Here is a 62,928-nt window from a genome sequence, read left to right on the forward strand (position 1 = left end):
TTCCCGAACCGACGATGTGTTTGTAACAACTCCACTGTTGTTTTCTTACTACAATAATTGACGAAAACTAATCGCTTAATTCAGTGGTTCCCAACCTTTTTTAACCGGTGGACCCTTTCAGTCGTTATTCAAATCTAAATTCCCCCCCTATAAATTTAGTTTGTTAAAAACTCGTTTACATTAATATTTTAATCTAAGTCTTGGAAAATAAACTAAACTTTCGCTAGTAATAAGCTTTTTAGCCTGTACGCCTAATATTCCTTTTCATACTAAAATAATTTAATTAATGAAGAACGGTGCTAAAAAGTATTTTATTCAAAGAATACACTCAATCAAAATACAGTATAAGAGTCAGTGCATTTAACAGTCTGTGTGAAGCTTGTGATTTGTTGTTTTGACAACTCATGAATGTGGTGGAAGAATAGTGGAAAGAGCACAACGAATATCATTCTCCACGTCTAATCTGTTTCGCTCTTTTGTTTTCATTTCCAAGAGTTGAAAAACCTGATTCGCATAGATAAGTGAAAGCAAACGGGAGGATATTTCGAATAGCTTTCTCTGCCACTTTGGGATAGAAATTACACATTATTGGCCAAAATCTAGTGATTAATTTTTCTCTGAATAAGTCTTTTGCGCAAGAAACCGTTTTGAGTTGTAAAATTTCATCCTGCAATTTATCTGGAAGGTTTTTCATCAACAATGTGAATGAATTTCCTATTAAATCAAGCTCATCGTCATAAACTTCAGGAAAATATCGAATGAATTCCAGTTCTAATGCTGTGAGATGTTGCAAATCAATTCTTTTTCCAACTCTGGAAGAACTTGTTCTTTGCCGTCAACAAGCAGCACCGATGACAATTCTTTAAACATGGTAACATGTTCAATTGTTCATTCTAACTTGAACATGTTACCATGTTTAAAGAATCATCATCGACTTTAAAGAATTGTTCATTCTAACTTTTCTCTTTCAATTATCAAGCTTGCTGGTGAAAACTACCAAAGCATCTTTAAGTGCTGAGCGGTACTGGCATCTGCTTCTTGAAGGGCCACCCAAGCCAGGATGGTCGAAAGGTAGAGGCCAGACAAAACGTAGTCCCCCTCGACCAGGACAGCAGAGCCTTCTAGTATCTTAAGACAACTCCTAATAACAGTGACATTAATCAATCACTCACTTCCAACCTGCCTTGAGCCAGCATGGAAGCAGTAGGCCTACAGCTTGTAAATTCACATGGTAGCCTACCAATATCTCAATGACTCAAAGATACAGATAACCCATGTTGAATTGTTGATGCGCAATCTGCTTTGAACGGAGATGGCGATTGGATATATACCGTATATTGGTGTTTTTCCCTTGCATTTTCAGATTTAGTTAATTCAATGGACCAAACAAATAAGCAAGTAACCTAATCCATTTGTCATCATTCAGCAATGCAACAAATTCCAATTTTATTTAAAGGTCAAAAAATAATTTAAGCTCGTCTATGAGCTCAAACACTCGTTTGGTTACGTTTCCTCTTGAAAGCCATCGAGTATTTGAATGAAAAAGAAGTAGGCCTACGTGATGGCCTGCATCCATGTCAGTGCACAGTTGCTTAAATAATCGGAAGTTAATCTAATAATAATTTCCTCTTTAACACTCTAGTGTAGGCCAACTTACGAGGCTTAAAAAGGTTTACATTTCCTAAAACCAAATTCCCCCCTAAAAATTGCAAAATTCCCCCCCCCCCTAGTGGGGAATTCACCCCCGGTTGGGAACCACTGGCCTAATTACTAGGGCTAGGGCCTATCATATGGCGACAAAACCCTGCGAATAACAAGAGATTAAATGTAGCCTACTTTTGTTTTATATCTGCTAATTTGATTTTGATATTATGCAGTCGGTTTTGATATTAGGCAGTCGGTTTTGATATTAGTCGGTCGGTTTTGATATTAGTCAGTCGATTTTGATATTATTCTGTTGGTTTTGATATTAGGCAGTCGGTTTTGATATTAGTCAGTCGATTTTGATATTACTCAGTTGATTTTGATATTATGCAGTCAGTTTTGATATTAGGCAGTCAGTTTTGATATTAATCAGTCGGTTTTGATATTGAGCAATCGATTTTGATATTAGGCAGTCGGTTTTGATATTGGTCAGTCGATTTTGATATTAGTCAGTCGGTTTTGATATTAAGCAGTCGGTTTTGATATTAGTCAGTCGGTTTTGATATTAAGCAGTCGGTTTTGATATTATTCAGTCGGTTTTGATATTATTCAGTCGATTTTGATATTAGGCAGTCGATTTTGATATTATTCAGTCGATTTTGATATTAGTCAGTCGGTTTTGTTATTAGTCAGTCGGTTTTGATATTCTTCAGTCGAATTTGATATTATTCAGTCGGTTTTGATATTAGTCAGTCGGTTTTGATATTCTTCAGTCGATTTTGATATTAGTCCGTCAGTTTTGATATAAGTGAACTGATTATTTCAATCATGTGTTGATATTGGTGATGTGATGGCAACGATGCTGAGATGGTATTCATATTGCGATGATACTGTTGTGGTGGTGATACAACTACTAGGATGGTATTGACACGTGGCTGATATAAGTAACGTTTAGGTTACGTTCCTTCATTGATATTGCTATGGTGTAGCTCCACGGCTGCTTTTGTGATTAATACTACGGATTTGATATTATTCAGTTGCTGTTTTCAGTCTGTTGTTGGTACTAATGGTGGAGTCCATTAGTTCATTGCTTTATGGGAAAAAGTTGCTTGTTAGAGTTAGTTACGTGGCTTCAGCAACCAACATTTTCCACTAGACATATTGGTTTGGACCAGCTATTGGCAATTTATCCCAATGACATTATTATTTTTAGATGGAGTACGAAGAACCCATAACTTGTCCACAGCAACAAATTCAAATATCCATGTCGCTATTTCAGACTGGCTGAAATACGCAAGAGATGAGGACTGAGAAGTTTGAGAAGAGGAAGACAGGAAATTTGATTTAATTTGCCTCATGCCCTTTTCTAGACCGCTGTTATATTTAGCATGTTCTTTGTTTTTGCTGTGATGGTTAGAAATAAAAACAAACTTAACTGCCATCTGTCCTACTTTTTGCTTGTATGAGTGCCTTTTCTAGCAATGTTGTACCGAGTGGAATGCTAGTATGATAGGTGATAAGGTTTACTGCGAATTGAGGCCTCGATCCCACGTCTTCGTGGTCATCATTTTCAGCACAGATTAACTCGAAAAAAGTGAGTTAACAACACGCCACCATGTGGTCAAAGTTAAGAAACGTTTTCGGTTTGGTGAGGTCGTAATGTCTAACCCTTGTCAGAGCAAAACGTGAGCGTTTGGTCGTAGATTAGCAAATGATGGCCAACGCTAGGCCCACGAATAACCAAATCGTTTTCGCCAGAGGGGATGATAGTAAATTGCGTCTTCCACGTCGACCCAACGAAAGCGTTTGGTCGTAGGTTGGCCAACAGTGCACTAACGTTGGGTCTACGATTAGCCAAGCCTTTTTTCGCCACAGTGAGGACAGTTGTAAATTGCGTCGTGGATCCCACGTCGAACCAACGAAAGCGTTTGGTCGCAGGTTGGTCGCAGGTGGCAAATGGTCGGGAAAGGGTTGGCCAACAGTGTGCCACCGGGGGATCGACGTTTAACCAACCGATTTTTGTGACTGACGATTCGCCCAAGGTGGCCCGCTGGCCAAATTTGTTACGCGCCAACGTCGGAAACCAACGGAGGGCCCACGGGACGTTTCCGATGGTCTAACGTTGGACCAACGACACGTTGTTGTGCGGGTACGCGCCGACTTCCGGGGGGGCCGGGGGGCGGCGCCCCCCGTAAATTTATAGTTGAGGGGCAACAAAAATGGTGATGACAAGTGGTGTTTCAAAGATAAAACACTTCGCGAAAGAGATTTAGATAATTTAAACGGACTTAAAGAATGCCGAAAGCAAGAAAAGCCTACGTTGCTCTTGCCCGCAAAACAGCAGCTGATCGCATGGCTATCTCATACGGTATGGAAATTTCAAAGTAGATGGTAGAGTAACTTGCACTGCTGGAATAGTCACGTAACTATTCACTGCAATATTAAGTAAACCAGCTAAATTAGACGCGCTATTTTCAACGAGGTCTTCCCGCTGTGAGACAAAAATGATTCAACAGAACGCATTGTTTTCTTCGCAATGTGTGAGAATTAAATCGAAAACCGATAAAAGAAAAGGTGTTTAATGGTCTTGGTCGCAGACATTGCCTGCATTAACGACGTCTCTTACCGTTATCATCACCTAGCTAACCTGACATCATTGTTTTATGCGGCCGCTAAGGTTTGACATCGACTTTAACGATCATAGAATGTTACGTAATAATAAGAACGATTATATCCTACACGCAAAAATAAAAAAAATGATCTCCTCTTTCTGTTTTGTCTCGTGAGCTTTGCATATTGCTCGACAAGTGCATAAAGTTTAGAATTGACAAGAAATCATTGAATTTGAAAATTAAGTTTGAATCACTGCAAATAAACGTATTCAAAACTTTTACTTAGGTCGACGCGATTTCACACTCCGTAATCTACGTCGACAATGATTTTTAGTGCGTTCATTTTAAAAATTGCCGAGCTGGAGACAACAGCTTGTCCGTGTTAGTTGAACTTGTCTTTTTGAGGTGAAAATCACTTGCGAACATCTCGACTTTTACTCGAGTATAGCCTACTGTATTCAATAAAAGACTATAAAGACTTTCGATAAAAAACAGAAGAGAAAACACTTCGCCGTTGTCAACGCTTTGAAAGTAAGTAATTAGCGAAACGAGGTTAATAAAACTGATACCGGGTTTTCACTCTGCTTGAGATCATGATTTTTTTGCGTTTTATTTCGATAACTTCACTGTCTTGATCGTTGTTATTCACTCGCACGAAAAGTAAATGAATCGGCTTGTTTTCCAACAGTTCCAATTATGAGCTAACAATATCAAAATTTTTACTAGACGTAGGCGTACTGCATGCGTAAAACTAATCCTTTCAAGCAGCGCTTCTAATAAATTCGGTTTGTGACCTATTTGTTAACATAAACAAGACACTAAGCTTAATCAATAATCATAGACTATTTTAATTGAGTAAAATAGCGTTATGGTTATGTGACGTCATCACCTTTCTCGCCCCCCAAGGTTTTTTGAAAAGTCGGCGCCTATGAATGTAGCCTACAAGTAATTGTATCGGGTATATACCGATGTAACGGTCCAGGAGTTACTGCGGTCTGAAAGTTACCGTAACTTCTGGACCGCGTATACGCGGTCTGAAAGTTACTGCCAGTCCAGAAGTTACTAAAACAGGGCTGTCAGATTTTACGCTTGCAGCAGATTTGTATAGCCTAAATGATTTCAACATTGGAAATATGTTGAACTTGAAGACTTATCCACTATTGCATGTTAACAACATGGTTTACAGCAGAAACGTAATTGGGAATGAAGCGAAAATAAGATGAAAGTTAAAAGATGAGTTTTGTACCAGAAATTGTTGCTGTATTGGAATGAAATTTTAATTCGTTACCTAACAATTTTCGTACGGTAAGCTATCATTTTAACCTGATTTGTTTGTATTATACCATTTGAAGTTGTGTCCGTGCCTTACGTGCGTTGGCAAATAAATCTGCATGGGGAGGTGATTGACTGGATGACCACTTAGTCTATAGTCTTTTGCTATCATCCTGATTGTGCAATGATGCAACCTACGATTCACAATGTAGTGTTATGAGTGTTTTATTGACTCGTTGTAGGCTATATGGCGCTGTTGAAACAAATAATTTAAATGATCATCGCTCTAAACATTTCAAAGTTTGAATCGTGGCATTTAATAAGCTACAGGCCTTAATATATCGTGCAAAGTTTGCATTTGAAAGCTGACTTGTTAGCCGCTGGTCTTGAGTTGTAGTTGACGAACATAGTCTTTGAGACTTTGACTATATTTTATGTATTTCATGAAAGTTAAAACCAAAGAAGCACTGAGTCTATTTTTGGTCTGTTTTTTCATAACTACCGTACCGTTTTGAAGAAATATAAAGTAACTTAGGCTACATGTAGGCCAACCGGTAGTCAAAACGCCATCAACCTTCAGGGAGTAGGCTATCACAGTCTCACACGCAGGGAGGCTTTAACTTTTACGAAAGTGTTGAACACTTTGAGATTCCAATGAATTTCCGTTGGAGTTTGGACTCCCATCGAAAACACGTGGAACGAAACTTAAAGTCAATAATAATGGTTTTGTGGTGAGAATATTTATCCTTGGGATTCATCTTTCGCATAGGCCTACTTGCAGAGGGTTTAATCTACTGACCAAGTGAAGTTTAAACTGCAGTTAAAAAACAGTTTTAACTGCAAAATTTTCAGTCCATTTACAAGTTTTCCCAAACGAATTTCAAAAAAGCACACCCACTTACAATAGCAGTAACTTTTGGACTGCTTCTGCGGCGTTGCAGTCTGGATTCTGGAAGTTACTGTCAGTCCAAAAGTTACCAGGGGTGCCCGGCGTTTTCGCAATCAACAGAACAGCGAAAATTGTTTTAACTAAGAGTAGTGAATTCATTGCTCTCAAACTAATGCAAGCTTTTTAGTTAACATTACAAAATACTTATAACTATTAATCTGATCTTTTCAGAGGTTAAAAATTTAATTATTTTTCAAAACAGAATTAAATAAAATTTAAATGAAATATTTGGCAATCCTTGTAACTTTTGGCCTGCAGTGACTCTTGGACTGCTACACCGGTATATATACTAGTTTATATTGCATTAAGTGATATGCCAATATTAACTCTATTTTCCTCTGCTCACTAGTCACCAGGGTCTCACTGGTGGACGTTATTGGCTTTTTAGTCTACAGGATAATGCTTAGCCTAATGTTATATACATATTTCAGTTGTGTTGTAATTGTTTCCATACCTAGTATGATATAGTATCTGTTTGTATTTTATGGATTGCATTTTTTCAGGAATTTTACTAAGCAATTCTTCTTTAACAGATAACATGTAGAACAATAGAAACTGGGTAAATATTATCGAATATGTTGTTGAAAGTAAGTGCAAAAACACCACTGATTTCAACAAAGAGAATAGAACCTCAGGTTTGGCCTTTTTTTCTATAATTTGGCCTTTTTTGGGGATGCATTTGGCCTTTTTTTGTTTTATCAATCTGGCAACTCTGTAGGAAACTTGCAAGCTGACTGAATTTACGTAGCATAGCGTAGCGGCCGTAGCATCTAGTGTAGCGGCCGTAGCCTACGGTAGCTACAGCTAGGTAGATACTTTATTTTGTTTTGCTACTCACAGCTGCATCTCTATTTTGCATCAAAAACTATCAACAAGGATAGCTGCATCTGTACATGGTGGCGAGCTAATGCACTGACTTTTCCTACACTTGCAAAAGTTGCAAGAAAACTTCTGTGCATTCAAGTCACCAGTGTTAGTAGTGAAAGGGTGTTTTCACTTGGTGGCTCAATTGTTTCCAAGAAGAGATCGTGCCTAAAACCCTGCAATGTCAACATGCTGACATTTTTGTCCAAAAATCTTTAGTTTCCGACAGTTAAATCGCAGCATTGTTTGCAATAAATGTTGTTCATTTCAGTACCAGTGCTCAGTATGTTTTTCATGCAGTTATAGAAAGCCGTGCTTTGCGATTCGCCGTAAAATATCGAAACTTAGATAATATCGTTTTATTTTTGGTAATATCGTATCGAAATTATTTTACCAATATCGCCCAGCTCTACTTGTAGGCTATGCCAGCTCCAAGAAAAATTATATTCTTGGATTGTATTTTTTTAGGCGTGCACGTACATTTAAAAAGTATGATTGTGAGCCAACCTCTTTTGCTTCACGTGGCAAAGCGTCCAAGAGAAAATTTGCTGGTACCGGTAGTTTTAAAAAGAAAAAGTTCATTTCGAAAGATTATGTCAGCAGTCTTGTTGTAGTACACTTAGTCTATTTTTCACAGTTGATTGAAGGTCTACTCGAAGTACAGTAGACTATTTTGTACGAAAAGTTCTGCTAGGATACAACTTCAATTCACAATATGTTAGGGGGCCTGTAGGTTTTAAGCTTCCTGCGATAGAGAGAAATAGAGAAGACCCATTTCCGACGATCGGGTGTGAGTGGCTTAAAACCTACAAGCGCCCATGTTAGTTCAGAAAAACTGGCTTAGACTATTAGAATTCAACACAAAATGCGATTTAATTCATGGGAACTAAAGCAGCTTGCTATTGATTCTTCCACTGCATGTTCAATAGAAGGAGTTCTGTCATTACGAGTAAAAGAAGGGAAACTTTGGAATAAGACTGACGGTAACTAACACATTCATTCATAAGCAATTTCTTGTTTAAATTATTACAAGGTTGCAATGCATATCTATCACTATAGTGGACTACATTAATATTTCCTTATCAGATCAGCAACCTAACCCATAACTGAAGTTTCATGTTATGTCTGCTTAATGCTTATTTCAAAATTGTGATATTGTACTTTCCAATGAATAAACATGATTATTTGCTTTTGTTTTCATTTTATACGAGAAGTACATATATAATATATATACGTACATATATAATATACACTGAGTGTTTAGCTTGTTTAGAGAGGTATTTTGAACAAAAACATCCCCAAAATAGATTAAACATCTGAATGAATTCACAAAAATCATAGGCTACAATGAAATTTACAAGTTATTTATATACATATTTTTATAGACGTGTTTTTTCATTTTTTGTTCAAATTTGCTATTAAAACTGGAAGTGCCATTAATGTTGATGTAACATTTTATAGACAGTATCTCATGTTGACTGTTCCCCTCTCCAAGTTGTTTTTCTGTTGCCAACAAATTGGAACGCAACGGTTAACCAGTCATAGCGATTGCCCCAAGTCATACGCGCCGACTTCCGGGGGGCGGCGCCAGGGATATCTAAAGAAGGGGATACGAAGGCTTTTATTACGTGTGACAATAGAAGGGCTATTGTTCATCGCAAATAATCTCTGTTTATCGTAAAATGACAATTGGCACCGATAGTAGTTTAATAAATCTTGTTAAGATAACCTGCATTGCGCTGTTAGCATCAGGCCTGGATACTCACTGCATGCTTATGGTTACTTGTTAATTCAACTACCCGTATACTTGCTTTACATTTAGCCTATCGCAAAGGCTTTGATAAGAGAAACAGCTTTTTGGTAACTTTTCAACTGTCTTTCCAAACAAGTATTCTTTAAATATGTTCTATGTAGCATTTACTAATTGTCTTCTGTAGCTGACTACCAGTTGCACTACAAAACTTTCTGCAATTTTGAAAAGAACCGCATGTTTCACGCGCTGCAAACTACCGCCCTGGTAGTGTCATGAGAATAAGGCAATCGCTGTGAGCCTTCATATCCCCTTCTCTAGATATCCCTGGGCGGCGCCCCCCGGAAATTTATGGTTGAGGGGCAAAAAAATGGCTATTAATTACAAATGGTGTTTCAAAGATGAAATACTTCGCGAAAGAGATTTAGATCATTTAAACGGACTTAAAGAATGCCGAAAGCGAAAAACAGCTTACGTTGTCCTTGCTCCCAAAACAGCAGCTGATCGCATGGCTTTCTCTGGAACCTGAATTAGGCTACTACTAAGATGCGCACGGCACGCATGCTCACAGTCACACACTGCTTAGTGCTTGTCTTCCCGCTCGTGAGGAGCAACTTCAACGTCAAAACGCGTGGTAGCGAAAAAGCGAATGCAAGGTTGAATGTTTATTCTCATTTCACGAGTTTTCCAAACGTCCATTAGATTTTTTGTGACTTCAAACATGAAAGCAATTTTAACAAACTTTATCGAGTTGAAACCACGACACAACGAACAATTACATAAATACAGCTTAAAGAAGAAATGCATTTTTCAAAACTGTCATCCGTGTTTTCCTTCAATATGCAGTGTATTGATTGATGTATATATTGTGAAAATATATACATCATCTCATATACTCATCAATATACACTCATCTATATGCCACTCCTGCACTACGGTATTCGATAAACGACTTTCAATAAAAAACAGAAGAGAAAACACTTCACTGTTGTTAACGCTTTGAAGGTAAGTATTTAGCAAAACAAGGTTAATAAAACTGATAGCCGGTTTCCACTCTGCTTGAGATCATGATTTTTTGCGTTTTATTGCGATAACTTCACTGTCTTAATTCTTAATCGTTGTTATTCACTCGCACGAAAAGGAAATGAAACTGTTCCAATTATGAGCTAACAATATCAAAATTTTTACGACCAGGCGTACTGCATGCGTAAAACGAATCGTTTCAAGCAACGGTTCTAATAAATTCGGTTTGCGACCTAGGTGTCTAAATAAACAAGACAGTAAGCTTAATCAAAGACTATTTTAATTGAGTGTAAAACTGTAAAATAGCGTTACGGTTATGACATCTGAATACTGAAAAGTTTGGGTGTTCATCAGGACAATTATCGTTTCTAGCACTAGTTGCTACGTTCATCTGATGAAATTGAAAGTAAAATTAACAACAAACAAGATGGTTTATTGCTTCACTGACGTTTCGCGCACCATGACAATGCGCATCCTCAGAGCAAATAACATACAAAATAAAATTTTGCCTTCAATCACACTGCAATATATAACCCGGTGAAATTTTATTTTGTATGTTATTCGCTCTGAGGATGCGCATTGTCATGGTGCACGAAACGTCAGTGAAGCAGTAAACAATCTTGTTTGTTGTTAATTTTACTTTCAATTTCATCAGATGAACGTTGCAACTAGTGCTAGAAACGGTTATGACATCATCACCTTTCTCGCCCACCAAGGTTTTTTGAAAAGTCGGCGCCTATGCCCCAAGTACATAGATGTTACTTTTATCTTGAAAGGGTCATGTAAACGCAGTGCATGGCATTATGATGTGGTCGCCGTGAACCTAAATGTGAACGTGAATTCCAAGTAACAAAACGCAGTCACAGGATTTTCAAAAACGTCAGCACTGAATCGCATTATATCTTCAATTCGGCTCAGAATCAACTGCTTCAAATTCCTTCAAACTGCCACTCTGTGCATACTAATATGCTGTAGCAACCTAGAGTGGTCAACTGGTCATTGCTTATCTTTTTGTAGAAACAAGAAAATAAACACTGAAGTACTTTTCGTTACTTGATATAGTTTACACAATTGTCCTTACAATCAGTGCTGTGACTTCTTTGGTAAGTTTCGACAACTTGATAGGTTCAGACAACAATGCGACTGTTGTAGATTTGATATGTCGTCTTTAATGTGTTTCACCAGAGCTGATGACCACATGCAGACTTTGCTAAAAAATGCAGGCAACCCCAAAAAACTTCCATATGATTCTAACTGGGGTTGCAACCCACAGTTTTCTAATCAGTGGCTTACAGTGCTAGTGTAGCAATATTAAATTTCTAAATGACGCATGTCACTGTTTTGCTGCTTCCCTCTTTCTAGACTCCTCCTTTGCCAGAGCAAATGTTATTGTTACATTGACTTAGGGATGGGATTACAATTCGAATAATTCGAGTTCTAAATAGACTGCGGTATGTACCTTATTATTACATTAATTATTTCTATTAGAAGACACAACATACTAGTATTTCAGATAAAAGTTTTAGAGGTCTGCGATCGCTTCAAAGGCAACAAAAAATACTGCCAAGACAAAAAAGTTCAGAACCACTGCAATAGACTATAGTGTAGAGTAGTCTGATATATTGCAGTTATCTTTCATTCAGTGCATGAATTTTTTCAACAGTTCTTACTGAACGGTGGTGCCGGCTGATTGGAAATCTTCTCTTTTATATGAAAGGAAAATCTAAGGTAAGTATTAGCGTTATTCAAAACAGGTGTAAGACATTGTTTTGGAAATTTTTACCGGCAACCCTCCCAAAAGCTTCCATTTACTACAAAAACACTTTGTGTAAAATATTTTTGAAAAGTATTAATATATAGGGGTGGCCCCAAGGCCCTCGAAATGTTGACGTTTTTGACAAAATACTGCAGATTTGAAACATCCGTATTATAACCTTTGAAGCAAACATATCAGTGGTGGGGTTCATTTTCATCAGCATGGTGTGCACTGTTGTTTGATAAAGTCAAACAATCCAAAAATGGTATTTCATGTATTTTCAGTGTGAATTTTATAGTAATATAATCTTTCACATTAAGGCTATATTTTTGAAGATGAATACTGTAGTTATGTCCGAAGTGAATCAGCTAATTCCACAGTCCACACAAGGTTATTTTGGTTATTTATGACATCATCATTGAAGAGTGAAAGACTTACCAACTCTTCGGAGAGGTACTATAAATGGCATGCCATCTTCTCAGTTGTCACCCCAGATATTGCATCATTATTCGTTGATGGCTGCATACTCCTTTAAACGTTTCAGCAAACACAAATCACTGTTAACATGCAAGTTCACAGCAAGTGGAGTGTTAATTCATGCTTTAACATGAACACACGAATAGAAAATACACAGATCTCGAAGTCCTTTCTACTCACGTAGACTCAGATGAAACTGACTGCGGAACATGCACAGAATTTTGATCAAATTTAAAAAATCGGATATTTTAAAACAGCATATTTTAAACTGTTGCTGTGCACCAAACAACAGTGCTCACCATGCTGATGAAAATGAACCTTAAAGTGCCTCTGACAGAAAAATAAATTTGCGAAATTTACCTAAGATATCAAAAAGGTGACACTAACAAACTTCCCTGACCAGAAAATTGTAAAAAATATCAACAGGCTACTAAGTTACACGCTTGCAAACTTTCGTTGACATCGGCGAATCTGACACTCATTCTATTGCGAAAATAAAAACGGCAACATCGCTGTGACGTCACCGTAAGCTGGAAGGATACAATCTGTGGTGACTGGTGACTTGGTTAGGTATAGTACGGCTACTGCAAAACGTGAATGTGTGGGGTTCTGTTGGTCTAAAGCATGTGCAAATTAAGAATTACCGAAATAGAAAAGTGAACTTACTATTACTACCAGGTTTTGATCAAATAGGTTGAGTTTATTTTTATCAAACAGCATCTCAATTCAATTGAAATTGCAGTTTCATAGGGCTACAATTTTGATACTTTTTTATTTGTCCTAATCTGGCTATAGCCATTTGCAGTGTAACAACAGTATCTCACAAACAGTAGGCTACCTTTAATTTATGGTTGAGGCAATGCTTAAAAATTGCTGTTCATGTGTATTGTTGTTATGTTGTATTTAAAAATATCTATCCCAAATTTCCTTGCCAACTGAAAGTATTAAATGCAATAATTCTCATTGTTCAGATGCTTCTCATGTTGCCTCAATAGACTCTTTCTATAATATTATAACTGATGCTCTCAAAGCAGCTTCTGATAAAATCTTTGTTGGTGTAAAGAAGAAATGTAACATATTTTCTGTTCCTGGTTGGAATAATCATGTTAAGCAAGCTCATGCTACTGCCAGAGAAAGTTACATCATGTAGGTGAAAAATGGGAAACAGTGAAATGGTTAACTATATGAGTTGATGCAGAGCAAACGAAAGGAGTTTAAAAAAGCTTTTCGCCGTTGTAATCATGCCTCTGAACAACATAGAGCAAATGTGCTTGCCTCAGCACTCAACTTGGACAGCTCACATAAGTCATTTTGGCAGAAAGTAAAAAAGTCTACTTGCAAAAAGAGTTCTCTTCCTGTAAATGTTGGTGGAGCACAAGGTCCTGAAGCAATTGCTGAGATGTGAAAACATCATTACAGCTTCTTGCTAAATTCTAGCAAAACCAACACTGAAAAAGAATTTGTTAACTCATGTATTTCTTCTAGGGATAAATATTACAACTTTTGTTGCAACATGGACACAATTGGTTCCTTGCTTGTCAAACTGCCATAAACCGCGCTGCTGGTGCTGACAAAATTTCAGCTGAACATATTGTTTATGCTGATTATTTGTTTTATATTAGTGTACTTTTTAATATATATGTGTCTTAGTCATGGCACTGTACCAAATTCTTGCTTGAACACTGTCTTAGTCCCGATTGTAAAGAATTTGAATGGCGACATTCAAGATTCAGGTAACTATAGACTTATTGCTCTAGCCACAGTAATCTCAAAACTGTTTGAACGTTTTATGTGAATCATCTATTGCCTTTCTGGAATACCAGTGACAATCAATTTGGGTTTAAGTCTGGTCATAGTACTGAAATGAGTGTTTTTTAATAAAACAACCAGTGTCCTCTTATATCAGTCATGACACTCCTGTATATTCTGTCTTTTTGGATGCTTCAAAAGCCTTCGACAAAGTCAATCATCATTTATTGTTTAAAACGCTTATCACACGTAACGTGCCTACTGCCTATCTATTTTGTTCGCTTATTGGAATACTGGTGATCTTTGTGCCTTTATAGTAAAAAAACCATGCAAGTGAGGTGGGAAGGTCACCTGTGCCAATCATTTACTGTGTCCAGCGGAGTCTGACAAGGTGGGGTGTTAAGCCCCTATCTTTTTGCCGTATATATATATTGATCAGCTTTCTTATCTCAATAAAACAAAAGTTGGTTGCTATGTTGGCAACTCTTGTCTAAATCATATTATGTTTCCTGATGACATTTGCTGCATCTCGCCTAGTTTGTGTGGCTTACAAAATTTGTTAGATGTTTGCCACAAGTATGCTGTTGAACATGAAATTACTTTCAATTCTAAAAAGTCATTTGGTATGTTATTCTCCCCAAAAAACTTTTATCTTTTACGTGCTCCTCTGCTACATCTAGGTAAATCTGAATTTGTGTTCACAGACTCTGTAAAATATCTGGATGTATTTATTGATAGTTCTCAGATGAAAATTATATTTCAAGGCAAGTACGCTCTCGATCAGTACTGTGCTGCAAATAATGCAAAATCTCAATTTTTCTAAATGCTCACCCGCTGTAAAAAACAGTTTATTTCGTTCTTATTGTATGTCGTTTTACTTATCCCAGTTGTGGAACAAGTTTAGATCTTCTAGTATAAAACGATTACGTGTTGCTTACAATGACTCTTTCAGAATATTGCACAATTTGCCTCGTTAGGTCAGTGCCCGTGAATATCAAGTAATGAATAATGTAACTACGTTTGATGCTTTATTGAGGAAAAAACATGTTTTCGTTTATTAACCGATTGCATACACTCCTCAAATCGCTTTATATCAGACATGATGTCATCTGATTATTTTTATCGTTCTGAATGCTTTCAATTCTTCCAACGCTCATTATATGCAAATTTGTGACAGTAGATAGCCTATTTAGTGAGCTTTTAAACCGACGGCATCCAAGGTGGCTCTCTGTGATCTTTGTGCATTTTCAGTTTGTGTATTACAGTATTTTGTTGTTTTGTTTTCGATGTGGACAGCTTTGTCTGACGCAAATAAATAATAAATAAATATGTGACAGTGTCAGTGACAAAGACCGTGTGGTTTCTTTTTACGCTTTCCCACAAAACAAGGTGCTGAGAAGAAAATGGTAGAAGTTTTCTTCAAGTGTTCGAAAGTAGGATGGGCCATACAAAACTAGTCATATGTTCTCTTCACTTCACTGAAGATGATTTTGTTAATACCACTCAAGTAAAAATGGGCTTGAGCAAACTTTACATTTTGAAGGAATTTGCCATAGGCTACCATCTATAACAGCAAAGATGCAACCAGTTGCTGATGATGATTTCAGCACTTCTAAACAACAACGTTTACAAAAACGTACCCTTGTACAGGTAAACTAGGCTTTTACATGTATAGACTCTGCTATGTACGTACTGAGGGCACATTATGAGAGAGAGAGAGAGAGAGAGAACTTTTATTTATTATGAATAGTGATGATGAATTAAATATGAATGGTGATTCGTACAATTTCTTCATTTTTCACTTCAAGTATATTTTAGGTTTTGTAGGAACGTATCCAGTACAGTTTTATTAAACTGTAAAAAACAACAGATCTTTGAAAAAAGCAACCGCTTGTACCAACTCCGACTAAACTGTGATCCAGCAATCACATCTAGGAAACGTATGTTTCATCCGTCGCTAAGAACGCCGACTTACAATGACGTAATACCACCAAAGTCGTCCCAGAGCAGTGAAATATGGAGTTTCGCCTGTGGTGGCGCTGCGGAGCCGTCGTTTGATGTAAATTACGCCCTAACCAGTCGAGCTACGAGGTTAAGGTTAAAAAGTTTGCTAAGTATGATTCTGCGCAAGGAAATGCTTTAAAAAGTTACTATACTTGGATTCAACCTGTCAGGGGCACTTTAACTCTTATATGTTTGCATCAAGGGTTTCCAAAATATGGTCGTTTTAAATCTGCAGTATTTCGTCAAAAACGTCAAGATTTGGAAGGCCTTGGGCCACCCCTGAATATTAATACTTTTCAAAAATATTTTACACAAGGTATTTTGTATAAAATATAAGCTTATGAGAAGGTAGCCCATAAAAAGTTCAAAAGTCGGTCATTTTGAACAGCACTTATAAGCTGGGGTTTTTTTTCGGTCAGTGACCGATGTCATTGACCGATTTTTTAGCAAAATGTCCAAAAAAAAATATAGTCAATTCAATCAAAATGTCCGAAAAAAATATATGTTGTCTCACTCAGCTACTTGAAAGGAAATATTTTCAGAAAAATTGACCAAATTTTTTCAAGTCATTTCGGACAAATGACCGAAAAGTCTCAGCAAAAAGAAAACCAGCTTATAAGTACGGTATACTATTGTCTCACTTAGGGAAAAAGTACTTTTGGAATATATAAATTATAAACACATGAGCAGGCAAAAAAATACTGAAATCGACTACATAGTGGCATTACTCAAATTTTCCAAAAAGCAAACAAACAAAATTAACTCAAACGTTTTTGGCAAAACTCTATGTTCTCATTAGGCAAATAAAATAAGACTTAGTTATTTTCCTATTGAGAGCATAGAGTATTGTTAAAAACGTTTGAGCTCATTTTGCTTCAATGAAAGTTCGAACAACATTTGAGGTCACATGGAACTTAGGCACGTTAGTAAAATCATTTATGTCATTTATTTTAAAAGGTGCAAAAAATATTTATTTTTGTAATGTATGATGGTTTTTGCATTTTCTGATTAATTATTTGAGCTCCAAAGAGTTGGCCGAACTGAGTTGAGTGCATCTAGTATAAAAGTATAGGTAGAACACCAATACATTCCTGGATCTTGTGCGGTATTGTTAAAACCACAAGCCGAAGTTTTCGCCATGATGTCATACATCATTTTACCTAAAAATCGTCATAATGTATCCCGCCCTTATGTTAATTTATGTAGCTACAGTATATTGAACAAATTCAAACTATTTAAGCTGGCAGTTTCATTGTGCCAAGAAGAAAATTTGTAATTTCGGTCTTGAGATATCGTATGTTGCAGTAGCGTTTTTTATTTGTCAATATTGTCTGACTTTTGCATAACAGTGTAAACTCTAAAATGTAATGCACTAGTGGACAGCAAAATCTTCATTTACTTTTTATTTTTCAAGTCGTCTGAGCCATTTGGTGTGCTTGTATTAGAGCATTTCACTGTGAAGGCTGAAGAACAATACAGTTTTGTGATAGGTAGGTTTATTTTAATGCATATATTTCTTGCGGTGAATTTCGCATGAGCTGGTATCGCTTACCTTACCTCTTTAACTTTAGTTCTGCATATCAGTGTTTCAATGTAGTTGATTAGGCAAATCACTGCAACAGAAAAAGTTACTGTACCCACCACCCACGTTTTACCAGGGCCGTGGAGTCGGTGGGATTTTGGTATGTCCAGATTCGGAGTCGTTAAAAAAAAAGCCGACTCCGGCTTGATACAAAACAATGAACAATAAAAGTTTGTTTGTAATCTTTTTTCAAAATATTTATTCTTGTTCTCCATGTTTTGCTCAAAGTCCACCAGGAAATAGAAGCGTTTGTTCTTGTCAGATGTTGTAAAAGTCGCCGTTTCAATTTCGATCTCAACTTAAGTGAAATTAAAAAAAAAAAGAAAAACAGCAAAAAAGATCTGGCAACACAGAAGTCAGAGTCGGCCAGTTACAAACCGAGGAGTCGTAGTCGTAAAATGTTTGTCCGACTCCACAGCCCTGCATTTAACTGAACACGAAACGTTTTGCTACCTCGGGTTTCAAGTCAAAATTTACAAAGTTTAACACTTGGTGACTTTGAAATTGCAGTAGTCTACACTTGAATTTAAAATGTTACACGGATATAATGTTGATAACTTCGTATAAATAGCGACAGTAGAAAAGCGAATATTGTCGGCAGAGAATAAAGCCTCATAGACCTGCATTCTACTTGAAAACGATCAATACATTTCTGCTCTTAGAATTTGAAGGTGACGGTAGAAGCGCTTACTTTCTTGCAAGCAAGCCATCCGAGGCTGCTGAGTGGATTAAAGTGCTGCAGTGTTCAAGCTACGCCTATCTCAAGTCGAAACGTGCAAAGTTGATGAAAGAAGTTGAAGATTTACGTGCTGGAACAGTGAATTAAAATTTCGATAATTTCTTATCACGGTATGTAACCTCGTGATTTGGTATAGTTGATTAAAAAGTGTTTTTTACTCCGAGAACTTCGCTTGAACGGTTCTGCACAAAGCAGGTATCCAACATGTGTTAAACTAAAAAGAATGGATTGGATAAGCAGCAATCCAAATGGGAGTTTAGTTATTGATTGATGATACTGCTACAATCTCACTTCTATGTTTTGTAATTCGATGAACTATTGCACAGAAACAAAGTATCTTATCAAGTATGGCTGTTTCAAGTATATTAAACATTTTTTTTATTTCGATCCCAAATTCTTTGCCTTTGCATTATTTTGTTTTGAATGCAACGCCACTTCGTGTTGTTGTGAATTCCAAACCAAACTGAATAATCTGAGCAGACCGTGCACTCGTGCAGTGACATCACGACTGACTACCTGGTCTATTTAGCTATTCAGAATCAATGCTCAAATATACAATTTGTATTGGGCCTCTTAACCACTTTTTATGCAACTTAAGTTTTTTTGTATGATACAGATTGTCAAAGTCACTTCATTTCCACTTCACTATACAGAATACTTTTTCTTCCTCAACCTACATTTCGCATGATACAAACAGCAGCCTAATACGACTGGAGCATTTACTGGTGTGTAAGTATTAACATGTCTCAAGTTTACTTTACGTTGTTTGTGGACTTTACTGCATGGCGTCAGAATAAAAAGCAGATTATTACCTTATACATCTTGTGGTAGTTCAGCTTAGTTTGCACCAGTAGAATGTGTCGTTATTTCCACCTCATTGTTACATTTTTAATGAAAAGTGTTTGCAGGACTGATCAAAATGCTATATTTTCTCCGCAAAGAAAATCTAATTAAATTTAATTAAGGCTACTAACGTCTATTGAGAGCATCAGTCTTGTTGTGTGCTATTGATTTTCAACATACGGTTTTTCCCTTTTTGATGTGCGGCTTTGGTTGATCACCCGAATGTGCGTGCGTGCATCCTTTCAGATTCGTTACTTGCATTGCGCCTCTTGCAATGACTGATGATGTTGCACTGGAACTTGCGCTCGAGTGTTCAGATTTGGTGCTCACCTGCAACCGCATCGCCCCTTCCACTATGTTGAGTGGTAAGTTGGTTTGTAGGTAGATTACTTTTCGAAAAATCAAACTGATGAAAAGTAAGCAGTGGTTAGCCACCGTATATTCTGGTACACCATAACTGGGCGTGCACTTTACATGTATGTTACGAACTTAGAAATTATAGAATGATCTTTTAATTGACTGTTGAAACAGTTTTGTTTGGCCCAAATTCTACATTTGCGTTTTGTGAACATATACATATAGTAGGCTACCGTTGTTACGTTATTCGTATTTTACTTGGATGACTGTTTTCACTTTTTTTTTGATGACTGTTTTCGCTTTCGTATTTACTTTTTCGTGGTTTTTAATTTTGAGGAAATGTTTTCAATGTTTAGTGCAGCACACGCGGCAGGAAAGCGACTTTTGGAATCAACATTTTCAAACGGAAGTTGTTGTTGGGGCGACACAACCATGTTACCTGGAGACAATCAACTTCTTGCCTTGTGATGGAGTCGACAGCGATACCAAACTACGCTTCATTGTGTACAAAGTGAAAAACATGAAATCAAACGCGGTGAGTTCAAAATGACGATGTTGTAACTCAATCTCAAGCAGAACTCTTCAGCAACTCAAACCATTAATCTTTTTGGAGTCGATATTTGGAGCATACCTATGACGCAGACGGCCCTAGGAAAATTTCCCGTTGGATAATTGCCCGCCGGAAAATTGCCCGTGTGGGAATATTGTCCGCCAGAAAATTTTCCGTGTGGGAATATTGCCGTCGAGAAAATTGCCACCCGGAAAATTGCCCGTCTTTGAGTAAGAAATAGCTGCGAAAAAAATCCAGCTGTGAGTCTGTAATGAACCATTGTTCCCCTATTAGTTTAAACTTAGCACCCAGCTGTGATAAAAGGCGTGATAAATTTTAATCTGCAAATGCCAAACTAAATGAAAAAATGCTTCTGGGGAAAGTAAATATCAACTCTCTATCTCATACCGACAAAAGTATACAGCTTTACACTGAGTTCTGAGGACAGTCTTTTTTCAGATTCCGCTATTGTCTCAAATTTTGTCACCCCAAAATGGTGACCGTCATAAAAAGTGAGGGCGGAAAAGACATTCTTGTAGATGAATTGTAATTTATGTATCATCGGAATAAGACGAATAAAAGTGGTACCGTACTACGATTTATTGGGAGTACAGTGAAAGAAAATCTACAAGTTGCAAAGCAATATAACACACGAACTCGCATATTCACAATATTCAAATTTCAAAGAAAGAAAATGATCATACACATTCTTCAGGTAAAGGTAATGTGGAAGCAAAACAAGCTTTGAAAGATGAGGTAGTTTCTTGTCACCAATCATGTCGTGCCTTAGTTTCTGAGTGTGTTTCATCTCTAGACGATTATGCACTTTCCCAAATGCCAAGTTTAAAGCACATGAGTAGAAATGTTAGGAATTGGAGACAAAAGCATGCAATTTTCCACCTGTTCCGACTGTAAGAAGCGGCTGTGATATTCCATTGCAATTTCAAAGTCATGCTTCAGGTGCAAGATTTCTACAGTACTATACGACTCTGGAGTACATGATGCTAATGAAATATTAATGTTTGCATCAGATGAAGGGCTCGAAGATCTCAAAAAGTACAAGAACTAGGCGGTCGATGGGACAATGGGACATTTACTATCAAATTCTTACTGTTCATGTTCAAATAGCTAATGTAACAATTCCACGAATATTTGGCCTTTTACCAATAATTCACTTATATAGGAATTGAAAGGGGAACTCGACAAAATAGGAGGAGAGACCTGTCGCAATTCCCGATTGCTGGTTATAATGTTTATGCTCGTTTTGAAAATTCATTGCCACGTACCAATAATACCGTCAAGGCCTTTCACGATTCTTTAAGTAAATCCGTTTGTTGTAGCCTACTTATCCTAATATTCGGAAATTAATCAATGCCTTAAAAAGGGAAGAAGGTTCAGTCCATGCGAGAAGAATTAAATTGGAAAGAGGGGATACACTTCCCATGCGAAAAAAATACCGAGACGTGGATGTCCGGCTTAGAAATCTTATTTCGAAATATGATAGTAATGATAAAATGTCATATTTAAGTGGTGTGGCCTATAATATGCATATATTTTGACTTTTTACAGTAACCCCCATTAGGCTTCACCGACATGCCTTTGTAAATTCCTGTAATTGATGTTGTTATTGTTAACTATGAAGTGAAAACTTGCTGATCTGCCATTCACAACGCACATGACACGAACTGTTGGGTCTGCTACTATTCGGCGAGTCCGATTCGGCGAGACCGATTCGGCTAGTCCAATTCGGCGAGAGCCTTTTTCGGCGAGTGCCCTATTCGGCGAATTTTTGAAATTTTTGAAAGGAAATTATCGGATACGGGTAGCCTAATTATAATTGCCGTTTTTACATCGTTTTAACGGTCGCTAAACGTTGAAATCGTGCAGAAAGAAATTAAAATAAAATGTTTGAACTATTAAATTAAAATTCGTCATGTCAGTTCAGTTCTTCTTATTTCTGACCATCATATCAAAAACAATACACGTCAACATATAGCAAAGGTAGAAGCGACAAAACGCGAAATTTAAAACGTGTTTGAATTCGTCATGTCAGTACAGTTGTTTTTATTTCTCATCATGATAGAAAAGGTGTAGAAAAGGTAGAAGCGACAAAACGCGAACATTAAAACGTGCTTGGAACCGAAGTCAGTTATTGAGTTGAAAGAAATTTGGCACAGTCGCAACACCTTCAGAAAAATTTAAGATATGAAGGGAAAATAAAAAAAATAAAATGTTACAAACAAAAAAAATAAATCATGTTTATGTCTATAAGTTAGTACTTTTGAATAGTTAAAATGATTAGTTTGGATCAACAAATGTGTGGCCTACAGCTTGGATTGAAAGGAAATTATCGGGTATCGGAGCTTAGTTATCCCAACCAGCAAAAATTTGTTCCAAGAACCCAGTTAGCATAACAGTTCATTTTTACATTGTAGTAACAGAATGAAAAGGCTAACCAAATGTGTGGCCTATCGTTTTAACGTCGCTAAACGTTGAAATCATGTAGAAAAGGGAGCCTGTGCTGACTAGGATACGTTGAAACTGAGAAACATTTACAGAAGCCCTTCGATTTGTTCCAAGAACTCAGTTAGCCTAACAGTTCATTTTTACATTGTAGTAACAGAATGAAAAGGCTAACCAAATGTGTGGCCTACAGCTTGGATTGAAAGGAAACTATCGGGTACCACCGTAGCCTAGTTATCCCGACCAAATCATCCTAATCATCCGTTGCATCCACTCCTCAAATCGCTTGATCAGACCTGATGTCTTCTGATTGTTTTTATCGTTGTCTGACGCAAATAAATAATAATAATTATGTGAGCAAACATTTTAATTTAATAGTTCAAACATTTTTCGCTAAATCTCATTTTCATTTATTTTTCTTTGTCGGAATGCAAAAGAAACGATATTGTGGAATAAAATACAAAATTCTCTAAATAAGCAGAAGGCGTCGTTGGATTTGGAATTTTCTAATAATTGAGGATTCGAATATCAATTCAATTTTATTTTTCATTGCTGGCTCGAACATGTAGATAACGATAAAGTAAACACACGAATTTTACATCAACAAAGGAGAAGATGACAAAACCAAAAGGTTTAAATTATGCATCAGTAAAACAGTGTTTGAAAAACATAATCTTAAAAGTGCAACGTATCAACGTATCCTAGTCATCAAAAGTTCTCTTTTCTACACGATTTCAACGTTTAGCGACGTTAAAACGATGTAAAAACGACAATTCTGCTGGTCGTGATAACTAGGCTACGGTACCCGATAATTTCCTTGCAATCCAAGCTGTAGGCCACACATTTATTGATCCAAACTAATCATTTTAACTATTCAAAAGTACTAACTTAATAGACATTAACTTGATTTATTTATTTTGTTTGTAACATTTTCTTTTTTTTATTTTCCCTTCACGTTTTGTCGCTTCTACGTTTTTCTACACTTTTGCTATGTTGACGTGTATTGTTTTTGATATCATGATGAGAAATAAAAACAACTGTACTGACATGACGAATTCCAGCACGTTTTAACGTTCGCGTTTTGTCGCTTCTACCTTTGCTATATGTTGACGTGTATTGTTTTTGATATGATGGTCAGAAATAAGAAGAACTGAACTGACATGACGAATTTTAATTTAATAGTTTAGTTCAAACATTTTTATTTCTTTCTGCACGATTTCAAAGATTAGCGACCGTTAAAACGATGTAAAAACGGCAATTATAATTAGGCTACGGTACCCGATAATTTCCTTTCAAAAATTCGCCGAATAGGGCACTCGCCGAATAGGGAACTTGCCGAATCGGTCTCGCCGAATCGGACTCGCCGAAACGGGCCATTCCGCGAACTGTTAAGCAACAATAGTAATCATGTAAATTTCTGATATCAATTAAACCTTCCCCATACTTGTCATTCCCGCATGAAAGTTGTTGCTACTTTCAATGTCTAACTGATAAATTTATGATGTGATGTGCCTTTATTACTGCGAATTACCTATTGTACACTTTCAAGTTTGCTACAGATTAAAGTAGGCTACTTCATGAATTTCGCTGAATACATGACAAAGATCAGTGTCAAAACGTGATAATTAAATCTCGTCGTACCAATCTGGTTGCAAGGGTGCTAAGTTAGATTATTTGATGAACAATGGTTCAATACAGACTCACAGCTGGATTTTTTTCGCAGCTATGTTCTCGACGGCAATATTCCCACACGGGCAATTTTCCGGCGAGCAATTTTCCGACGGGCAATCTTCCTGTCACTGATGCAGGCTACTCATGATATTTTCAAACTTGAGTTAATGTCTAAAATATGTTCACCGTGTTGTCTCATCAATGCTTGGCTGGCGCAGATTGACGAAATGTGGTCAAATGATGACCGTGCCGCTCACTTTAGTAGGGTTTCCATAATCTATAAATAAATACATTAAAATCTCTTTAAGATCTTTTCCAATCAATTGTTTTGATTGTTGCTATGCAGTCTTCATCTCCAGACTGAGACAATGACTTTGAAAGCGTTATTCATCATATGCTGGAGTTCCGCATGCTTGTTGTAGAGACTTGACATTGAGAGTGTCAACTTCCGCTAGTCGCTAATGCGTGCTTGTCTGTGAGCTACTTCATCTACTAGGTGTCATTGCATTGAGGACTGTCCTTGGAATAGAAATGTGCTGCACACGCCGTACACACGTCACGAGTTATTTGATCCTGCCTTAGGTTTGTTTGCTGAGCCGAATATCCATCCACGTCAGCTGTCGTGCTTTTACCTGTACTTCCGTATCAAAAAAATGTAATTGTGATTGGTCAAGCGAATATTTCCTCGAAGTTTTTTTGTAGTTATGTTCAATCCCAACATACGCAATTTGTTTTAACGTCAACTGAAGTGGCCTTGTCATCAGTGCAGACTCTGTCGTGTTTTTTGAAGCAATGTATTTGAACTGCTGTGGACACATGTCCAAACCATTATAGTTTCCTTTTTCTAACATGTAATAACAGAGTTTCTAAGTTTTCTAGTCTATGTCATGGATTATTTTCAATTTGACTTTTATTTTAGTTTGGTGAACAGTAAACGATATAATCAAAACCTTTCCTGCTGAGACATACCGCTTTATTTGTGTTGCATCTTGGTTGCTGCGTCAATGAGCAAAACGAACTTGTTCATTCATTTCGTCTCGGAGTTTAAGTTGTGTTGGTCGTTTTGTTTTTACGATGGTGAAAACTCGCTCAAAATTTATGTTTTCCTGACCATGTTGGGCACCAGCCACCAGAGTTGGATCAATTGTAATTTGTAATTGAGCTGAATGTAATTAATCACATTTTTTTATGTACCTATGTAATTGTAATTTTCTAAAACTTTCGCCTATTTACAGTAGGCTACACTTTTAATTACATTAATATTGAGACCTGACATGCACAACATGAAATAGTGACATTGCATAATGACATCATTCCTCCATCACAATTGCTTGGCTATCTAAAGAAGAGCAAGGTGATATGACTAATGCTACCTACAAATGCTTGCTATTTTGGCCAAGGATTATTTGAGACCAACAACAATATAACCCTGTTAAAAATACTTTTTTAACTTTTATATTGCAAGAACTTTAAAATTTACTGAGGCCAGAAACATTACGCGGCCTAATGTTCATCAAGCGCAATCCAACAGTTTTGGAGCAAGTGAAAATGTAAATGCGAATCAAACATTTTGTAATTAATTAACTACATTTTTGAAAGTAATTGTAACTTGATATTTTTGGAGTAATTGTAATGTAGTACAAACATTTGAGGGAGTAATTGAACAAAATTGATGTAATTGATCCAGCTCTACTAACCACCAACAAAATGTTGGTGACTAGTAGAGTTAAACGAGTTGGACGTTATTGTTTGCCTCGGTTTTCTGCTGAGAGCGTGATGAAAGCAGAATATATTCTAGTTGTTTCCCCGCATTATGTCCGCCCCGTTAGCTCAGTGGTTACGCGCCGGGCTCAAGATCACGCGGCGCAAGTTCGACTCTCGAGGTGTGCTTTTGAGCAACGCATTTCAGACTACTCTCCATTCAGCGGCACCTAGTGAATGGAATAATTCCCCTGCAACAACACTTGAACAATTGGAGAACTTCACTCTGCCAATCTCGGTAACCGGCCCTGTGTCAATGTGTCAAGAGCCTCTACAAGTATACGAAACTACCAGGAATAACCAATCAAGGCTTTGTCAGTCCGAGGATAAAGATTCAAAACCAACCAACCAGCCATGTTAAATCTTGCGTTATTTTGCAAGTCGGTGGCACTACAAAGTAAACTCTCTCTCTCTTGGCTCTAACTGTTCAACCAGAAAAGTAAACAGATTTATTTACCAAACGTCAAATATTAACGCCAAGTGCTGATTACTTCAACTTTGTTGGTGGATGTATTAGACACGTCAGTACTTGCCAGTTTGCGTGATGTCTTTGATATTTGTTTAATCCTAGTTTTGAGCAAACTGGATGGCAAAAAAGGCAAGTTTTTGTCTAGAGATCCACTTCGGCTCTGCTGTTGATCCTCGCGAGTCAGCAAGCGATTTAATTCATAATGCAGATCAGGATTGGTTAGTGGTTCAAGTTATTCTAGACGCAGGTTGTTGGGTTGTTGTTTGAGCGACTTTTGTGTCGGCACAGACAGCACATGCATCTTCGAGTCAGAAACGCTTTCACTTTTGACCTTATATATAGGTCAGGGTTACTCAACTAGTGTTAACAAAGGTCCAGTTTGACAAGTTGAATATTTTTAGCGGTCCGGTGAATGAGTTATTTCCCATGCAACCACGAAAGTTAAATTATCTGTACCAAACAAATTTTTAGGTAAAATGTAGCTCGAATGGGATTTCTGAGAAAGTGTTGGGGAATTTGGGAGTCGAAGCCCCCCAGCAACTAGGATAATCACAGTAAAAATTGCTTCCTCCCAGAAGAAATCTTTTTAAAGAAGCCTGAAACGTGGCAATGAGGTTATTCTTCTAAAAGCTCAAGGTTCACCATCAACAACCAGAAGGTCCGGATTCGGACCGCGGTCCGCCAGTTGAGTAGCCCTGATATAGGTGATTGATTATACTGAAGCACAAGGCTGAAAAAGCATTACTAACTTACACTCCATTCAATACAGCCTTCCATCGTTATTAATCGTCTAAGTGGTTTTCTTAATAAATTATTTATTTTGGAACAGGTCGAGGAGTTAGGTTCATGTTACTGCTTTGTTGAAGATCTGGTGCAAGAACAAAGGGAATTCACTTTTCATTTGCAGTGAGTCAACTAACTGTTATAGATGTTTTAAAGTAACTCATCTTGTCAGAAGGCGTCTTGTGTTTTCTGATCAAGTGGAGCAGTGGTTCTCAACCTTTTTGTCTTGGCGGATCCTTTTAGGTGTCCTTGAAGCGGTCGTGGACCTCTAAAAAAAGTATCTGAAATTTGAGTATATCGCGTCTCCTAACGGAAATAATTTTCTAAGTCTCGAAGCGACACACTCAGAAGAATTTGCTGAACTCGCGACGTACTTATGTCGATTGATGACATTGACAAAGTTAGGTTATGACTTATGAGAGAGCTATATTTTGGCACACAGGATCAAAAATTAGTAATCTATATGCTGGTTTAATGTATTTCTATAAATGTTATCAAAAATTAAGAGACTTTGCAACTTTTACAAGAGATGTCTTTTTTTTCAGTTGTGATTAATATTTCGTTTGAATCACAGTCATGGCAAAACTGTGAGTGCGACTAGGCTGCTTTGGATGGCTAAATTCAGCATCACTCAACATGATTCAACCATCTGCTCTCCAAAGAATTAAGCTGAACATTTATAGCTTCATGAAAAGAATTAACTCTTTTATATGGAATTTTTTGAATTAGGAAACTGAACCTTTGCGCCACGTCCTTTGAAGTTTCAAACGACGCACCAGGGCGTCGCGACGCACAATTTTTGAGTCACTGCCATGCTCAAACAAGACACAATCACATTTTAAATGTCGTAATTTATCAATCATGCTAAAAATTCGGAAACTTTCACGGACCCCTGAAAACGCTTTGTGGACCCCTTGGGGGCCCGCGAATCCCCGTTTGAGAACCGCTGAAGTAGAGCGTAATATTTTCGTACGGTATAACTCGCATTAGCTTGTGAAAATTCACTAACGAAGACACTGTAAATCAGCAGGAACACAGCAGATTGTGTATGCCAAGCATAATACCGGCCCCTGGCATCCAACATCGAGTCGATGGACCGGTGTTTCCCTTCGAGACGCTCTGCGCTCGGTTCATCATCGATTTACTTCGTTCATAAACAATACTTCGTGAATTCATGAATTTTTTTTTTGCGATTTAAATGTTCACATTTATTCTGATATCCATTATTCACGTATCGTTTTCTAAGGAAAGTACAAGTAGAATGAATAAAATGACGTACATTTTTGGAATCGAAGCTGTTGTTTGTCGTATCCAGGCTTACACCCGGTGGTTGACGATTTAGATTATATGTACGGGAAGGCAAGGAAGCCAATCTTCATGTCCACCTTCAGGCATGCCTTTAAGTGTCTTGACGAAGACATGATCGCATGCTCTTGAGCCGTGTCGAACTGGCGCCCTTTCGATTGCCGTCCCAGGGCCCTCACCACTCGGCTATGCAGCCGAAGAATCGAAGCTGTGATGGATGTATGTGGAACAAATTTGTTTCCCATATTGAAATGCTTCACAGTGACAATCCCATTCACACAGAATGTCGTAAAATTTTCCATTTTTATGGAATATACACTAAGCAGAAAATTACTGACTACTTCAAATTACTTTCAATGATACATTCTGCTATTTATTATTATTATTATTACCGTTTATTTGTTTTGTAAGTAATTCTTTCTTGGCTGATCTAACCAATGTTACGTTTCTGTTGATTTTTCAGAAAAAATGGAGATTTTGCGGGTTGTCTTCATATTGCAGTGTTGCGTCACAATATTAAACAGAGACAAGTAAAAAAGAACAAGGCTGGGAAGGTTAGTTCAGTTGTAGTTGGCCTTAATCACGTCCCAGTAATTTTCTTTGCGTTTTCAAGCTAAATGTATTTTGAATACTGAAAAGTTTGGGTGTTCATCAGGACAATTATCGTTTCTAACACTAGTTGGAACGTTCATCATTGAAAGTAAAAACAACAATAAACAGGATGATTTATTCCTTCACTGACGTTTCGCGCACCATGATAAAGCGCATCCTCAGAGCGAATAACATATAATTGCCTTCAATCGCACTGCGTATATAACCTTGTGAAATTTTATTTTGCATGTTATTCGCTCTGAGGATGCGCTTTGTCATGGTGCGCGAAACGTAAGTGAAGAAATAAATTATCCTGTTTATTGTTGCTTTTACTTTGAATTTCATCAGATGAACGTTGCAACTAGTGCTAGAAATGAATGTATTTTAATGTTTTTTTCCATGAGATGACCCACAATATTTCAATTTCACAATCGAAAGCATTTTGTTTGATCAGTGTCATAGCGTATTCTAGTTATTTTTCAATCCCCAAGCCGTGTGCTCTATTCGTTCAGTCGGCAGCTAAACATAAAAACATAACGACCTATATATACACAGGCCATGCCAACGTGCAATCTTCAATTTTGACTGGAGTCCGACCAGGACACCTGTTCAAAAATCAAAAGTTTTTAAATTTTTTAGCTTCTCGCATTGTTTTCCATGATTTTCACCATAAGAAAGCCGAAAATGACAACCATTTTGCTCTCAGATGATGGGATGCCCTGCCTCAAGAGGCCTTAACATTTCCATTTTTAACTTGTTCACCTACTTTTGACCTGTTAAGCCATGGTTCTGACGGTGAAAGTCTTTATTTCAACTGAAAACACTTTCATTCAATGCCTTACTGATAGCTCACAAGTGAAAATCAACTTTTGAATATTTTGCAGAAGTTTGAGAAGTGTGGGCATAATAAGAAGATTAAGATGCAGCACTTAGCGCCACTAGTGATGAAAAGGCATTTTGCTTATTTCAGGCAAACTATATACACATCTTTTGAAATTTCTCCATTGGTCTAGTCCAAGGATTCCCAACCTTTTTTATACCGTGGCCCCCTTTGAAAATGTTAAAAAATCAAAGGACCCCCTATTTTTTCAACCTTTTGAAAAAATTAAGAAACGTCATTTTAATTGAAAAACTTGTTTATACAGTAACCGGTAGTTATATTAATTGTTAAAGGTATTTTTATTAAATTTGAATTGATTTATTTTGTTATATGGTGTTGGAGTGGACTTAGAGATGGTAAGAAAAAAAATTATTTTTATTTTTTAAATTTTTCCATGGCCCCCTTGAAAAAGGCTCATGGCCCACTAGGGGGCCATGGCCCCCAGGTTGGAAACCCCTGGACTCTAGTCTGACAGAAAGAGACCTCAGATTTATTTGTGATGATGACGTCATAAAACCATAATGACGTCATTTTAAAATTTGAACTTGCACATTAATGATCTACTAGAAGGCAATGAGATAAGCACATTAGTTTGTAATACAAGACAGTAAAATTATTGCATTGCATTGTTGCTACTTAGGCGACCATCCGTGTCAAATTGCAAGAGTTAAAATAAATTGAATTGCGTTAATAAGAAAGAACACTACACTTTCAAAGAAAAATTGTGCTGCAATATCGTTTTTCAAAACAGATTAAATTTCTTACATATATAGCAATAAAGATCAGCAAATAAACAGCTGTACAACTCTAAAATGCACAATTGCACATACATAAACAACGGAACACAATGCTGCACAAAATACTGCTTCAAACTGGTCTGCTTTGTAATTGGGTGCATGGCAACATTCAAATTGAAAAATGTAATGCTTCAGGTTGCTTTTTTAAAGCTGTCATATCTTTTTCTGTTGAGGTCTGCAACTTGAAGAGTGTCGCTTCTCTTCATCGTTGATTATTGCAGTGGAAAAATCACTCATCATTTTGACTCCTCTCTCTGCTACATCGTTTACTACCTTGACATTTTTTTACAAATTTTTCAGCAATCATAAAATTTTCATTTTTGTGCCAGCCTTTTGCAAGTTTAGCAATCCCATCAGTAGATACGTCCAGTAAGTCAAACAAAAATAAAGATTCCGGCCCAACGAGATCAGTTAGAGTTGTGGAATCATCATCTGCAGGAAAAATGGGCTTACCCTTTCTATAATTCTCTGTCTTTTCGATGCTCAAAATTTTTATAGCAACCAGCTCAGTCAGAATCGCCAGTATAAGTTAGTAGATTTAGTTTGATTTTGTGCTGTTGTCACCATACAAATGTAGACTAGATTTAGTCACTTGTGCTGGAAATCCAAAGAGCATCTGGCAACACTGGAAACAAAGAAACCAGGGGTTTTATAGTGATCCAGTATTGGCAATTTGGATTCTCAAGACCATCATTGCAAAGAGATATAAAGCACGTTTGGCTTAGAGTTCAAAACCGATATTACATCGGCCTTTAGTCAGGCTTCCAGTTCGCACGTTGTCAAGGCCTGTGTATAGGTCGTTATGTCACCATGCAGCAAACTAAGAATTTCAAGGGCTGCCGGTTTCTATTCAACGATCAATCACTAAACTTTGACACAAATTTGATCCGTCGTTTATACAAAGCCTTTGCTACTTTCATACAATGCATGTGTGAAACATGTTTAGCAAAAAGAAAACAACAAGGAGCAATTATAAAATTATTTCCGCTCAGTGAGACATAAGACATACAGAGAGAAAGAAATTAGGTTACAGCAAAATGTGCTTAATCTTGGTAATGCTAAGTTTTTTCGCATGGCGTCACATTTTTAACGTTTTTGTAGTCATTTGTTGCAATTTGTTAAAGGTAGTATAATATTTGCAGTAGAGTATTTTTGGTCTTCATTTTCAGCGCTGTGTGATATTGTTACTGCTCTAGTGGTTTTCATTGAACTTTGGTCGAGGCGAATTATATTCACTGATTCAGTTTCGGGCTTTCGGTTTCGTTCAACAAACCATCAACCGTTGGGCTTATGTTTTTATCATAGTAGGTTAGACTGACGATGTTCCGCGAATTTTTGTGAAAGCCGCATCGCTTCCAGCCTGTTTACACCAAGATATGTAGCGATACACTTACCTCGAGGGCTGTGGAATTGGTTTCGGCTCGACAGTTCTGCTTCCATATGGTTTTATAATGCGTAGCTTAGTTTAATTGTTAATGGCTTTTGTGCATTTTTACTTTCGTCAGGTGGCATTATGGAGTAATTGGTATTAAAAGTATCAGGCTAACTCTTGCAATCGAATTTTATTACGACGAGGCAATTCAGAGCAAATGGCATCTTGCTTCCGCCTCATGCTTTTTAGTTGTAAATTCACAACAGAAAGCTTTTCAAGTGAATCGGTGAGACTTATAGTTTTTAGGAGACGACATGAGTTATTTTTAACCCAGCAACTTCAATCTTATCACGTGGCCAAAGTTTAATGCGGAAATTAGTGAAAATAAACGTTTATAGCCTAAACTCCCTTCGCAAAAGTTTTGTATTGTTATTTTACTACTTAATCACGAAAATGCTATTCTGTGATTATGACCCATCACTTAACTACCGCATGACGTACATTAGATATGACCTATTGACACCGCTGTTGGTTCTCCTAGTGACCTTTTGCCACGAACGTGATTGTGTAGTCGTCAAAAAGACAGAGGTTTTTAATCCGTTTGTTTTGTATAGAAGTTACAATTCCTAGCGTTCAACCATCAATTGCAATTGAATGGTCTTGCTAGATGTTTACTTTGAATTGAAAGGTGTACTTTCTGAGATGGCCAAATAAGCAAATGGTGAACGGTGGAAAGGGTTTTGTTTTCTTAGCTTCTAATAACAACAAACGTAATTTTGCTAAACGACTATAATTCGTCATATCACGCATTGCAACAACTGTGACTGACAGTCTGACATCATTACCGCCAGCTGCTTTGTAGTCCATTCACACAACAGCATGCTCTTCATAATAAACCCCAAGTTATTCGCATATATCTGGCAATGATTAGACGCAAATCGCAAACCACGACTTTTCCCGTTGATATAACATCACTCTAATACACAAAGCAAACAACAGAGAATCCTGGAAACTTTTCATACACGAGGCAGTCAATGCTTGGAATCAAGTGCGACAATAAAAGAAGAAGATAACATCACTTATTTGTAAATCCGTGGTCTAAATCTAATGTAAACCCTAAAATCAGTGCGAGCCCATCTTATTTGAAAAACGATTCATTTTCGGATAATTGACCATCCAGACACTGCAAGGCTACCGAGTGCTTCCAACAAAGAAGAATCATCGGTGATAACACACCAGCGGTTCAAAGACCTTTCCAGCTACTTTCTCTTACTTATAGCAAACATATAATCATATATGGATAAGATTATTTTAAATAATATACAGATCAGATGCTACATTGGCAGCCAATGCATAGTATTGCATACAGAAAGTTAAACCTAGTTTGAGTTTGCAATTTTGATTGATTGATTGAATCTTTATCCTCGGACTGGGAAAGCTTCTTGCAGAGCGTAATCCTGACAGTTTTGCATACTTGTAGAGGCTTTGAATCACTGACGCAGGCCCGGTCACCGAGATTGACAGAGTGAAGTTTCCGATTGTTGAAGTCTTGTTGCCGGGAAATTATTCCATCCATTAGGTGTCTCTGAATGGAGAGCAGTCCTTAACGTGCGTTGCTCAATCGCACGCCCCGAGAGTCGAACCAGCGCCGCTTGATCTTGAAGCTTCTTCGTTCCAGAAGTCACGCGCTAACCAACTGAGCTATCGGGGTGTTGAAACTTTTTGTGCAAAACTGTTTGCTAAAAGAAAACGTACGTAGTGAAAATAGAACCAAGAAACAGATAATCACTCAACGTCCCGTGCGGAAATTGTGGCCAACTCTTCAAAGACATTTCTGTTCCACATAGTTTCACGAATCCCACTTTGCTAGCTGAAGAAATCCAACCAAGTTAACAGTGTTTGATCAACTGTTTGATACTTTTGCTCATGGCTGGTTGCTGTCATTCATTGCATTTACGCGTTTGTGGTCACGCATTGTTTGATTTTCCTCAAAACTGTTGTTTGATCTTCCTCAAAACTTCCCAAAAAGTAATATAGTCTGTGGAGGATCTACGTGTACATCTGCGATAATATAACCATAATAATCAGATCGCAGTATTCCACTACTATTAATTATTGTTATTATTCAGTAGTATTGATACTGCGATCTGCGATAATATATATTGATATTGAAAATGATTAAATTAACAATATAAAGGTCGTCTGTTTGTTTTGCTTGGAACTCTTTGTGAAGCTATAATTAACTTCTTGGCCATTGTAACGTATGGTCCGGAATAACTTTGTGACCACATTCTCCTACGTAGTCGAGACCTTATCGTTTTGACGTCCGATGTTGTCTGATAAACGGTAAAGTAATGAATGGGCATTTTCTTTTGTGACGTTGCATGAATTTCTCACATAGGACAATAGAGTTTTGTACGCTTGATGCTTCAAGCGCAATATGTATTTGCTGTGTTAGTATAACGTTGGAAGGAAGTGAAGTTGCTGTACCATAAAGATTCAACCTCATTGCTATGTTGCAGTAGTGGAACCAACTCCAGCTTCTTCCAAGCTATGATATTTTTTTCAATTCCACACTTGGGCCAAAAGTGTGTGCAAGCTTATGTTTTTCCTCTAAAAATCATACTAGTTTGCTCCTATTACCTCAGATATGACCTTACATTCAAATTTGTGTAGCCTAAGCTTTTAAAGTTATTTCTAAATTTGACCGGCTGATGTGCTTCATAGAAATTAAATTTCTAAAATAGTCAGTTAAATTTAACTACAAATTAGCTCAGGCTTCTATTTCATGCTTGGTTAAAAACAATCAACAAAGTCATTGCTTAATTTTTCTGAAGTATAGCTGTATTTAATGAACAACATAACTTTAAAGAAATAACAGCATTTTTACAACAACTCAGCTAATTTTTTAAGCAGCCTAAGCCAGCAAGAGTGCAACGTCCCACAGCATTGTTGCTAACAAAAGTTATAATCAATATTTAAACTCTGGCTGTTATGTCATAATAACAAGTACTTCAACTATGCCGCGAAGAAAGTACAGTAACACAACACCAAGCTGCTGACTCAGCAAAACTTTTGCCTCCAGTCACAAAAAAATGGCGCTCGTGTACGAGGCCTCTAACTGACGATGGCTGTTTTCCGCCTGTTTCGTTGTTGAAATTTTGGACTACGTTTTGGCTGGCCTCTACTTCTTGATTAATCTGGCATAGGCGACCCTTCTGGAAGAAGTTTGCTCCAGTCAGGACAGCTGTAGAGATCACTGAAATTCGTTGTAACTTCCATATCAAGGAAAGGTCGTAGGCTGCATAGCCGAGTGTTAAAAGCCCTGGTAGGTCACGAAAAGGGCGCCAGTTCAAAACCGCTCACGAACATGCGGCTGAGTCTTTGGCAGAACACTTAAAGATGCATCTTAAGGTGGACACGAAGATTGGCTTCCTTGCCTTTCAGTCTTAGGCAGAACACTTAAAGATGCATCTTAAGGTGGACACGAAGATTGGCTTCCTTGCCTTTCAGTCTTTGGCAGAACACTTAAAGATACATCTTAAGGTGGACACGAAGATTGACTTCCTTGCCTTTCAGTTCGCTTAATTCAACCACTGGGCTTGAGCCTGGATACGACAAAAAAGAAATATTTATTCTTTGTTTAAGAGTTGCGAGGAATGCATCATCGGGTATAATTTAAGAGGAAACAACAAGGCAAAGTGAGGTGGTAAACAGTCAAAAAATGAATATTTTTGCGCTGTGTGGATTCTGCGTTGTCTTGGCTCGTTGTCGTGAAAAAATACATGTTTTGAATACATGTAAAATTAATACAAATACATCTCCAATTCTCACCCTAAATACATGGAAACTGCGAAAATAGGAAATTAAGCTTTAAATTATTATTTTAATTGAGGAAATACTAGCTACCAGAACATAGTTGCGCTAAACTTGCATTGCTGCTTTTTTTAACAGGCATTGTTTGTTCAAATTAGAAGGAAGTTGCTCTTTCACTGTTTGTAAGCAAGTAAGTTATGAAAATTGAGAACAATGTTTATTTGAATCCAAAAGATGTCTTTACACATTTCATGCCAGTTCAGAAATAGGAAAACCTCGTTGTATGGTTGTTTGGCTCATGTGCTGTTACCAAACGCTGCAGCGTGCGTTGGGTCGGTTTTATTACGTTTTGGTTCGTCGTTTTGCCTATATTAACTTGACACCATGACGAGACTTTTAATTCTCATTTCGGTACATTTGCAGTAAGCATAGCAATGGAAAAAATTGATGTAGTGCCTTTGTTCACTCCCTGCATTAAAATGGCATTTCTCGAGCGTGATCGCTTTTCAACATTGTTCGAAACAAGAATTTTCATGGTTATGACCTATTTTTTTTAGCTGTTTTTACAGTTTAAAATTAAATAGTTTATCTATTCGAAACAAATACGACGCTGCGAGTGCACTGTTGAGTTGAGACAAGCGTACCATGCAGACAGCATAACTGTTCATACTGCATGGGACCTACAGAGATGTCTTCCAGGTGATTCATGTTCTAGTGATTTGTTTCTTGTTGCAACAATTACGTAGGTTGTATGACATGTTTCGAGTGTAGACAGAGGCGGGAGAAGAGTCATAAACCATCAACTAATTCTTGTTTTCAAATCATACAATGTCCAGTATACTGAAAAGCTTGGGTGTTCATCAGGACAATTATCGTTTCTAGCACTAGTTCCAACGTTCATCTGATGAAAGTGAAAGTAAAAGCAGCAATATACACTAAACAGGTTGATTTATTGCTTCACTGACGTTTAGCGCACCATGACCAATTGACAATGCGCTTTGTATGTTTATTCGCTTTGAGGATGCGCATTGTTATGGTGCGCGAAACGTCAGTGAAGCAATAAATCAACCTGTTTAGTGTGTATTGTTATGTTTACTTTCACTTTCATCAGATGAACGTTGCAACTAGTGCTAGAAACAATAACGTCCAGTAGCTAATATGTAAAATTAAGAATTTTTACTGCAAATTTTTTGCCGAGGTTGCGTAATGTGTTTTTGTTGAATCTTTTATTATTATGATTAGTTTTTTTTTTGCTGTGCGACGTTCGATTGAGGTTGTTGCATCATGAGCTGTTTTTTTTTTATCCAAACTGAACAATAGCGTAGTTATTTTGCCAAACAGGTCTACTTTTTGGAAAAAAAATTTAAGCTACGGATTGATTGGCCTTCGTTCAATTTTCCCATCAGTCTTCATGTTTTCTAGAAATAGAAGACTTAATTAACTTGAGCTGTAACAATTTAAAGATAAGAAAATTTAACTCTACGAATCTTCAATATTTCAGATGAAAAATTATGAAAATGATAAATTTGTATCTAGGAAATGTGCTAAAGCAACGCGCTTTCATAAAATCTTCAAAGTCACAGTGCCTTTTGCGCATAGCGAACTTTATTTCGTTTTTTAGAAGTTAAATTTTTTAGTTTTTGTTTTAATTTCCAAATATTTTCGTTTCGTTGTGTGCTCAAGAAAAGAAAAGGCGTAGCTAGAAACTGTCTCATGTGGCGTTTAAGTTGAATTTCCTTGCAAACCTGGGACACTTCAAATGGGAAATTGGTTATTATATGAGTTACACAATAATTCATTCAGAGATGGTTTGGTTTGATAAGGTTTTGGTTTTAGCCTGCAAACCACTGACATAATGGCGTATTAGCTGGGCTGGATTGTAATGTAGAGGCAAGCGTTCAGACAAAGTTTCCAGGTTTGAGTATTTTATCGCGAACGAGAGTAATACTTTATGTAGGGAACGGTCAGTCCAATCAAAAGATCTCGCAGATGATTAGGTTAGATCGACGCTTTTGAGAACCGAACATGCTGGCGCCGGACTTGTAAAATACCCTGACTCGACCAAATGTGACAAAAGGGAATGTATGAAAAACACAGAACAAGTAGACAAAAACCAGTAAAAAGTCTGCTTTGTTATTTCGCCGCAACTTGGCTCTCACGGTTTGTTGACAGATTATATGAACATATACGGAAGAAACTAGCTAACTGACGGGCACAGACTTGGCACCAAGTCGCGGAAATTGGGGAGGTTCTCATGATTCCTTTGTTAAATTGACAGGAGCATTTAATCGTGGTGTTCACAAAATATATTTCAACTTTGTAATCAGCATAAGATGCGGACGACAACGTTAGTTCTATCTACGATTAGTTAGTCATCTAAGGTTGACCACATAAAGCCATCTTCATTTCATTTTTTCGGTAGATATCCTACATTGATCCATTGTACATCTCGCAATGCTGCAAGTAACTATTGTTGCTACTGCGGTGCTCTGATTCATTCTGACGTCAGAAACAACCATTTGTTTATTGTTACGTTGTTTTAATCATTGCAAACGTAACTGTATTGTTTGATGGGAAACGTTCCATACATGAATAGCTTTATACTTCGTGCAATGCGTGGTATGTGGTGCCGTTACTTCATAAGCTTATGATACTTGGTTACTTGCTACAGTGATTGTTATTGAGGTTGCTATTATTTGAGAGTTAAGTTTTGAAAATGCCAGATAAACACAACAAACGGTTGTCAAAACCTTGTCAGTTTCTCGTGGATACGTTTAATCAAGATTTTACTTCGGCGCCAGAACTTAATGGCAATTCACCTTCAAAGGTAAGAAATTTACTCGTAAAGAATATAAATACTTGTATTCAAGTTGCTGTCTACTCCGCTTATAACTCCTTGTTTTATAAAAAAAAAATTGTGTTTCAGAACCATTAATAGTTTGAAATACCAAGAACTGTAATTTTATGTGTGCACTCAAATGAGTATCAATAAAAGATTTTTTAGTTTAGTCAAGAAAACTTTGTGTTCATAAATGCACCAGCATCATTCAAAAAATAAAGTTAGTTTTATTAGTGCTGCCATTTCATACATTTATTGTTGGAAGATAACACCTGAAATGTTGCTTTGTTGGGCACCGTAGTTAACTAGTTTGATTAATATTTCAAGCTGTGAGAATCTTGTGTCTGGGCTGCAATGACAGTTGGTTTCACTTGTGAGGAAGTTGTGAGGCTAATCAACACGCTACTTTTTTTCCTTATCCGTATTTTGAAGCCGAACAAAGAATAGCTTGTGAATACAATCAAACGTGGTGGTAAATTGTGTGTTTAAAGTTGTCCCAATGACAGGAAGTCACGAATGGACCAGGTGGTCTATTTTTCCAAAGCCCATACTAGCTGGTAAAAGCATTTTACTGTTTTGGTTCTTTGTGGAATAAGTACGGGCGAAACAATAGAACGGTGCTGCGGCTGCAGTCTGTTATTTATTCCACTAGACTAAATAGAGTACTTAGACTAACAGAGTGATCAGTTAAAGTAGAGCCTTCAATGTATATACAGTATGTGACAGAGACGAACTTTGTCAGGTGGAATTTTTCAGTTTTCGTAACAACCATACAATATTGTTGATTTGGATATTCGCGTTTCTCATTTCAACATATGTTTGTTCTTTCTATCATGTAATAACTCAGTGACTATTGTTGTTGCAATAATATTATGACATGCCAACTGGAGTGCAATGTTTCTGTGATGATCAGGGCCGGATTTAGCTGATGGGGGGCCCGGGGCACTTTTATATCGGGGGGCCCCGTGCAAAAATTTTTTTCAAGCCTACGGCGCGAAAAACCATCTCTACGTCTACAGTAGCATCAGTCCAGTACTGCACAGCATTTTGCAGAAACTTTAAAGGCCAAAAGGAAAAAAATCACACAAAATCACAATTTTTTCCACATAGGGGCCCTTCAAAAGTCGGGGGGCCCGGGGCAACTGCCCCCTCTGCCCCCCCCTAAATCCGGGCCTGGTGATGATATATACTCAGGTGATTCATATTTCTCGCAGAAATTTTAGTAGTCACCTTATCCACTGAAGTCTTCCCAGTTTTTCTTGAATGGTTTCATTAATTTGTGGCGTGATATTGAACTTATTTTTTCTTTGCAGTTAAATTTCTTTTGAGAGCTTTTGAGGAGTAATTCGTGAGAGTAATTTTTATTTTATCATGACTACTGCATTGCCAGCTACTACCCAGGCAGCAAATTTCGTCATTTTTACATTGATTCAACGTCTGCCGACGTTGAATCAATGTAAAATGACGGATTTTGCCGTCCGGGTAGCAACTTTACAAAAGGTACCATTAAAAAATCCCCTTCGAAGTTTGTTTGGTAATTGCAGAAGAAAAAAGAGCAATAACCCTGGTGGGAATCAAACCCACATCGATGAATTGACTATCTGCATCACCGCCCTAACCCTCTGCGCCAAATCAGGCAGTTGCAAACCGATGAGTTAATTTCGCTATTATATGCCTTTTTCTTTTGTTGCTCAAAGGGGATTTTTTAATGGTACCTTTTGTAAAGTTGCGTCCGGGTAGTTGAACGAGGTGCTAAACAACTGCCATGAGAAAGCCAACTAAGAAACTATCGGTTTATTAACAATATTTAACATTATTTTGGTGATGTGAACCGCGCACTATGACTTCATGTCGAACGTTCAACTAGTTGTGTTGCTGTTGGCCAATTAGAATGCTTTGCGGAAGCAGTTGAACCAGCAAAACCTCGTTTGTGATCTGCTGGAGATTTATTTGAATAACTGAGTGCTTTGTTCTCGCAGACGATCGTACCTGTGGATGAATCGCTTGCTGAACGTATGAAAACTGACTTGGACCGGTTGGGACAGGTTGGTTCACTTCGGTTTTATCCAACGCTTCAAACAAGTAAGTTGCGCTTTTCTAGTTTTTGTTCTTTATTGTCTTCCCTCTGTGATCGAAAATTGTTGTACTGCTCTGACAGGAAAGAGCGTTTGGCCAATCAACGCAGGAATCATTGGTCACTCGTTTTTTCAATTTTTTTCACAATTGTATTTTATTGCTCCAGACTACTGCACAATATGCAGACTAAGTTAAGTAGTTATGATATTTGTTGACCTGACATTTCAATTACGTTGGGAACCAAACACTTTGATTATTGTGCAGTCAGTTTGACATAACAACGCCATGGTGCAGTGAACGTGAATTGTGAAATCCATTATTTCCGTTTCCTCCAGACGACTGACCGACCACGTTGTGTATTGTACTTGACATTAAACTTGCATGATAACGCATTGTTATGAACCGCGTTGTGGCTTGTGCCCACCTGCAACATTAGATATTCCTGGTCAAATTTTTGTAGTGTTTTTTTGTATGTTATGAACACTAATCAAAAGTTGCAATTCACATTTCGATATGACTCCAGAAAGCCAAATTAATTGTCAGCGCTGGAAGCCATTGAATGAATTAGGCTGTCTGTGGCTTGATTGTTAGCTGAAGCATTCAACAAAGAAATGCGCTTGTCTAAAATTGGGTTTCTGTGTTTTATAAAATAAAATTTTGTTTCTGTGTTTATACATATGTTTTGATTATTCTACCGCGGCTATAACAACGTCAATAATTCAAACAACACAGCAGCTGATCTTCTTGTGACATCCTGCATATTTATTTGAGAAGATGATAAAACTTTACTCTTAATGATTTTAAGTTTTATATGCAAGATCTTCATAAAAAGTAACGAAAAAAGCTTTAAAAAACGTTATTAGAAAAATTGGAACAAAAAACGGAAAACCGTGGGGTAGTTGTGGGACGTCTATTTTCAAAAACCTTGTTTTGTGTTTTTCAAAGCATACGCCATCGACAAGATGGTATCTCGGTCTTATCGCTTTCCTCTGCATGGAGACCAAGCTCACTTACGCGTCCAAGAAACCATGTTGGAGACCCGGCTATCCTACCACATTCCAATTTTGTTCCTGTGAGTGGAGATTTCTTTTTCGTCAGGTTGTGTGAAAAGTTCTAAATTTCAAGCGATTTTATTCATCAACTTAATAATGCTTGGGATATTTTATGTGTTTAATTTTTCGCATATTTTATATAAAAAATAATGAAAAGTTTGGTTGACTCCAGCAAAGTTGGGAAGTTGTGTTGTATCAATTTGTGTTTGTTCTTTAGCACAATTTGCATCAAGGAAGAAGAAAAAAAGAAGTCCAGTTTAGAGGCGTTGGGTTCGTTATCAGAAAGATGGAATATAGTGCGTGATAAAAAAATATCGGTTATTGTCAAGTATTTGGAGAGATACGAGTCTCGGTTACGGTTTCTGAAGCAACGATACGGAGGTGAGAAAGATTCAAATGCTTTTTGCTTTGCAGAGGAGATAGTTATGTGCATGTGAACTAACAATAGCTGCCGAGCGCTTGGTCCCGTGAAGAATTATGTTTTTGCACATGTCAACTTATTGATTGCCTCATTTTATTCAGCTCCTCATTTCAAAAAAAGTGCCGACAAAGCGCTGGAAGATCTGGATTTTGTTGCAATTAATTTGCATTTGCAGCAACTTCGCGTCGAGCAGGTTGCGGTGCCGGCCTCGCCAAGCCACGCAAAGTAAGCTCACCTTGTGTAACGCTATCATGCTTTCAACATAGTCAGCAAGTAATAAGAACGGAAATTGATACAAATTATAGTCATAACTTGGTCAGTTTTTATGTTATCAAATGAAAATTTCTGTCATTTTTCTGCGCTGCCAAATACAAATGCTGTATCAGTTTGTTTGATTTTGAGCCGTATGTAGTTTGGTTGATTGATTGATTGAATTGTTATCCTCGCACTGGGAAAGCTTCTTGCAGAGCTTAATCCTGGCAGTTTCGCATACTTGTAGAGGCTTTGAAATACTGACGCAGGCCCGGTCACCGAGATTGACAGAGTGAAGCTTCAGATTGCTGAAGTCATGTTGCCGGGGAATTATTCCATCCATTAGATGCCTCTGAATGGAGAGCAGTTTTTAACGAGCGTTGCTCAAGCGCACACCCGAGAGTCGAACCAGCGCCGCTTGATCTTAATGCTTCTTCGTTCCAGAAGTGACGCGCTAACCAACTGAGGTATCGTGGTTTGCACATCCCTGTAGTCTACTTGGTTTTACGATGCAGTATCGCATCATGAGGAAGATGTAGTTGGATGGTACTCGAACCAGAGACGACAACTCCACAAACCCCAAAACGTCGTAACAACTTTAAAGGCCCCAACACACGTGGCCAGTTGGCCATCCAGTAGAATATGCAATAATTTAGTTTTTATGATTGCTCACATATCACAACACTTCTTGTTGAATTACTGACTAAGTTTGTTTATTTTGTAGCATATTTCTGAATTAATAAATTGAACTAGTGGTTGCCATACATGCCGAATTGCGGTTTATAACTTTTGCTATATTTTAAGTTTCTTGTTGTTTTGATTTTTGTGTTTCAAAAGTTATGGCCCAACGTTAAGTAAGCTATACGAGCTCGAGGAATGATCATCTGTCAATATTTTTGCAGCTCCAACTCTTCTTCCTCCCAGTCATCCAATTTAACATCCGGAAGCTCGTCATGGAAGGAGTACAATCTCATCACTGTAGGAGCTTCTTCCGTCCACTCCCTTGGCTTCAAGCAGGGAGGGTTGCTTGCCCAACTCTCCAAAGACGACACAACAAAAGGGTAAAATCTGATTTGTAATGTATCATGGATTGACACGCTTGGAAATGGCTGTAAAAAGCTTAAGGTTCGAAAAGAATTAATTTTGTAAACTCGTTGCTTTTGTGTACATTGACTAGATTCTTCATTAGTTTTTCGTTGTTTATTCATTCAGGAAGAAGAGTTCGCCTCTTAATTCTATCCGACATTGTTTGAATCACAGTCGCTCCATGAAAGATGAAGAGCAGCTTCTCCTGAATATCACCAGCCTCCGAGAACAAATCAAGTATCAGCTCGAGAAGCTTCGTTTCTTCATCGAAAAGACACAAGTCCAGTCCTCATCAGAGGCTCAATCATTCGATATAGAAACCCAGTCAACCGAATCGTTAAAAGAAAAGGTGAATAGCTTGACTGCTTTACTGTGTATTGAGGTAAACACCCAAGCAGGTGAACCTTGCTTAACTGACCCAGTGACCCAGTAACTGACTCAAGCAGGTGAACCTTGCTTAACTGACCCAGTGACCCAGTAACTGACCCAAGCAGGTGAACCATGCTTAACTGACCCAGTGACCCAGTAACTGACCCAAGCAGGTGAACCTTGCTTAACTGACCAAGTGACCCAGTAACTGACCCAAGCAGGTGAACCTTGCTTAACTGACCAAGTGACCCAGTAACTGATCCAAGCAGGTGAACCTTGCTTAACTGACCCTGTTGCATTCAAACCGGATGTGGTTTAAAACGTGCATCATGTATTCCACATTTTGATCACGTTGTTGGACTGAAATAAGTTTGAAACCGTCATGGAGAAATATACTTTTTAGGTTTGCAGTCTTGCTGGTCTTTGCGGCAGTAGTCCGGTGTCCACTCGCGTTGTTGACTTCTTGGAATCCAGACCAGTTTATAAATCCGTTCGTTCATATTCTCCCTCTCTTTCGAACGACCAACCATCTACATCTGAAGAGGTTGATCTCCTCAATGGAACGGATATGCCTCCCAGCGTCAACGGAACTCCATCTCCCAATAGTTCCTCTCTTGAGACATGGGTAGGTCCACAAGCCTTGATATCTTAGTGAAATGTGAAATATTTCAACTACCGCGCAATATCAGAAACATAAACGATGACAAAAAAAACAGGAAGAGCATTTTGAGATGATATTTTAAATTATACTTTTTCTAGATTGTATCGAGGAAATTTTTTTATTGTTTTTATGCTGTTACAACTCGATTTGAGCACACTTGTTAACGAAATGCGGATCGTCGGCATGAATGCGGCCTATATGATGTTCTTTCTTACTTGTATAAGACTATTTCCTTTTAAATCTTACTTTACTTCACTGCGTTTTACATCGTCAGTTTAGACAACCAAGAAAAAGTTGCGCGGGTTTTCGAAATTGAATCTAATCGTGTATGTTTAGTTGTTTTTACTGCAATGTGGTTCTGTGCTCTGCCAAGTTAGACAGGTAGTTATTACTTGATGTAGCTTCCTGAAGAAGTCTGTCGTGCCTGATAGACGAGACGTCGGAATATATGCAGATTATCACCTGACACAACTTCTGATAGTTTAGCTTCGTTTACAGTTAAAGGATCGTATCATGTTATTGAATGTTGGGTATACTGTAATAGATTTTTTTATCTGAAAAAAACTTCTGTGATGATTTGACAAATGCAATTCCCCGCTTTCACTTGAACTCCTGGATTTCTTTTGACAATATTGCTGCCGTGGGTAAATGCCAATAACTATTTTTTTTGTGTTTCAGAATCTTAAAACCATGTCAGTAAAAACATCCGTGAACAAAGTTGTCGAATGCGTTCGTTGCATTGTTGCCCCTGATGAGGAAGAAATATTTTTACAAGGACAAGGTAGTTGCTCAATAGTCATTGCCCGAAGTCGTTTGCTGAATACTTTGATGTGTTAGAACTAGACCCAACTGAAGTGCATATGATGTGGTTATGGAAGGGAACACTGGTAGATGGCGCACAAAAAACCAAAATTATTTAATGCTCTACAGATGCATCATATTCAACGTGAACAAGACATCTTGTAAAATCTTTCATTTAAGAAGTGGTTTGGCCGAAAGTCATTGTTGAAGTTGTTAACAATGACCATGATGATGATATGCAATGCACTGTGTGGGTTATAATACGTTCATGTTTTCTTATGTAATTAACACTCATGAAATTTGCAATATTTGATGTATTTATCTTATTGTGAGTTGGGTTAGCAATTGTATCATTAGGCCACCGAGCACACAGCGAATCCAAAAATAATTTCCTTAATAACTTATTGCTCTTTTTCGGAATATTTTACCCATTGTGTTACATTTTTCTGCTTCTGCAATAATTTTTTTTTTTTCTATTTACTGAGCACTACAACAATGCGATGATATCACATTAAAGTTTATTTGATTTGTGCCAGTCCAACTGGATCATATAGCTCCATCATTCACAACTTACGCTGAATAGTACTGAGCCGTTTTGGATTTAAATGATCATCACTGTTGCATTTTGTTCATCATCAGCACCACTAGCTGCCCGTCGTCAGGAACTCAGTGAGGAATTGAAGACGCTACAAACCGATGTTGACTTCATAACTGATAATTCTGTTTCCGGTTTGAACTACGCGGAACTCAAGCGAAAACGTAACGATCCTGATCCTGAGCTGCAGTACCGGAGAAATGCCGTCTTTTCACAAGCTGTATGTATTGTCGTCACTTTAGCGCAGTGGTTCTCAACCTTTTTGTCTTGGTGGACCTCTTTTGGTGTCTTCGAAGCGGTCGCGGACCCCTAAAAATTTCAATTTGAAATGTTGGTATATCGCGTTTCCTTATGGAATCATATGTTACATAAGTTTCAAAGCAACACACTTAAAAGAATTTGCTGAATTCGCAACGCACTTGACGACTGATGAGATTGACGAAATTATGTTATGACTTATGAGCTATATGTTGGCACACAGGATCAAACATCGGTAAGCTGTATGCTCATTTGATGTTTTTCTATAACTTTTATCAAAAGTTAATAGAATACTTGCGACTGTTACAAAGAATTTCTCCCTTTTTTCATTTGAAATCAATATTAATTCGTTATAATCACAGTCATTGCAAAACTGTGAGTGGTGATGGACTGCTGATTAACGTTTGTATTTTTAAATTAATCATTGATCAACAATCTGTTGTCTTAAAAGAATTTAGTTGAACATAGCCAACATAGCCTTATGAAAAGGTTTAAGTAATTTATATGATATTTTAGTTTAGAAACCAAACCTTTGTGCAATGTCCTTAGTAATTTCAAACGACGCACCAGTGCGTTGCGACTTACAGTTTAAGAATCACTGTAGGCTAATACATAAACAAAGCACAAACAATTTTTAAATTTCTTAATTTATCCGTCATGTTGAAAACTCGGAAACTTTCGCGGACCCCCGGAAATCGCTTTACGGACCCCCGGTTGAGAACCACTGCTTTAGCGTTTAGAAAATACAGTGTCAGCTGCTGTGTGCGATGTTTATCCGCCGAGACGTTTTATTTGCTTGTCCAGTTTTAATCGTGTAGTCCTTGTGTGGGCAGTTGCTAGTTACTGAACTTCCGTAACTCTGAACGAATATCCATTTACAATATTAGTGGTTTTCGTATTTGCGTTCTTCACTTAAACACATGTTTGGAAAGACAAGCACAAAAAATGAAATACGTTCTGTTTGGTTGTACAAGCAAGGACGCTTCAGTAAGATATAACTTACTTTGTTTTTCAAATTAAACAAATACTGCCCCGAATAACAAGACAAGGATCTTGTAGCGACAATCCTCTTGACGAGTTCTGTACGAGAAGCACAAATATTTCCTGGCAACGTTCAAGACTCGCATGATGTTGATGTTAAATCTACTATATGTCTAGGGGTCTGCTACTATTCGGTGAGTCCGATTCGGTGAGAGCCTTTTTCGGAGAGTTTCCTATTCGGTTATTTTTTGAATCTTTTTTTGAAAATTATCGGGTACCGAGCCTAATTATCATTGCCGCGTTTACATCGTTTTAACGTCGCTAAACGTTGAAATAAGACCCTAACCCTAAGCCCTACCCCTAACCCTGAAACGGCAATGATAATTAGGCTACGGTGCCCGATAATTTAAAAAAAAATCACCGAATAGGGAACTCTCCGAAAAAGGCTCTCACCGAATAGGGCCATTCTGATATCTAGCGTGTCCGTCAGCGTATGCTTTAACGTAAACAAAATGTAAATTAAAAATAAATTTGTGGCCATTATGACCCGTGCTACCTACCGAGGAGTTAACGATCACCTAGCTGATACTGTCCAATTTCTACTTTGTTTTTACAGCTATCGATGTGCATAGCAGGTGTGGCAACACTGATATCATCATCGTTGCAATATCAGTTGATCCTTCATCAGTTTTCAGAGGTTGGCATTTTCCTCCAAGTAGAATCCCTCCTCAGCACGTATGGAACCGAACAAGGGATGTTGCAAGTACATAGCATTTTTTTGTATTCTGTAGGTTATGATGACATGTTCTTGTATTGTCTGTTGTTTATGTTTGGTACTTTGCGACTGTTTCAGCTTTTAATCCATGTTGATGTCGATTCGGGGAATTATACCCTAAAATTCTACAAGGGGCTTGTATACCACTGATGATTCGTAATGCCTTTCGTTGACTTCACTTTCCACCTCGCAGGATTATGCCGTGGGGGTTTATGACTTGCGCAATGTCACTTTCAAGTGCGTGCAAGCGTCTATGCAGGCGGCAAAGCCAACATCTTCAAACGCTGCTGGTGCTAATGATCCCTATCTTCCTACCATGTACGGAAGCTTAGATGGTCTAACTGTGATGTGAGTATGATTCTTGTTTGTTGATGCTCTCATGAAGAAATATGTGTTGAATGTAAAGCAGTGGTTGATTCATTGTGGGATTTGTTGCATACAGGTGGTGAGGGCAGTAATACTGCGTGGAGATATCCTTCAAGACCATTTTGCGTGGTTAGATGCGGTCTTCACTTTATAAAATGCTGGTTGGCAATGATAAAGCTTTTGCAGAGAGTTGATTTTATGGTATTGTAGCTAGAGCCGTGTGATGAACTCATTGAAATAAAAGCTATTAGTCAAATGTAATGTTTTTATAAATTGACGATTTTCGTCAACAGACTCCCTTTTGATGACGTGTCCTTCCAATTGCTACCTGAGGAGTTGCAGAAAGGGAAACTTATAAAGGTACAGTAGCAGTGCCCCTTGGTGTCGAGGCGTAGAAGCTGCCACTGGTGGTTGGCTGCGATCTGCCTACAATCAAAAGCAACACAGAGGTCGCTAAGGAAATGTTGCCATGGCTTATACTCCCCTCATAAAAAAATACGTTTAACTACAAGAAGTAAAACGTACAATCGTGGGCGAATTTGTAAATTGTAGGTGGCTAGACACAAAATCGAAAAAATGTGACTTTAAAGAAAAAAAAAATTTAAACAGCAAATTTTGTTCCCCAGCTTGCTCTTGTATGCAACGTCAGTTCGCCTTTAAACTCTGTTTTGCAAATATTATTTCATGTTGTTACAACGTCTCTCGTTGTTGAAACGATGTCAAAATAGGGTTTAGCTGTTATAACAGTGATTTATATCAGTGCTTTAGCTTTGCTGCTGAAAATGAAAGCGTGGAAAGAATTTTCCCAGAGAAAAAAAGAGAATTTTTGCACAAATTTTTTTTTGTCCGTTTCTATCCACGTGTAATTTCCAAATTCGCCAACCGTGGCGTGGTGGTGCATACCACTACGCCACGTGGCGTTACCACTATATATCTCTGTGGTAACGATACAACACAAGCTGGAATATGGCCTTGTGCAATCTTCGTGTGGCTCGAATTGGCTCGTCAGTGGTCTGCGAGCTTAAAATTTTTAGCTGTTATCAATATAATTGTTAGCACAGTTTTACTGTAAAAAAGTCATTGCATAGTCTAAGTGGAACACAGTTGTGGCCCTCCAACCAAGCTGATTACATGTATTTGGCCCTGCTGTGCTGCAAGTTTGCACACCCCTGCATTAAATTAATGGGCAAGGCTTGAAACTTGAGCGTTCAGACTTGAAAGTTATTTTCTGCCTTTCTTCTTCTTCTTCGTTTGAACCTTGTTCTTCGCCACTTCAAGGGTCGAGGGGCTCTGCCTTTTACCACCCTTGGGCAGTGGTGGCGACGCGGTTTAAATGTTTGGGCAGGTGTCGAGCAGCCATTGAATTGATTCGTCATCCAGTTCACGCAGTCCACGCACACCATTTGGCGCATGGTAGATGCATTTGTTTGACCATCACTGTAGAATAATGACTTCTCTGCAGAACAATCACTGCGTGTATTCTCAGCTTTGCAGCCTATCCTAATAAGATATGCAAGATTATGTTGGTAATTTAATATTCAGATTATATTGATACACTGCCGGAGGTAAGATTTTCGTTTTTAATTGTATCTTCCTTCAGGTGCACCCAGTCTTGTTCAACATAGGAATTAATCAAGAACAAACCTTGGCTGAGAAGTTCGGTGACACAACCTTGCAAGAGAACCTCAACACGGAAGCGATGCAACGTACGCTGGAGTACTATGACTTGGTAGGTTGCCAGCGTAAGTTTGCCCAGTGCCCATCCACCAGATTATCAACAAGCGATGTAATATAAGAAAGCTCTAGCGAGATACAAAGTGACAGTTAAACAAAAAATATTTTATTTTAAACGAACGTTTAGTTCAACCTGACTATGATCATAAAAATAAGTCACAAAGTACATTTGGTTACGTTGTGCATCGTCGCCAGTGTCGGATTATCAATAAAGCCAAATGAGCTGAAGCTTTAGACCCATGAAATTTCGGCTCACTATTAATGAGTTGAACTGAGATTGGAACCACGGAACAGAATGGAACTTAAACCAATTATCAACGTGAAACTATCTGCTAAGGGTAGGGTAGGGTGCGCATTAAATGAAAGAGCTACCAGGTGTTTTTGCAACACATGCTGCGTTCCTACTTTACCGAATTACGTCTGCAGAGCAAACGTTTTGATGGATCTTGTTCTCGAGATGATCAATGGCACCGTAGTGTAGTTTATGTTGTCCACTTCCAGGTGCGGGATCGTTGTCCGTCGTCGATAACAGAGAAACTTCGGAATGCGGGTTCGTTCCTGCGGGAAGTTTCCAAAGAAAGTATCACCTCCCCAGAGCGTAAGAAAGCGACCTCTGGTGGCATCAACACCACCGACGTGCAGCGGCCAATAATGGACTTGATGAATTCCCTGAACGTTGCCGTCCGTTCAAAGAAAAACAAAAATGTTGAAATTTTACAACTAGCTGCTGATGTGAGTGGTGTGTTTATGACGGCCCATTGTATGCATGGCATTGTGTTACTTCAGCACATGTGAAAAGCACGCACTTTTCTGTGCTCAGGGAGATGTTTTATTAAATGAATAACAAGCACCCAGGTTTTAAGCATCTTTGCATTAGTTCTTGTTTTAAATAACTTAACGTAGCTTGTACCGTTTACTGTTAGGACGTCCCGTCATATTTATCTTGCCATTCACTATCACATGCCTATGTGAGATCAGTTTCTTAGCTGCAACTGTCCCACAACTGCTTATAACAGCAGTAAAACTGATATGGTAGTGCCACGGTCCATGCGGTCTTCAAGGCGACAATACTAGCGCTAGAAATACTTTTTAATAGTGCGGATAAATAAGTTCAAATCAAACAAGATTACTTGAAACCCCAACAACTTGTATGTTTTTGAAAAGACCTTGAAATGCTCTATTAGATGAAAGAAAAAGTTTCTTAAAATGATAACAAATAAGCCATTACATATTTCTAATTCAAATGTTATTTTAAAAATTAAATGTGAGAAGGAGCTTGCTTATTACAAGTCAAGAATTAGTTCAAAAATGCCAGATGATAAATTTTTTTAGAGTTCTGCAATCGGCATTGAGGGTAAGAAAAATAATTTTATTGCACAAATGCCTTTGAAATTCAGTAAAATATTTACATATACAAAACTGCAGACAGTGCACACCGTTTTGGCCTTCCGGCCTCCTCAGTGCAGCAGGTACATTGGGTATGGCCATGGAAATATCTACGAAATGTTCATTAAATTTCCTATCTTTTGAATTAAAAAAACAAAAAATTATCACTAGTAATTGTCGCCTTAAGAAGACGAATTCTAGCAACAAGATCCGCTTATCCAAGTTTGCGGTCCGCAGATCAATATTTATCTGTACGCCCTGAAATGTGTACAAATGTTTTATGACATGACAAATGCCATTTGTTGCTTGGATTCGTCTGCTTACAGTTTTACAAAGCAACCTCTCCACCAAAACGTTTTGTCTATCAAGCCTCGACTTTTACGTTGAACATGAGCGCTCGAATATTTATTGGCAGTGAATCGCATACATTTTGTTGCTTCCCCACGTCTAATTTGTTTTCTTTTCCGCAATATTTCATAGTAGTCCCAAAACGAAATTGTGAGTGGAAGTGGGTAATTAGCCGAAACGATTTGTAAGTGCTGTTTCAGCTAGGAATTTTAGATCATGAGGATGCAAAATTACTTCTGCTTTTGGTTTATCTGCCACACTAGAAGAATTACGTTTTTTTTACTGGTTTGCAAAGTATTGTACCTTTTTATGGGTTATATTATAAGAGTAGTGAAGTTAGTTTTTTCTTGAAAGTAAGGTTCTGACGAGTGACGAGGCTTAAACAATTGATACGTGACCATTTTAATGTTGCTGGAAAAGCGGAACTGCGCGTCCCTTAATGGAATGTCCCTATGTTGTAGCGCGTGCAACATTCCTAGTACTCCTTCTAGTCGATGAACCCGGTTTCCATCCTTTGCAGATATGTCGTCGCATGAACGGGGTTCGGGTGACCAGCTGCAAAAGTGCTAAAGACAGGACTGCCATGGCTGTCACGCTTGAACAAGCACGGATTCTGGTCAACATTCACGGGATGGCGCAAAATGTGTTCACTCAAGCGTTAAGCTGCATGCGCAGGTCAGGTTCCGGTTGGATAAGTCGGCGAATAATCAAGTTTGTTGAAAGTGCATCTTGATTGAATGTTTCCTGTCTGATAGGTGAAAGTGAACTTACTTTAAATCAGGGGTTCTTAAACTTTTTTTTAACGCAGACCCCTTAAAAAAGATTTTGGTTCGCGTGGACCCCCTTTGTGGCCTAGTCCGAAAAACTTTTTTGATCAGCATGAATTGGACTTAACGCAATAAAATTAAAATGAATTGGTAACAAAATTTATGTTTTATTAAATTTAAGAAATAGCGACTGCAGATTGTTTTTCAATATCTTCGATTTAATTTTATCAATGTGAAGGATGCTGCTGTTTGTTTGGCGAGCGAATACTATCTGCTGAACTGTCGCTGCTATTTTTCGCAATGGTCTGTGATATGAGTCACAGTTAAACCTTCTTTTTTGTTTCTTTAGTCAAGGAACGCGCCGAGAGAACACGTTCAAGAACACCGGCTCTAGGAAGTACGCCTTTACCGCCATGCAGCAGTTCACCTTTCCTAAGCTCTATCGAGCCCCTGAAGGAACATTCGGAAAGGGAGAGACATAGCGCGTCCATTCATGACTCTCAGATCATCTTAAATTAAAGGCTGATCGTAAGAAAAATTGTTGAATGTGGTCGCTCCCTGTGAACATGCAGCTAGAAATCCTGGCACTGTTAAGAGGAATTGATTGCGCGTTCTTCATTGCAATACAAAATTGCGGGATAGGTCTATTTCAGAAAATAGTAAAACTGCTGCCGCTGTCATTTGGCTAGGCAAATTAAACGGAAGCGCCACATTACAGTGCTACTAGTAACCATCCTGCCCCGACCGTTTTGTAGTTGCAGATAATGTTGTTGGATTTGCCACCGTATTTGTCGTTATTGATTGCTGTTGTTTTACGTCATATCGTATAGTCGAGGTGAACTTTATTTTTAATTTTTCGTGCTATAAACATGACCATAAGCACTTACAATTACATAGTTTAGTAACTTATTTATTTGTTAGCAGACTGAGCCACAAAAGATGGGATTGACAAAGTTATATTATGGTATGATGGCTGATGTCATATTCCTGCTAATATTTGAAACATGATGCGTTTCTTAGCTTTGGAGATGTTTGCAAAAGCTATCGTACGATTCATATGTAAACGTCATAACAAATGCAATAGAAAAAAATGTACTTTAACATGAATGGCATCTTCTGTTGAGCAACGTCGTGACTTGTTATGGTATTCAAGTTGTTAATTTTGTTGGGATCGGAAATATCTTACATAGATAATCGCCAACAACATTCTTCTAGTGGGCGTCATTAGCATAACATGCGGGTTGCATGCGGCCTGATGTGGTTTCTTTGAGCTATTTCTATATGTGGCAATCGTATTATTGCATCTGATTTTGAGACAAATAAAATTGCTGTACAACGTGTTTCAAATGCGGAATATTTTGTTTGCGCATTCTACGTTGAATTTTTTCTTAGCTATGACCAAATAATCAGTTACTGAAACATAAACTTGGTTTTTAAGCATTGTATTGCAAGCATTAATATCTAAAGTTGATTAAATAATTGCAAACACAAGTGGTGTGTTGTTTGATACTGGATAGTGGATATAACTTTTTTATACCATTGCCCCCATCAATAGAACATGCTTGCCGTGAAGTGAGTTGTTTATGCAGAAAATTTGTGGGGGAGGAGCTTTAACAGAATGTTTTTGCACGAGACCACGTGAAACTAAGGCAACCTTCTTTTACACGACAGAAACAAAAGAAATTTCAATGACCTTATCTTTATCTACGTGAATTTTCTGCGCCGAAACCAGGAAACAAGAGGATGCTTAACTCGCTGAGGGGTTGACAAAAATAGGGTCATTTTTGCTTATGAGCAGTTAGATCAAATCTAAAGACCAATTATATATGATTGCAGATTTGGAATCAGCATCCAAAGTTAGTCTAGACTCTAGGTCATATATTTTCATTTGAGGAATAAATTTGATGTTGCCCAGTGATTCTCCGGCAACAACACTTCAACAATCGGAAACTTCACTCCGTCAATCTCGGTAACCGGCCCTGCGCCAAAAGCCTATACGAGTAGCCTGTTCTAAACTTAAGTTACCAGAAATAACCTAGGCTACCTAAAAAGATTTTGTAAGTTCGAGTATAAAGGTTCAAAGCCAAGATAAAAGAAAAAAAAGATAAGTTGATGATGATGGCGTATGAGCGATCTTTCCAGACTAGATTGGAGAGCAGGAAATCTTCAGCTATTCAGCAGCAGTCTCGTCGTCCAGGACCTTCAGATCATGCGCACCGTGTGGAGGCCGGTGGGTTAGGCAGTGGTGGATGACATGGTCTGTTCCGTGGCACCACACTCGCATTCTGATGAGGGAGCCAGCCCCCACTTGTGCATGTCCGAACGAAAGCGGCCGACGCCAGTTCGCAGGCGGTTAAGCCTGACCCACGCAAGACTTGCGAGGGACATCCCTGGTGGACGGGGATCGACGTCGAGTATGAAGTCACGGAGCGTGGAGGTGTGATTTTGCCACTCAAGTTTAAGGCATGCTTCAAACCGTATTAGGCGGGTCAATATAAGGTTTGACCCCAAAAAAATTTATACAAAAGGTTTTTTTGTTCTAAGTGTATGATTAGGTTGTACTATACCCCAGAAAAAAAGTCTACAAAAATCTGACCCCGGGAAAGTGGTCAATTTACATAATTTGAAAATGGTGACCCCCCAAATTTTTCAATGTACACAAAATTTTTTTTTAGTTCAATTAACACACTATAAATGTATTAAACACATATAAACGTGGTATCTACTATCTATGCACCAAATGAACATATCAGAAACCGTCTGTGATGTCATTATGATGTCATGGAAGACATAGGCGTCGATTTTTTCACACTGAGGGGGCAAGATGATAAAAACAAGTCTGAGGGGGCAAGATGATAAAAAGTGTGAAATATGTACCCAAATTTGAACAGTTCCATAAAATTACACTGTCAAAGCTACAAAATAGAACAGAAAAGCAGGGCGGCTGCCCCCCCAAGCAATTTCTACTGGGGGGAGCGCCCCCCTGCCTCCTGGGAATCGACGCCTATGATGGAAGAGTATATGCACTAAACGTCAGAGAATGTCACAGATGAAGTACCATTTTTCAAGTTATGATTGTTACATACTAGTAGTCGTCACAATTATCATCGGTACTGTCTGTTGTGTCTTGATCCAATGGAAGGACATTGTTTGGGTTTTCACAGGACACAAGTTGGCATTGCCCACAAGCAGAGGTAAACGGAAATCCGTACCTCCTACATGTACAATTGTACATCGCCGTGTTGTGCAAGCGATCGTGCAAATACAATGCACAATCTTTAACAGATTGTCCGGTGCAGGGTTTTTCAGCGTCATTACTGGTGCGAATTGTTTGTCCTCAATCTTCCAACTTCAGCCAGTAGGGTCCAAATTGCTTTCTAGTCCTAACCATATCATTATTTGATAGTAAGCACGCAGAGAATGGAATATTGTAGAAGATGCAGTTGGTGGGAGTCGGGCTGGCGCAACGAAAGATGACACTGAATCTACTTTCTTTTTCAACACAGAATGTCGCAAAGATGCCAGCGAATCGCTTTGCTTTCCAGCATAGAGTAGAACCATTGACTGTTTGCCATACTCTTCAATTGCATCCACCTTCTGGCCAGGTTTTGTAAATGCAAGTGCCAAGGATTCTAGCTCTTTTTCGCCTTTGGTGGCTTTCTGAAAGAGTGTTCTCTTTCCTATTCCGAAGATTCGTGAGGTGGTATCGCATCCTGTGAACGCATGGATGAAGAGTAACTGAGAACATAGCTGTTGACCGAGACATTCCTTTAGGGTATTAATATTGTACACCCTCTGATCTTTAGACCTCTTGTCCAAACGAAAATACATTGTCTTCTTCCGACTGTCCATATGATAGAGGAGAAGGATCAAGAGATCTGTGTCTTCTCCAACCAGGGTTTTAGTGTGGTATTCAGAAGCTGCAATAGCTGCCTGAACAATATCATAGTCGGCATCTCCTTCAGCATTTATAACTGTGGGGCCTTTCTCTCGCAGTTTGTTGCTTATCATATTGATCAGCCCTTGCTTATTGCAGCCCTGTGAGAGGAATTCCTCCTTGTTTCCAGGGAAGACTGTTGCTGGAGTGAAGCTCACTTTTGGATGATTTTTCTGCTGACGGCGTTGGTGGGTACAGTCCTTCACTGATGGTTGATCACGATAACCGTCGAAAACGACTGTCGCCATCCCGTAATTGCGTAGGGTAAAGTCGACATAGCCATCCGCAAGGGCGCCGTATGTGCTTCCCTTCGTCCATTGCACGCGATGCATGAGGGAACCACCATCAAGGACATATTTCTCGGTCTGTGGTACTTCGTTGGTAGCAGCCTCGTCAGATAGGCTGCTTGCGTACTCATCGATTGCTTTAGCAAGCTGTGTTTTCTCTGGCTTCCCCATAATGTTCCTTGTCTCAAACAGGGCAGGTGGGAATGGGCTCAGTTCGTATTCTAGAACCTCCTCTAGACAGGGCCTCTGAGAGAAGTTTTCACTAGGGGTACGAAGAATCATTCCGGGCCCCTTTAGTCTTGGGCAAAACGCATGATGTTTACTTCAAAGGCATATTGCACACCATCCAACATTTTATTGCAGGATTGTACATCTGTGCGAAATAATAGTATCAGGTTGCAATAAAACCATTATAATAGTTATTTAGTGTTTTGTATCGTGCATATCATGTAATCTGTCCCTCAACAATTTGTGCATCCTGCGTTGAATTCGTGAATCAGTTGTTGATTGGGTTGTAGAGAGGTGTAGCTTGTAGGCTACAGATTTAATGTAAGATTTTCAAATTCAATTATTTATTTCTCTTAGATGTAGCCTATAACTATTCCTCATGAGGACACAATGTGGTGTCGAAAAAGTTGGATTTAGTAGATTTTTCTTGTTTTTTGTGTGTTTAATAAAAAATGTTAAATCCGTTAAACTTACTAAGTGTTATATGTATCTGGTACAACAAGCCAAGCTCTCTACCAAGGCTCAAACATAACATCTTGTTAAAATATAATCAAATTAAACATCTGACCAATGCCCCCCCCCCCCGGACAGGAGAATAACCAACTTTTATGATATAATTTATGGTGCTTTTAACAGAACATTATTGCACGTAAAGCATTAATTCGCCACTTTGGGCCCCTGATTTGCGCGCAATGCACTCAATTATCTTTCTGGAGCCTTTTGCTACATTACGGCCCCAGAGGACTAAAGAATGACAACTTTTATGCTTGAATTCAGTTGTTTAGGATGGTTTTAACCAAACATTTTTGCGCGTAAACTAAAAAAAATTACAATTTCGGGCCCCCCAACAATCACAGGCTTGGGCCCTCAAGAGTACGCCGTACCCTTTGTACCCCCCTCTGATAGGCCCTGCCTCTAGAGAAAAGTCACCTGCATTCGATATGACCAAAAGTCTCTGAAAAAGTAGGGCGGGATCGATAGATCTATCTTGGGAAACTTTGATGCAACATGAATCACGTAAAGTTTTCACTTTGTCCTTCCGTTTTCTTGCATATGTAAAAACTGGCTGACCCCCCAACCAAAGTATAACTGACAGTTGTTTAACAGAAGTAGCTTCTTTCAACGAAAGTGAAGTAATAATTAATCAGCGCGTACTTAAATTGAACAAATGCGTGGGAGACAAAAAGTAAAGCGAGGTTTCAAAAAAGAACTCTAGGTCATACAAAGATGTAATACTACGTGTTAACTAAGGGATGTAAATGACGTAATGTTAATTAACTACATTCCCGGGGTCAGATTTTTGTAGACTTTTTTTCTGGGGTACAGTAGCCTACAACCTAATCATACACTTGGAACAAAAAAACCTTTTGTATAAATTTTTTTGGGGTTGCCCCCATATTTTTCATATATTGACCCGCCTATATAAGTTGGATCATGGTAGCTTAACTATTGTGGACTTTTAAAAATGTCTTTGAATATGGTCAAATTGCATTTGATTGATGTAATCTTTATCCTCCGAGTGGAAAAGCTTCTTGGAGATCTCAATTCTGGCAGTTGTCCGCCCCGATAGCTCAGTTAGTTAGCGCGTGACTTTGTGAACGAAGAATTTTCAAGATCACGCGGCGCTGATTCGACTCTCGGGGTGTGCGCTTGAGTAACGCATTCTAAGGACTGCTCTCCATGCAGCGGCACCTACGGTACTGGATGGAATAAATCCTCGGCAACAACACTTTTCAACAATCGGAAAACTTCACTCTGTCAGTCTCGGTAACCGGCCCTGCGTCAATAGCCTCTACAAGTGTGCAAAATAACCAGGAATAACCAATCAAGGCTTTGTCAGTTCGAGGATAAAGATTCAAAACCAACAAACTTGCCATACTTGCAGAGGCTTTGGAAATTGTTCCATTCACTGAGTGTCGCTGAATGGAGAGCAGTTCTGAAGTGCGTTGCTCAAACGCATACCGAACCGGCGCCACTTGATTTTGATTCAGGCGCGTAATCACTGAGCTGACAGGGTGGACACTTACATTTGGTTATCTGTGGCGCTTTTTTATTTGCTTTTGGAATTAATTTTTAATTTTTTTTATATGACAAACTGGCAACTCTCAAAGACAGCACAGCTGACCAGAAAAGAGAACTGAGGTTGAGAGAGAAGCCTGTTGCCTACTTCGTTCTGCTGGAAAGGTCATTGATTGATGTTTCACAATTACTTTCAACCAATGAATGCCCATTATTTATAGGCGTGATTGTGTACAATGCACATGAGATGGAATCAGCCGATTGATGTTCAAAGAGTGGATCAGGAGTTTTTGAATCGTGTCACTTTGTTAAAAGCTAAGAAAAAGTACCGGTATTGTTTATTGAGCCTTGGCCTAGTCTCAGTACAAACTCAGTCGTGCAAGAAATCTGTTCAAATGTTACCAAGTTATGGAAATGATGTTTTTACATTTTTCTAACAGCTTAAATCTCCATCATACAAGTTAGAGTTTTAGTTTCAATGGCTTAACATTAAATGGCTAACATTATCAGCTGTTCTGACATGTATGTTTTCATTCAACAGTGAGCTGAATGAAGATAAAATAATTTGTTTTGGTGGTATGCTACTAAGCTTGAAAGTCTTTACTTTACTCTGGTCATTGAGTAACTAGTTGTTGGCAAGCCCTACTGTAGTTTTTTTACTAATGTCAAAATACTACAACTTTTCCCTTTGAATTACTGTAATTATTGATTTTTTATGGGCCATCACAAAATAAGTGCTGACTTTTTCTTTGTGATTTTGTTTAGAAATGTTAGTTGGAAATAATCATTTCAGTGCGGCAGCTCGTGATCATTTGTAATGGAGGGCTGCAATCTTAATTCAATAACCCTAACTCAACAGTGAAGTTCGTTTTATCAAAATAACCCTAACCCGAAAGCGAGTTTCGGTTTATCAACTATTATTTCAAGATACTTAGCGTGTTCAACTGTTTCGGCAACAGGAACTCCGATCAGTGACTTCGGCGATTCTGTATTTTTCTCTCGATCTTTGCAAGGCAAAAATTTTAAAAGGTTTGCGGCAATTCCAATTAGCAACTTCGCTCTGTTGTATTCTTTTCGATCTTTGCAGAGGACGAAATCGGGAGATGAAGTATTCAGGGTACGAAATAGGTTGCACCGGTATGAAAGTATAGAACAACAAATCCAAAGGATCAAAAAATAAATAAAAGCATAGAATGAAAAAAATCGCTTACTGTTGTTTTTTAGCATTTTGCTCACTGCAAACCAGATCGGAAGTAAATGAGATGAGTCTAGCAATCAGTGAAATGAGCTGTCGTATCGTGATAAACTTGTTTACAGACCAACCAGGCCCGGATTTAGGGGGGGCAGAGGGGGCAGTTGCCCCGGGCCCCCCGACTTTTGAAGGGCCCCCCTATGTGGAAAAAATGTAATTTTGTGTTATTTTATTCCTTTTGACCTTTAAAGTTTCTGCAAAATACTGTGCAGTACTGGACTGATGCTACTGTAGACGTAGAGATGGTTATTACGCGCCGTAGGCTTGAAAAATTTTTTTGCTTGGGGGCCCCCCGATCTAAAAGTGCCCCGGGCCCCCCATCAGCTAAATCCGGCCCTGAGACCAACCCTGTATGAAGTCAATATGTTTAAGATGTCATAAGAACTACAATCAGTTGTCATTCTGGAAAGTTTTTTTAACGGTCCAAACACAGTATGACATGACTGAACAAATAGAATAATAACAAGGGAAGCATAGACCCTACAGTTCACGACAGGTGAATCGCTTATTACACTTCCTTGTCCATTTATTACTTGCTTTTGAGGTCAATTTATGTGAACCCTTATCATAGCGACACACAAACAACAGTGACCCTACTAGTGTATAAAGTGGTTTCAGTTTCACAGAGTTTCCAATCCTATATTTATAGAGTCCACGTGTGTATTTGCATCCATTGATGTAATTGCGTCCACTTCACAAATTTGTAAATATTTTGCAATTGAAATTAATTTGACTGAAAAAAATTAACAGTTTATTTATCAATAGTGTTATCGCAACTTGTGTAAGTTTTATCTTTTATGCTATTTGACTGTTTTATGGTTTTCAAATCAGGTTTTTGGAAAAACTCTTTTCATAAAAAAAATGGCATCCTGACTTTTAAGCGGCATAAAAATATACATGTCAACGAAAAGTGCTTTTATCACGATTCATGTGTTGGTGTCATCGCATTATTTACCACATGTTTTTTTAAAATTGTTTTATTAGATGGATTGCGCAGAATTGTTCCACCAGAATGACAGTGGTGTTTGAACGCGTTTTGGAATTAAAACAGCAATCACGAAATGTGCTATTGTAGTTTTAATACACACAATACCACCAAATTATTACGAGTATGAAAACATCTTTTTATTTAAAAAAATGATTAACTATTTAAGTTAACAAATACGATTTTCAAAGGTTCTTGATAAAAAGAGTCGTAAATATGCACATTGCACATAGATATCTATTAGAACAGTGGTTCCCAACCTTTTTGTTGTCACGGACCCCTTTTAGACAAATTATTAATTCTGCGGACCCCTACCTAAATTTTGCCTGAAACTCAATTAACATGCTATTGCAAAGAAATTTATTTTTAGTCAGTCAGTTCAATCACAGTACTATTGACTATTGTAATAATTTTGCTATTCAACTACTGTACAGTGTCATATTGCATTGCCGCTGTGACTCCTGCGGCAAATATCAGGTTAAACAGTTGCTCAAATAAGAAAATGAATGGATTGTTCAAGAAATGTCAGCAGTACTTGAATATTGAGGTGACCCAAAGTGCCATGCCGAAACTTTTTCAACCTATGCAAATTTAATGAGATGGTTGTGGTTGCCTTTCCTGAACTAAACGACTGAACTGCGGTTGAGTTTTTGACAATGCAACACGCATGTCATCTTCAACGTCCACTGTTCAGGCGATTTTGATGTTGTTTTTATTGTAACAAGAGTTGAGAATCCTGCCTCGCAAAGGTTAAGTGGTTATGAATGATAACAAAACAATAATCGCTTGCTTTGCAAAGAATGGGTAGGTTTGCAGTTGTCAGCACCAAAATTCTTCTACAGTTTTTGAATGAAACTCAATGCGTAATAACTCTTTTGATCTCAAATCAATTAGGTCATCTTTATTGAAATCGTCATCGCTAAGGTTGTTCAAGTCAAAAAGAAAAGGATTTTTTGTCCATGTTTCAACTTCGTTCGGCAGGTGTTCCAAATTAAAATAACGTTGAAATGAGATTTGCAGGGTTTCAAGTGTGTGCAAAGTTTTTCCCTCATAGAGATCAAAAGAGTACATTCTCTTTGAGTTTCATCCATATCCCTGGTTTCATCTATCAAGATAAGATCTTCTAACATTGGAAAGTTAGCGTAATATCTGCTTCCAATCTGCGTTTCTAACTTGGCTAAAAACGGTGTCAGTTTTTCAGCTGCATCAATTATTGTCACACCTGGTCCTTGAATGCCACGATTAACATTGTTAATATGACCGAAAATATCGGCTAAGTAGGCCATGCCGTATAGAAAACTTTTACTCTCAAACAATTTTGAGAGAGAACTTCCTTTTGCTTTCAAAAGAGTTGATACCTCATTTTTTAGCCGC

At 38.1% G+C, this 62,928-nt stretch overlaps 1 protein-coding gene across 3 annotated transcripts; it reads left to right on the forward strand.

Annotated features, from left to right (window-relative positions):
* Positions 1-18,506: 18,506 nt before the first annotated feature.
* Positions 18,507-54,337, forward strand: LOC145783115 (inositol polyphosphate-4-phosphatase type I A-like). Of its 3 annotated transcripts, XM_082594890.1 has the most exons (22): positions 18,507-18,531; positions 19,038-19,150; positions 19,511-19,629; positions 19,978-20,156; positions 27,365-27,441; positions 29,087-29,177; positions 40,898-41,000; positions 41,940-42,066; positions 42,264-42,427; positions 42,569-42,692; positions 43,622-43,780; positions 43,932-44,154; positions 44,578-44,799; positions 45,514-45,616; positions 46,276-46,451; positions 48,087-48,233; positions 48,439-48,593; positions 48,905-48,971; positions 50,212-50,340; positions 50,847-51,077; positions 52,600-52,754; positions 53,196-54,337. In XM_082594890.1, exons 3-22 carry the CDS (start codon positions 19,539-19,541, stop codon positions 53,326-53,328), a joined length of 2,856 nt encoding a protein of 951 aa, XP_082451016.1. In that variant the 5' UTR covers positions 18,507-18,531; positions 19,038-19,150; positions 19,511-19,538; the 3' UTR covers positions 53,329-54,337. The 3 variants fall into 3 exon arrangements, with proteins under 3 accessions (XP_082451016.1, XP_082451017.1, XP_082451018.1); XM_082594891.1 differs by lacking the exon at positions 18,507-18,531 and having other exon boundaries at positions 19,038-19,146; XM_082594892.1 differs by lacking the exons at positions 18,507-18,531; positions 19,038-19,150 and having other exon boundaries at positions 19,534-19,629; positions 19,983-20,156.
* The last annotated feature ends 8,591 nt before the right edge of the window (positions 54,338-62,928 follow it).

The sequence above is a fragment of the Aplidium turbinatum genome, chromosome 14, assembly GCF_918807975.1.
Source record: "Aplidium turbinatum chromosome 14, kaAplTurb1.1, whole genome shotgun sequence".
Lineage (NCBI taxonomy): Eukaryota > Metazoa > Chordata > Ascidiacea > Aplousobranchia > Polyclinidae > Aplidium > Aplidium turbinatum.

Coding starts and splice junctions, on each gene's coding strand:
- LOC145783115 (XM_082594890.1), top strand. CDS start 19,539: ATGACTGATGATGTTGCACTGGAACTTGCGCTCGAGTGTTCAGATTTG. Junction 48,972..50,211: donor AGAAAGGGAAACTTATAAAG/GTACAGTAGCAG, acceptor ATCTTCCTTCAG/GTGCACCCAGTCTTGTTCAA. Junction 52,755..53,195: donor GCGTTAAGCTGCATGCGCAG/GTCAGGTTCCGG, acceptor TTGTTTCTTTAG/TCAAGGAACGCGCCGAGAGA.